General features: G+C 34.7%; 1 protein-coding gene across 1 annotated transcript; it reads left to right on the top strand.

The window, feature by feature from the left end:
- Positions 1-12,504: 12,504 nt before the first annotated feature.
- On the top strand, positions 12,505-51,100 carry MS3_00010868 (uncharacterized protein; the record flags this gene model as incomplete). Its single annotated transcript, XM_051219278.1, has 8 exons — positions 12,505-12,613; positions 17,591-17,665; positions 19,055-19,401; positions 29,443-30,811; positions 33,279-33,866; positions 36,805-37,256; positions 39,444-40,808; positions 49,529-51,100. The coding sequence occupies 8 exons, from the start codon at positions 12,505-12,507 to the stop codon at positions 51,098-51,100; spliced, it is 5,877 nt and encodes a 1,958-aa protein (XP_051065933.1).
- Between the last annotated feature and the right edge of the window lie 20,989 nt (positions 51,101-72,089).

Raw genomic sequence — 72,089 nt, 5'->3', positions numbered from 1 at the left:
GGACTGAATGAAGACTGAATGAACGTTCAAAACGTAACTAAACTCACAAAAGGTTTATTATTTGTAGATGTTATCCCATTTAATTTATGATTAAAATTAGATAGTTTGTCATAAGAATGGTAATTCGCAGTAATGGGTATCCATGATTGGGAGAGAACAAACCAACATCAAACTGAAGAGTAAATTAGGAAAAGACAATGGAAGTGGATAGGACATACATTACGGAAATCACCAAACTGCATCACGGGGCAAGCGTTAATTTGGAATCCTAAAGGGAAACGGAAAAGAGCAAGACCGTAGAATCAGACATAAAAAGAATGAATAGCAACTGGAAGAAATTGGAAAGGATTTTTCAGGACAGAGTTGGATGGAGAATGCTGGTGAACGGCTTATGCTCCTCCATGAAGGGTAAGAGATGTAAGTAAGGGTATCTATTATCCTATTTTTAAATTAAACGGAAATATATTATCATCGCATTTAAACGATACCAACCAGTCACATAATTAAGAATACTTGCTCTGATTTTATTTACCACATATCCAGTCATTGATGAGTAACTTCATCATATCTGACATGGTAGTGTTGTGTGAGCTACTGATGTCGACAGATATAAGTAGCATGTATCATCAATCGAAAGTAAAATGCCTGGCAGCAGAATATTCATCAAATCGAATAAAAAAGAACGACAACAGACAATGATTGGTATGGTAACGAATGAGCAATGAAATCTCAGACGATTGACTGGTATTTTGGAAATGAAGTATTCACTGTATGGTTCTTAGATTTGATTAAGATATTCCATAATGCAAATACGTTCGATTGTTCCCACTTGTATTCTATAGTAGAACTGCACTACTTATGATTTCTCATTAAAATTCTTAGAATGATATTTAGAAGTTATTTACTACTGAACACAAATTAAGTATAGACATTTAATAGTCTCTACAATTAGCTTATGTACAAAAGTTTTCTCAATGTTTAATAAATAGTAACTTGGCTATAAATGATTTTCATAGACTTCCTATATTAAAAATACATTCAATTCAACTATCATCCACAACCGAATACAATAGAAAATTCTAATCTATAGATAATGGTGCTTTATTTAAAACTAAGATGAAAAAATCACAGCACATTTCATGGATAAGTTGAAGTTAGACATTAACACTGGCGGTAGATGCTAACTCATTGGTCTAAAATTTAAGCGTTTGCACATGAAACTGAAGATTCCAGGTTCGGATCCTGCCAGCGATATCGTGGGTGTGCATTATTAAGGAGTCCCATAACATAACGAAACAGTTACCGATTGTTTTCAGGTTTTCCATGATGATCTAGCTTTAATTAACTCATGAATTTTCAATTGTTCTTTTGACTGCATTATCTTTGATTTGTTTTTTTCTTCTTCTTTATTGTTTGTCTTTCATAGAAATAAAAGTATATGATTTGATTGTCACAGAAACTCGGATTAAATGTAGGTTTATATGTGTGTGAGTGTGTGTGTGTGTACACATATCCATTTACATTTACACTGTATTTGTTCATTTGATCAAGAGCTACTGTCTGATTAAATCTTTAAATGACTTTTATTCACTTAAAAACCTTGAAGAGGACAAGAAGAAGAGGACAAGTAGTATAACGGTCTATCTAATGTCAATACTCTAATTATAAAATGTATTCATGCGAATATCTAATCTAAATACAACTACATCATCAATGTTAATCATTTCAATATGGATCAATCTGTTAACAGGATTATGAAAAGATCATAGGTGTTTTTGTTTATTTAATCAATAAGATAAATATGATAAACATAGAGAACAATAACAACAACAACAACAACAACAACGACGACGAATAAGTAAACAACTTGAGACATATGTTCATTCATAGTTATCATTAAGTACTCTATTGATGAAATAGATTAAAATAATAAATATTTATTTATTTATTTTCAATTACATATTGTCTATCAATAGATTCCTTAAAACAGGTACCAATGTAATATTTGGGTGGAGTGGGGTGGGGTGGGGTGGGTGGGGGTGGTTATGAATATGATAATCTCCTGTTGTGTTGAACGTTTGCATAAGTTAACGCATTATCAAAATATTGAACAACAACTACAACAAAACACTCACCTTTAGTGTTTCATTACCGCATAGTGAAAAAAAAACAGTTCGAGATCAGATCACCCACACACATGTGGGTGTGTGTGTGTCTGAATATGGGAACTTCTGTTTATCTATTAAAATGATTAGCATATAGTAGATCTCATTCATTGTTGTTTACCTATTAACACTACATGTAAATAAGTCAATAATAACAAAAATAAAAAAATAATAGAACTGACAATCAAGAGAAAGAAGAAGAAGAAGAAGAAAGAGAAGGAGAAAGACAGTAACCTGTCATTTATGCTTGAAAGAAGAATTTTCTGTTTTGGTATTTTAGTAAGAAGTGAGTTTACGAATAATCTGATAAGGAGACCTTTCTTTTCTTCATCTTCTTCACACTTTAATTAACTTGGTTATTTATACAGACTTTTGTCATTCATGATGATATCATTCAGTTAGAATAAATATATCTATTTGAATTGTTATGATTCTCTACAAGTGACAATACAAGTCTGAAGTATAAGGTATTTTATATAGGAGTTTTTTGTGCATATTATTAGTAATTTTAATAGTTTAGATCATGAATCAGTTGAAGCTAGACCACGATAGAAAACCTGAAAGCACTGGACGGCCAACTCGTCCTATTGTAGGAATCCTCAAAAAGGCGCATCCACGATTCCACCTCGCGAGATTCATACCCAGAACCTATCAGTTTCGGGCACCAACACTTAACCACTGGACCACTGAGCCGGCCGGCATGCAATGATATTAGTGTGTAACTCTAACCAATTCACGAATGCGCACCATCGTCCACTATTGTCTTCAATGAGTTACTGTGGTGTTTGAATAAATGATTTCTTTGTACTTCTTGAATGCTTGATTTCCAATTTCAAATACAGTACATTCGTTCGTGTTTATCTAGTACTTCTTGATCCGATTACGTTATTTCTGGGATTCTTAGTTTGTACTATAGTTCAAATATTCCTAATCACCATAGTTACTACTTCACAACAGACCCGGTTGAACTCTACTGGTCACTACTTCTCACTAGAACTCTTGAAGGCAGTCACTAGTGAGCATATATTAATTCATATCAGAAGGGTTTTTGTGTATATTATAGTAATTTTAATGGTTAAGATCATGAATGAATTGAATCTAAACCACCATGGAAAACTTGGAACCACTGGACAACCATTTCGTTCTACCTTCAATTGATTCATGATCTCAACTATTGAAAAATTTAAATATATAACGAAAGTTTAAACAATACAGATGTTTATTTCACCACATTCCATGTGTATTTTGTTTCTGCCTAATCTTGTCCCTTTTTTTTTCTACCATTTAGTAGTCAGGTGAATTTCAATAAAAATTCAAGTAAAATAGCAATAGAATTATCATGTCTGTATGTGTGTGTGAGAGAGCGAGAGAGAGAGAGACAGAGAGAAAGGAAATCAATGATCTTCCTCATTCAACTCATCTATGTTACATAATAAAATTATTCAATGATCATTTACTTTATATAATCAGATGTCTCTGTTGACTATATTTATATAAATGGCATAGATCATAATTATATGTGTTTACCTTTTTTCTTCTCTCTCTCTCTTTATTAGTTTTTCATATTATTCAATAGTTGTCTTTGATCTTTCTTCTTTTTTTTTTTTAAAGCACATACTAATGATCATTGAACTGGAAGATTCAATTTTCAGTTCAATTTTTAGTCACCATCATGAAAGATGGTAATTGAAATATTTCAATTCGAAATAGGTGAATGTGTACATGTATCTCTCTCTCTCTGTGTGTGTGTGTGGATCTGTATATGGGTTGGGTGACTAGTTCCTCATTGTTATTGAGTGAATAAAGTAACCAAAAAGATTACATAAAGTTGATATTTCTTTAGAGAAAAAATTATGTCACCATCAGGAATGAAGGTTATCCTCGGGTTTTTTTCAATCTTCATTAAGGGTGTAGTAATCAGCGATTTCAGTCGTTTTTCCATCTATTTAGTGGGTGAGTAAGTGAGTGAGTGAGTTATTTATTTATTTATTTGGACACATGAATATTGGTACAAGAGAGCGCCAATATATATGCGCCACACAAAACAATGAAAATTCGAGAGGAATACAAAGAAAGAAAAAAAAGCTAAGGAGCGCAACAAAAAAAAGAGAGAACAATAACGAAGAGATTGGTGTAAGGTAATGTGCTAGTAATCAGGGAACGCAAAGGTACAATCGGAAGAAATCTTTCAGGTAAGGGAGACAGAACCACTTTTTATGAAGAAAGTATAAGAAGGTTACAGCATGATCGCCACTGGCTTCTATTCTGAGCCATATCTGATAACGTCTCTAGCCACTGTGTAGTACCATCTCTCAGACCCCAACCAGGGAGTCGTGAAGGACCAACACAAGCCAGTCCTTTGCAGCTTTCTTCCATGCCACGACACCATGTCATGCACTGACCACCTCTCCGCTTCTTCCAACCAGTCCCAGAGTCGGCAAATAATGCACAACGTGGAATTCTCTGGGACGACATTCGGAGAACATGTCCAAGCCACCGAAGTCGGTGTTTCAGGATGGTAACACCAATTGAATTATCATCTCTGTGCCCGAACACACGATGCCGAACCTCTGCATTACTGACATGGTGTTGCCACTGAATGTCAGCAATCCTTCGGAGACAGCGATGATCGAACACAGAGAGTCTTCTAACGTCCTCAACTCGGAGAGGCCAGGTTTCACAAGCATAGAGCAAAACTGCTCTCACCGACGCGTTGTAGATCCGAACTTTTACAGCCAGACTAACATCACGAAGACGCCAAAGGTGGCCCAGATTGGCATAAACCGCTCTGGCTTTCACTATTCGTGCATTGACCCCATCACTCACACCCCCACCAGCACTCATACAGCTACCCAGATACACGAACTTCTCGACTACGTCTATCTGCTCACCATCCAGGGTGAGTACAGGATTAGAATCCTGCCAGTCTTGTAGAAGTACTTCGCACTTCGAAGCTGCAAAGCACATACCATACCTACGGACACTGATTGCCAACTGATTAAGTGCGGATTGCATGCCTTGGGCATTATCGCACAGTAAGACAATATCATCCGTATACTCAAGGTCGAGAAGTCTTTCTCCAGGCAACAGATCCACACCACCATTACTTACATTCATCAGAGCTGTTTCCAGAATGTCATCGATGGCAAAGTTGAAGAGGAATGGTGGGATTGGGCAACCCTGCCTAACCCCACTGCTCGAATGGAACAATGGAGAGAGGTGGTTGTATGCCCTCACTCTGCCTGAGGTGTTTGTATATAGGGCTTTTAGGATGTTAATAAACTTCACAGGCACACCCTTCTTCAATAGACAATCCCAGAGAACAGTACTGTCCAACGAATCGAAGGCAGCTCTGATGTCAAGAAACACTACGATTGTTGGCCTTTGATAAGTATGGCGGTGTTCTAACATTTGGCGGAGGACGAAGATATGATCAATACATCCTCGACCAGAACGAATCCCAGCCTGCTGCTAGAGAGTCAATCTTTCTCGGGTTTTGAACAACCTACGAAGTATGACGGAAGCCAATAGCTTGGACGCAATCGGAAGTAGACTTATCCCTCGATAGTTGTTACAGGAACGACGTGAACCCTTTTTAAAGATAGGGACAACTATCGACTCATTCCATGACGTTGGTACACTCTCTAGCTCCCAGACCTTTGTAAACAACGTCGTCAGTCCCTTAGTCAGAAAGTCACCACCATCTTTAAAAAGAGCCGGAGGTAAGTCATCTGGGCCAGGTGATTTGTAACGCTTCAAGAGTTGGAGTTCCTTGCGGACTTCCTCCTCGTTTGGTGGATCAGTCGTCACCGGCCATGGAGGGCAGGACAGTCTGACCGATGTTGCCGGAGCAGCAGGCCAGTTGAACTGCCCTTCGAAAAATTCTGCCCACCGTCCAAGACGTCGATGGATGTTAGTGATTGGCATCCCATCATCGTCGCAGATTGTTTCACTCACACCAGACTTCTTGCTGCCAGTGGCTCGGATGAGTTGGAAGAGCTTCCGGTAATTACCAGATGCAGCTGCTGCTTCCAGCTCATTAGCACGCTTCGACCACCAGGCTTATCGGTCCTTACGCAAGCTTTGCCCGATTTCCTCACGTAACATCCTTCGTTTATGGTCAAACTCATGGTCACCCGGATTAGACCGACGGGCTTCAATGAGTTGTAAGGAACCTGCAGAAACCCAATGCTTATAAGCGGGACGTTTCGCGAACCCACAACTGACTGTTCCCGCCATTTTCATGGCGTCATTCAATTGCAACCAATGCTCATCTATACTTTTCGGTGGAATGGTAGCTAGCCTAGAAGTTAGCTCGGTTCGATACTTACTAGCAACAGAAGTTGCAACCAGCTTGCTAACATCAATCTTTTGGTGGTGGTCACTTCGTTGGCCACTGAAAAGTAAGGCAAGATTGGCGCAGACCAAGGCATGGTCAGAGTCCAGATAGGTACTCCAAAAGGAGCGGCAGTCTTGTACACAACCACGCCAGCGGTAGCTGATCGCGATGTGATCAATCTGAGTCCAGGCTTGAGATGCAGAGGGAGGACGCCAGGTGGCACATCGGCGATGACTGTGCCGAAAGTTAGTGCTAGCCAGAAACAGGTTATGGTCTGTGCACAATTGCAGTAGACGATCCCCGTTATCTGTCCTGCGACCAACAGGTCCCCATCGGTCACCTAAACGACTCTCTTCTCGGCCTAGACGCCCGACCTGAGCATTCAAGTCTCCGGCTAGTACTACAATGTCTGTCGAACGCACTTTCTGGAGAAGAACAGATAGCTTGTGGTAAAACTCATCCTTGATTGCATCCGGGCTGCAATCTGTCGGAGCATAGGCAGAGATGACGAAAAGACATCGTTTCTCACGCCGATTTCTTCTCACTTTGATGGAACTTTCTAATCTAACAGCACATAACCGACTGTTAATGGGGATCCAATCGATTAGTGCTGCCTCAGCTCTAGCGCTTAGTGCGACACCAACGCCAGCAAGACCAGACGAAGATGCCACAGGGTCTCCGGATAAGCGCACGTAAAACAAGCTTTTTGAAGTGACAGATGTAGAGCGAATTTGTAGTACTTCACCAGAGTCTTGAATCCGGGTCTCGGATAGACAGCAGACATCGATATGAAGACTTTCCAAAGACATAGCCAGCCCTATCTGTCGTCCAACCTGCATAAGTTTGCGAACGTTGAAGGCAGCCAGTTTGAATGGTGCACGTGGTTTCAGAAAAACTGCTTCAGTACTCATATTCGATGGTAACATACAATTTTCAACCGGACAGTGACTCGAGAACGTTTAGATACAGTCGGATTTCCACCAAAGACGAGCCGCTGTATGAGTATAAAAGAGGGTGAATAATGTGGAAAATAATAATAATAATGACAATAATAGTAATAACAATAATAGTATTAATAATGACAATAATATTAATGATAATAATTTGAATCGATTGATTGTTTTTCGGAGCGAGAAAAGTAGTTGCCATAGACATAGAGTTCATCGTTTGTGTGTGGGCTGTGATACTGCCCGGGTGCCCAAACCGAAGCAGATGGTTATCTTAGGGGGCCACACCACGAGCCTTTGACCTAAAGGTCTAACCCACAAGGCAGTGGAGCATCGTAAGGAGATGCAATCCCATGGTAGCCGGTGACCAACGATTGGTTCATACGCCATTTGTTCCAACAGGATACTGGAGCCCATGTGCACCATTGGTTTGTGATCCGGTTAAAGCGCCGGACATTCGCTTTTCGTCCTCTCATTTTCGTAAATAACACCCCCGCCACGAGAAGGCAATGAGTAGGACTTCCCTGGCAGAGGCTGTATACGTGCGGCCGTGTGAGAGTATTTCGAGAGGGAGAGCGGACTCACCCCACTCTCGGCCGTACCAGGGCATTCGGGGGCGAGTGAGTGAGTGAGTGAGTACTGTGATATTAATGTAAATTTGTTACCAATATGTTCATTTCATACACTAGCTCTTACCATTTTGCCAAAATACTGAAATTGATTTAAGTATAATTAAGTTATTTATATTGAATATATTTAAAAGAGATATTCTTGATATCAGAAGGAGTTTTGTTGAGGTTGTAGTAATTTCAATAGTTTAGATCATGAGTCGATTGAATCTAGACCACCATGGAAAACCTGGAAGTACTGGACGGCCATTTCATCCTATTGTGGGACTCCTCAGTAGTGTACGTTCACGATCTCGCCTCGCGAAATTCGAACGCATTTCTTATTAAAAACAATTGTCTATAATCCATGATCTATTTTTATTAAACAAAAGTTTATTCACAAAATGTATTAACAATCTAATTAACGAAGTAGGCGGCCTATGTTCCTCCACTAGGGATAATAGGCGTAAGTAAAGTAAGTAGATTTATCACAATTGGGCGAAGAGGTAACTTAGTAACTAAGGTATGTGACTTTCAACCCCTTAATCACATATTCGAACATTATCTCACTTGGTCTGATTCAAGTAAGTAAATTAAGTAAGTTCAGTCTTAGTAATATAAACAAAACTGAGATTATGAAAAAATATATCCCACTAATCAACTAGTTGACATTTTGACCAAGTGAACAAACAAAGTTGTCAGCTACCATGAACATAGAGCTTGAGATGTCAGTTTATTTCAACTAGTAGTCCCATTTCAACATGATTGATAGAAACTGAATCAACACAAAAGGATTAGATATAAATGACATTAGTCACTACTTAGTGATCAATCATTGTCATATGTCTACAATTCTAATATATATGATATAATTAAATTGTGACAGATTAGTGACTATAGTAAATGTCATATTATGTGAAAAAATCAAATCAATCTTACTCAAATTAGTCATTCTCCTGAAATCTCATTGAAGTCACAAACTGATCTAAGTAAAACGACCACCGAAAACTTGACAGCAGTGAATGGTTATTTCGCTCTAATAGGGAACCTCTCATCAGTGTGCAACCATAACCTCATATCCGGAAACCGAATACATAACTATTGGTCTTGCGCGCAAGTGCTTAAATTTCAGGCTACAGAACGGATATCCAATAATGTACAAACCTAACTTCGATCAATCCAAGATATTGTGAGGTCCTTCTTCATTATCTCCAGTGAGTACTTTCCTCACAACCGACTAGGTTGAAATCCACTAGTCATGAATTCTCACTAAAACTCCCGAGATTTCCTCTCAAAATTAGTCATTAGTTATCATATGATAACTATCAGTAAAGAGTTGTAAAGATTGTTGCTTGGAATTCCTTAATTTCCTCAGAAAAAACTAATACTCTTCATGTTTCATAAAGTCCTCCAGTTCAGCTTACTTTATCGATTAGAAGTAACTGTAGTACGTAAAACAGATTTTCACTTATTAACATTTGTCCATTGTTTTTTTTTACCAAGAAGTACTTTTTAATTCTTAATTGTTCTCCAACTGATCGTCAAACGATCTTCTTAAACAATACAATACATATATTGTGTACGACAATAATCATATACTGGAAAGTTATTTCGTCATTGGTTTACCACTAACTGACCGAACTCGGATCATTAAATTACAGTAGAGTTCAACCTGGTCTATTGTGAGATAGTAACTCATTGAAAACAATGGTGGATTTGTCGCTCAATGTCATGGATTAGTTGAAGTTAGACATTAACACCGTTTGATGTCGGCCGGTTCAGCGTTCAAGTGCTCGCGCAAGACTGACACATCCTGGGTTTGAATCCCTCTAAGCGGGATGATGGATGAGCACTGCTGAGGAGTCGAACAATAGGACGGAACGGCCGTCCAGTGCTTCCAAGTTTTCCATGGTAGTCTAGCTATCCACAGGAACCCCTTCTGATGTGAAATTACAATTACTTAAGACTAGAAAATCCTGACTGCTCGATCTGAAGTGAAAATGTATACATTATAACGTATAAACTGTCCACTGTCTGAAGGCTTTTAGATAGTAGGGAAGATTTGTAGCTTAGGTGGATGATTTTTATGATGTTTATTTTTCTCTGAACTGGATGGTTTGATTGTGGAGCTTTCATCACTATTCTGAACGATACTTCATTTCTACCTAAAGTTTATGCTAATGATATCGTTTCAGAATAACTATGAAACCTCCACGATTAAACCATGCAGCTCAAAGAACAAAACTTCATCAATGTCTATAAGCTTTCTCAATACAAATTTATCATATGTCATTTAGCATATGATCAATAAATGAAGTCAGCAACACAGAAAATATCCATTCATAATAACATATTTTCAACTCATCAATAAAAATATCCAAATATATTTATTCAAAACTACTCAGATCTTGGAGAACTATTACAACCATCATCAAGAAGGCCTGTGCTGCTCCACGAGGAGTAACAAGCGTAAGAATGTAAATAATTCAGATCTTATGTTTGAGCTTTAAAAACAAAACAAACTCTATCTAATATTACTTAATTATCAATTTAAGTAGGATACTAGAATGAATCATTTAAGTTTCCTGTAAAGATTGTACAGATTTGAACATAAAGACTACTACTAATATTATTCGTAGGAGTAATCATCATAATAACAGTCATGACATGAAATGAACTAAATGTCTATAAGTTATGGGTCAGACTATTTTTCATTCAAATTAGTAGTATTGCATGGTTTTATTGAATTATTTACGCATGAAATAACTTTTTAGTGATATTCTTCACTTACAAATATTACTATATATGTTATATCAACAGAAATTGTCATCACACAAAAAAGTTTCTATTCTAGGTAAATATAATTATGGAACTATTGTATTCTTCAATAAATGACCAACAATTGGATAAAACTATATTAAAGATATCAGGATAAGTGTTGAATGGGTTAAGATGGGAAGAAATACCGATACTTTGATGGATAGATAGATAGACAGGTAGGTAGATAGGTAAGTAGATAGGTAAGTAGGTAGGTAGATAGGTAGGTAGATAGGTAGGTAGGTAGATAGGTAGGTAGGTAGATAGGTAGGTAGGTAGATAGGTAGGTAGGTAGATAGGTAGGTAGGTAGATAGGTAGGTAGGTAGATAGGTAGGTACGTAGGTAGGTAGATGGGTAGGTAGATAGATAGATAGGTAGATAGATAGATAGATAGATAGATAGATAGGTAGGTAGGTAGGTAGGTAGGTATGTAGGTAGGTAGGTAGGTAGGTAGGTAGATCGACAGAACAGGCTCCATCTTTCTATATCTGTCAACACATAGGTTCATTGTTATAGTCAACATGATACAATCTCTCACTCCCCCCTATTTTATCTCCCTTTAGGTATATACATATATATTTTCTCTCTCTATCTCTTTCTGTTAATTATTGGTTTATACAATATTCGTTTAGATAGATGTTTCCCTTTTTTTCAACGCAACAATTAACCAATCGGAATTAGATTATCTTTTTTTGAAAACATTTTTCTTTTTCTTCTTTTTCTCTTTATATAAATTTTTAACAAGGAATATTTATACTGGACATAACTATGATGATGATTATTCAAGTGAAAGAAAGAAAGAAAGAACACAACACAACACAACACAACCACAAATAAATAAACAAACATTCACACACGCACACCCACGCATAGTTTCAGATAAACTAGTTCAATTTGCTTGAAGGAGAAATAAAAAAAAGAAAGAAAAAGAAAAATTTAAAAGATAAAACTGAGTAAGGAATTTTTTTACTGAAAAGAAGAAAAGGAATATAATTTCATTTTCAACACAAAAATGTGTGTGGGTAAGTGTATCGGTATGTGTGTATGTGTGTGTGTATATTTACATGCGTATGTAGGTTGGTGTTTGATAAATAAATGGGAATCGTTGTAAATCTTTTAAATGGTGATGATGATGATGATGATTGGTTAATAAATTATTGTGATACCTTATTTTGTAATTCTATTTATTGTGATCAGTTTTCTTTTTTTAAAAACTCAGAATAAATTCAATGATAAATTGTTCCTGTTGTTGTTGTTTTTTGTTTCTTTCTTCAATGGATAACATGGAAATGAAGAACAACAAGAAGGAGATGATGATAATGATAATGATGTTGAATATGAAGAAGAAATTGGAATCATTCTATACATTTTAATTGATTTCTATTTACTTCAATTCATTTTTGAGATCAGTGGATCTTGAATTTATGAATAGTGTAATTACTGAACGTTTTTCGATCTCCTTCTTTTAGATTCTTTTTAACCCACAGGATACATTTGAATAAAAGACTAATCATTATTTCAATATTTGGGACTATTCAATCATTTATTGTTAATCTTGATTGTAAATATATTGAGTGAACAATTGAAGAAACTTTCTACATACCTACATACTTACTTATTTATATGGATGCATATATGTTTATTCAATGTTGTAATTTGTAAACTTTGTATTCAATCATTACGGATAATCATATTCAAAAGAATTAGTAATTTCTATAAAATGAAAATGAAATCAGGTATGTAATCTATTCAGTTTTGATTAAAGTATTAGTCATTTTAATGGCTGAGATCATAAACCGTTTGATGTTAGATCATCATGGAAAACTTGGAAACACTTCTCAGCACTGGATATCCACCATCCTGCCTCGCGAGATTCAAATCAAGGGATCGTAGTTGTACACTACTGAGGAGTCCTACAATAAGATGAAACAGCCGTCCACTACTTCCAGATTTTCCATATTGGTCTAGCTTCAATGGATTCATGATCTCAAACATTGAAATTACTATCATATCCACAAAACCCTTCTCATATAAAGTATTAGTATTTTCATCATACACACATACTCAAAAATCAGTTAAGATTAATTTATTTTATGATGTTCAGTTTAGTGGTTTTTAATAAATATAGTTAGTTCATACACATGGTTGCTTTTATTATCTTAAACAGAGTAAAAACGAAGATTAGTGCACCAATTTTCGATATGATATGCTCTTACATGGCCATGTGCATACAAGCATGGCCAGGGAAGACCTACTCACTGCCTTCTCGCGCTTCGAATGTTGTTCACGAAACTGAGAGGATGGAAAGCGACTATTCGAAGCGTTAACCGAGTTGGTAGCTATGGAGGGTCCAATTAGGGGGGTTGAAAAACCCTGATTGCAAACCACTGGTGCACATAGTCTCCAGAATCCTAAGGGAATAAAAGGCGTATGAACCTGTTGTTGCTCACCAGCTATCTTGGAAATGAGTCTTCTAACCTTGCCTTACTGTCTTATGGATTAGACTTTTACGTCGAAGGCTCGGTGTGTGGCCCCCTAAGAAAATCACTTACTTTGTTTCGGCCACCCGTAAAGTATTCCAACCCTTGTACAAATCACTCGATTTATGTAGCGTATATCCATTTGGTCCCTCCTTGTACCAATAATTATATGTTTAAATAAATAATAACAACTGAATCTAGGTTGACAACACTTAATGAAATCTTTCAGTTTAAATAGAATTATCCTGCATCATTTCCCACCTCCTCGGAATTTTCTTTGTCATGATTACTTGGTATATATGTGAGAATTAAATCAGTACCAAGAGAAAAGATAACAGACGGTTCCAGAAGTAGTTTGGATTTAGTATACATCACAGAAATAAACAACAAATTCATCATTTTTACCCGATCCTCTAATGCATATCTTATTTAATTATAATATTGAACATTTCAACATCCTTGGCTAATTGTCTTGATTGACCACCAATTAGTAATCAACGTTGTTCATGTCTTATTCTAAGAGCTCCATGACTAATCAATGTCAACTGGATAACATGACTTTGAATTCAAAAGGAAAGGATTAGTTCTTAAGGGGTCCCAACTACATACATGACTTCATATCGATTAGTTCTAATGACTAATTATAAAGAAGTCACTTATGATTGTTTTGAATTTTTCTCTTCGTCAGATTATTCTGCTCAATGTACGTGATCTTACATTGTAGCTAAATGACTATTCTAATAAATAGTTAGCTTGTTCAAATAGTGTAGTCAGGCTTTTTTTCCCAGTCTACCATCACTTGATTAATCAATAATTCTGCAGTTCTAAGTTTCATATTGACTAGTAATAATAATAATCATCATCATCATCAGTGCGGACCTGTAATTTTCACAAGTCGAATCTCACAGATGCATCTAAGTTCAGAATGGCCTACTGACTGACTCTAATCAACTAACATAATAACTATAGTCCACACGATGTCAAGTCATTAGTGACTATACTATAGCTTGGTTGACAGAATTCAATCACTCAGTAGTACACAAGTTATTAACAATTAGATCCTACAAGATGTCACTATAGTTCACATCATCAAACCTGATAACAGTACACAATAGCATCCATTGACATACTTATAGAGAAATATTATCCAAATAAACAACAAAGAAAGATAATTATAAAAGAAGAAAATAACTAAAAATACATATAAGAGTATCTCTAGGGAAGGTGTATATGCAACGGCCAATTTTTTTCTAAAAATTGATGTTAACTACACGATTATCAATTTCTAATTCCCTTGAAATGGTCTGTATATCACTTACTTACTTACTTACTTACTTACTTACGCCTGTTACTCCCAATGGAGCATAGGCCGCCGACCAGCCCGGATAAAGGAGGAGAGTTGGGCATGGGGTTAGCGTCCCCATCCCGTAGAAAACTAACTCGCTAAAAAAACGCTAACCAGAAAAAAATTATTCAAACCTTTTAAACTCTACCCTGGAAGTCAGAAGGTCTTCATTTAGAAGAACTATGACGCCTCATGATGAAATCCTGTATATCAACTAAGTAGTAAATAGATCTCAATCAATAGGGAAGAATTAGATCGAGGGAAATTAAACAATAAGAAAAAGAATTATCAGGAAAGTTAGTAAAGATCAAAAGTCATTGAATAGATCTTGGTAATTATCTAATTCTTTTTCCTCGGTGATTATAGTTCCTTGTAATGTTACTCGTTCATTTGTAATTGTTCTACTGAATTAAATAATTATTATATCAAGAAGTGTTACGTAATCAATTTGTTAAGTTGTTTAGTAGTTGGTGTTCATCATTACAAATCGATAATAATTTAGGTACCATTAAAAAATCAGCACATACTACAGATGTATTTCATCGTCGTTTTAATCTACTGGAAAATATATGTCCTGACGGTTGTAATGTGGGTAGAACTCAAGACTAATGGTGTACACTACCAAATTTAATAGTTAAATTCATGAGTTAATTAAAGTTAGACCACCATGGGAAACCTGAAAGCAGTGGTTGATCGTTTCGTTTTAGTATGGGACTCCTCAGTAATAAGCACTCACGATCTCGCACGTAGGATTCGAATCCAGGACTTTCAGTCTCGAGGGTAAACGCTTAATCTCTAGACCACTGACACTTCATCTAATGGTATCAATGTCTAACTTCAACCAATCCAAATTCAATAAACTGTGATCGTTTTTTCCAAAATTAGGGATTGTATATTCAATTCAATAACTAAATGCCTTTCGGTATGCTACTTCTTAAAATAATAAAATATTAATTATTACTGAATTAATAAAAACTATCTGATCCCCCCCCTCTATATTGAAATGACGACCTACTCAAATGTTTCCGTTACTTCTTTTCTTGTTCGATATATGTACTCACGGGATATTTTTAAAATGCCACCCCTCCCTGACTACAAATGTCAAACACTGAGCAACCCAAATTCAACTGTGTTTCCTTCCTTAAAGATATTGACAATTAATAAACATTGATAAAACAAAAATTTTTAAGAGGAGATTTATAGTTTAGGTGAAAAATTCAGTTGTGGAGCATTCATCGTTCTTCTTTTGAACAATGTCTATCTGAAGTTTATACTGATCATATCATTCAGAAGAACGATGAAAGCTCCATTCAGATTAGTATACAAAACTCCATCAAAAAGTATAGCATAAATTCTATTAATCTAACTAATATTAATAAGAGGCTACAATTAAGCATTAGAAATTTTCTAGATCATAAAATGAGTTGATTTCAACTTAACAAAGATCATTATGAACAGAGGAAGTACTTCAGGCGATTTGATTTTTGTTAATTAGAACTTTTTTTTGGAACTCGAAATGATGATGTGACTACAATTTATGGACGACCTTTGAGCGACGTCAAAGTGACTTTGGAAGTGTCTATCTACTGACTAAGGCTAAATGAAGGTTATAAAGCAGTTTGAAGAATAAGGATTATGATTTACAGATGATGGCTAAGGTTAGTAATAAGGTTTATGGTTTTTCATCACGAACTGATATCAGCTCTAATGCCAAAACGCTATTTGACCACATAGGTGAGTGAATTTCACACCAAAACCCTAAGACCTGTTATCCTAAATCTGATTGATTCATACATAAATTATAGTCTTGTTGAAATGAATCCAAAACTGATAAACTCTGATAACCCTTTAATAAAACTTTCGAAGGATCTATAAGTGTTTATGACTAAAATGTCCAATCTACACTAAAATGAATACTCGAAGATATTTTCTCATACTTATATATATATATATATATATATATATATATATATATATATATATATATATATATATATATATATATATATATATATATATATATATATATATAATGAGACTCTTTGAAGATACTCATTGACACAGGTTATTTGTTGAATAACCATTTGTGACAATAGGACGAAACATCCGTCTACTGCTTCCAGGTTTTCCATGATGGTCTAGCTTCAATTGACTCATGATCTCAACCATTGAAATTACTACAATCTCCACAAAACCTCTTCTGATTTGTGAAAATGATTTTTCTTGGAAGAAAAATTCTCTTTTTTTATGTTCAAGAACTGATAAAACTTCACTGAACAATACAAGATTCAGTTTCACGAGTATCCAGAAGTTTTTGTTAACTATTCATTAATACAATCGATTGTAGATGATTTATAACAAGGTGATCTAATCCAAAGACTGATATTAGCTGAAGAAGCCACACACAAACACACACATGCACAAAAAGAAAGCTTAATAGACCAATTATTTGTTAGACCAGTTGAATAAGTTGAATAGCAACTACTTACATTTCTATTTTCTAACTGTGTAAATAATAAAATGAATTTTTCTTTTTCGATTCTCTATTGTTAATATTTAAGACCACAGTTTTCTAGTTCATGTTTACATTTGTACTTCATGAATGAATTCCTACGATATATTCTTTAATCGCAAGCTCCATTCTATTTAGGATGTGGCTATCAGAGGAATCTATTTCCAGTGTGAATATCAACACTGGGATACAGATAAAACAGCTAACGAGTCCTCATGAGGACGAAATGCATATCCTTACAATCGTTACCAACACATCAAATAGAATAGTTAATATTTGTTTAAGCTAACTAGTTGTGTGTGGTTGATAGCATTATGCACTCATTTATATTCATTATTATTATCATTATTATTACTTTACCTTTATTGTGTTGTAGGACTAAACACTTTGAGTATGGATAATTCATCCATAGATAGCAGTGAAGATAATTGTAGACAAAAACTTAAAAGAGGTAAGTCACTACTCATCAAGAATTAAGTAGTTTTGATTGCTTTCTATAAATATATATTTTATATTGAATAGTGAAAGTATTGTGATATATTTATAAGATATTAAGTGGAGTAAATTTTATGGATTCATATTACTCATAGGGCAATAGATTGAAATGGTGCAGGTGAATCCACTCTTGGTATTCTCCCAAATTCTAATCTTCCAAATTCTTTGTCCCTTTTCTTTTCCTCTTTCCAAATTTATTTCACTGGATTATACACATTGAATAACATCTTCAAACCCTAATCTTTCTGATTACGGGTTTATACTTTTACTATCTCTACCACTATGAGATTTGAATTGACAATTGTATTTCTGTGCTAATGTGGTATGGCAACTGGAACTGATGTATGTACATACGAAGTTCTAGGTTATTACTGACTGAATGAATGAGCTTAACAACCTGATCAATAATATATTTATAAATACTGTTAATATTACCGAATTTCAATAATCTTATAGAAATGTTTGACTCTGATTGTAATATCTATTATGTACATCAAGTTTTATTACATCATAAAATTAACTTAATAGTTGAATTCATGAATCGATTAAAGCTAGACCATCATGGAAAACTTGAAAGCATTAGACGGTCGTTTTGTCCTAGTAAGAAACCGTGAGCAGTGGAGTTCAACCGTGTCTGTTGTGAGACAGTGACTCACTGAAGACAATGGTTGACGGTGGCGTAATTTTTTAGACTATAACACCATTGAATGCTGGTTAAGTGGTCTAGAGGTTGAATATTCGCGCGTGAGACCGAAAATCTTGGGTTCGAACGCTGCGTACGATGTCGTAGATGTCCACTGCTGAGGAGTCTAATACTACAACGAAACGACTGTCCAGTGCTTTCAGGTTTTCCTGTTAACTACCTCCGACCACCATCTGAAATTTATATCACTGTCATCAAAATGAATCTGAAGAATTTTTCTTTGTTAAATGGTTGGAATTAGTCTACAAGAATTCCTCTATGACTTAGTTTTCATGTTAACTTGAACTTGTTAGTAAGGTGTGTGTGGGTAATCTTGAAGGAACTAACTCTGTATATGGGATTAAAACTCACGACATATGGTTCTATAGTCTTAAAAAAGTTATCATTGAGCTACTCATGTATCAACTGACTTATTCAGTGATGAAATGATAGAATTTGTTAATACATAATTCTTCAAGATATAGGTAAAAAGAATTTCTTCAACTAATAATACATGTAATGACTTCAATGCACTGTGATCAGACGGTCAAACAAACAAACATAGAACATTGACAAAGTAGCAATAGGTTCAAGAATATCTATTTATTTTCAATATTATTCATATTCTGATTATTATTTCTGTGTTGCATTTACTTTATAAAGGACATTCAGGTGTAAATCAATTGGGTGGAATGTTTGTTAATGGTCGACCATTACCAGATACAACACGTCAACGTATTATTGAATTAGCACATTCAGGTGCACGTCCATGTGATATATCACGTATATTACAAGTATCTAATGGTTGTGTATCAAAAATTTTATGTCGTTATTATGAAACTGGTTCAATTAGACCAAAAGCAATTGGTGGTAGTAAACCAAGAGTAGCTACAAATTTAGTTGTATTAAAAATAGCTCATTATAAAAGAGAATGTCCATCAATATTTGCATGGGAAATACGAGATCGTTTATTACAAGAAGGAATATGTACAACAGAAAATATTCCAAGTGTAAGTTAGATGTTTTGTTCATATTTGAATAATTTTTTTCTGGTTAGCGTTTTTTTAGCGAGTTAGTTTTCTACGGGATGGAGTCGCTAACCTCATGCCCAACCCTGCTCCTTTATCCGGGCTTGGGACCGGCAGTAGCCCCTGGAGGGACTCCAGGCGGAGATTTTGTTCATATATATATATATATATATATATATATTATAATGATTTGTGTAAATTTCCAATATTATTACGCTTTGTTAGAATTTCACTGAAGTAATGAATAAGATCTGGTGAATTTTAATCCAGTCAAGATGAGATATGTTGACTGTCAATGAACCCATTCAGTACTGTTGAGTTATGAGTATATACTGATGAAGATTCATGAATTAGGTTGAAACAACTAGTTGATGGCTTTTATGTTAGAAACTTTATTCAAACCACACAAATCTATGCATTTCAAATGTGCATGTGTCGTTCAATTTCGTGTATCAGTTGAAGTTAGACATTAACAGAGTTGGATGCCGGCCGGTCAGCCGTCTCAGTGGTCTAGTCGTTAGACGCTCGCGCACGAGACTAATAGGTCCTGTGTTTGAATTTCGCGAGGCGGGATCATGGATGAGTACTGTTGAGGAGTCTCACAATAAAAGGAAACAGCCGTCCAGTACTTCCAGATTTTTGATGGTGGTCTAGCTTCAATGGATTCACGATCTCAACCATTGAAATTAGTCTAATATCCACATAAACCCTTCTGATATGCATTTCGAATTTTCTATGTTAAAGTAGATAAAAAAAACACATTATATGTATTGTATCTATGAGAAATGAACTCATTAAAACAAGATTATTTTTTAATGGTTAGAAGTGGAATTCGGTACTTCTGTACATCAACTAGGCAGCAATTCTGAGACAATCAACCTTGATCTTGATACTTTGATTCGATGTCAATCTTCAGAGATTTAGATGACTGAATATTATATGCTTATGAAGAAGGATTATTTTAAACATAAGTTATTACGCAATATATAACTTAATGAATAGATTGAATAGTCTAGATGCAAACATTTAAAATTACTTGACTATTGTATATTATAATGTGTTTTTGATGGAGTTTTGCTCTCTAAGCTGGATGGTTTAGTCGTTGAACATTCATCGTTCTTCTTTTGAACGACACTTCGCTTCTACCTGAAGTTTATACTGATGATGTCGTTCGGAAGAACGATGAAAGCTTCACGATCAAAACATCCAGCTCAGAGGACAAAAAACCATCAAAATCATCCATCTAAGCTACAAATCTTCTTCACCATCTCAAAATTACTATGTCTGCACAAATTTATCACTATGTACGCAAAATACTGAAGTGTTGTCACATTTTGTTTAAGAGATTATTCTAATCAATAATTCTAATGTAAGCAAAGATGGATAGTGACTAGCAGTGGGATCCAGAACGTGCGTTTCGTCCTAGTTGGGACTTGTCAATTGGATGTTTACTCTGGGACACGAACCCAGTACCGTTCGCTTTAAACGCAATCGCGTTATTTACTCAGCTACTGAGTCTTGATAGCCAATTGCTGGTGTAATGGGGTGATGTTTAAATTCACTTTGCATTATTTACTTGAATCTTCCCATTGATGTTTAGGACTTCAATTGATCAGTCTCTTATTGGTATATGTGAATACTGTGACAAAAAAATCACCAACTTAGGATCATCCTAAATGAAATTCACTGACAAGATATATCAAAAACATTTTTGATAACTCTATACACACTGAACTACTGTAATCCATTCATATTGACATCTTGATTAAAAAGTGACTCTGAACCTATTTGATATTTGTCTATTCAATATGTAAGACACAAAATTGTTAGGAATATATTAGTTTCATTACTATTTAATTCATGGATCCGTCAGTCTCAAAGAGCATGAAACGTCTTTTTTTTCCTTCCTTAAGAGTTCCTGATCTGCTAATGTGGTTTGACTAAATGATCGCGTTCAAATCGAGAAGCAGAATTGATTTATCATTGAAAATAAAATAATATTACACTAGATTACAAATAATGTCTGACAGTGTACATGATAATGATTTGACTGTCATGGTAAAAATTCTAAGTATCAAGTACCTCGCAGGGGGCGAGGTCGTGGATGCCCACTACTTAGGAGTCCCACAATAGGACAAAACGGCCGTCCAGTGCTTCCAGGTTTTCCACAGTGGTCTAGCTTCAACTGACTCATGATCTTAACCATTGAAATTACATATTTAACAAAAACCAATCAAGTGTTCGCTCACGAGGCCGACAATCCTGGGTTCGGATTCCACTAGCGGGATCATGAATGCTTACTGCTGATAAGTTCTACAATAAGATGAAACAACCATCTAGTGCTTACAGGTTTTTTAATAGTGATCTAATATCAATCAGTTTATGATCTTAATCAAAAACATAATAATCTCCACAACATCCTATTGACAATAATTCTATATTGAAAGTACTAAAGTGACTTGTATTTGTCCCTTTACTAATGTTGATGATTATCCACTTTTGATCAATGATCCAATAGTTAAATTACTCGAATTCCAATCACTAGGTGTTAGATTCAAAATTCAATCTAACTATCTCTGTTTGAATTACAGGGAGGTAGTTTTATATTCATCTTTACGAATAACATATAACTCAAAGCCAAATACATAAATCCATACTTGATAAATGAGTTCAACTTCATTATGATATTTGTATAGTGTTAGTTTACAGGTAACAGTTATCATCTTTTATGAAGTCCAATTCTAAAACGACTATATGTACACATTTAAGGTTTGTCTTGAAGACTGTGTAAAAACGAATGATAAATTTTTAAAAAAATATACAAAAATATCTTGAAGTTGGTGAACATGGAAAAGTCAATTAGAAACAACCTAGAATCGAGTACATATTGGCATCGGTTCAAGTTGCCACATCTCATTAGCATAACAAGATGAACACAAAATTCATAGAACTAGTTACCTCAGTCGTTGTAGTATATAAAAGAAGAAAGAATTAGTTCGTAGAAAGTAAGCAAAGACAAAGAGAGCATACACCTACCCTATTGTGATCGACTATGAGCCATGTTACTCAGAGTCTTCAACTATTGGTTGTGATAGTTGAGTAGACCCTAACCAAGTAGTCTGCATCTACCAATACGACTCAGTCCAGAAGTGAGTGACATGAAGGACTGATGCCACGTTTTGGTTTGTCCGCCCCTAACATGAAAAAAGTACCACATAATGTGTGACAAAGCTTTATATGTATCTATAAACATGTACATTAATGTCAGTAAAAGTATTAGTCAAATATGCCGAGAATAATCAGGAATGTTTTCATCGCTAAAATCAATATTTTGTTTAGAATACTGATAGAAATCAGTCAACCAAAAACCAATACAAGATAGAAGTGTAGTTATCCATAAGGCACTGATGATGATAACAATGACAATAATGGTAATAATAATAATAATAATATAAATAATCAAAACAACAATAGTTTATCAAACAAAACGAATAACACTGCCATACGGGAAATTTCGACAACCACCTCCGGAAATCAGATTACGAATAGAAAGTCTTTTTTGTTTCTTCAAAAATAACGCCACATAGAAATGGATAAACACTCGAAGAGATTGATAATATATGTGTGTAATTGTGTGTGTATATATATATATATATGGGGGGGGGTACTTGTATTCGTGTTAAATTATGTTTTTTTAAGTAAACTTGAAAAGACTACAAAAGAGTAGGACATTTTTTTATTTGTTAATCAACACAGGAAATAAAGGGAAATTACATAGTTTTTACTAAAATTACAAGAGAATAATTTAAGCAGAAAATGTTTTCAAAGAAAAGTATAACACTACCACCACCACCACCACCACAACGACAACTCCAACAAAGACACTCAACACCACCACCAACAACAACAACAATACCACAGATAATAATGACACTAATGAGAACAATAATATCATCGACGTGGAAAATAAAGAGCAAACAATTATTTTTTTGTGTGTGGAAAACCTTAAAAATAAAAGAAACTGGGGGGGGGTTTCTCTCGTATTTATCTATCCAAATGACTTATACTTATAGTATAATAAGATTAAGTATAGTACTTTTATTTCAATGAAGTAATGAATGATGTTTTGATCAAGGTTACTTTTCATGTTTTCGGTTTGTTGAATATCATGGTTTAGAAAACAACATTAATTATATAAAGAAATTATTTTCTATTTACTGGTTATAATTTAAGTTGAAAAGATTTCGTGGATTGATTGAAGTTAGATATTAACACCGTTGGATGCCGGCCGGCTCAGTAGTCTAGAGGTTAGGTGTTCGCACGCAAGACCGATCGGTCCTGGGTGTGAATTCCGCGAAGTGGGATCATAGGTACATACTGCTGAGGAGTCCTATAGTAGAACGAGTTGGCCGTCCAGTGCTTCCAGGTTTTCCATAGTGGCCTAGCCTAAGTTGACTTAAATTCATATATTACTACAATCTCCACAAAACCACTTTCTAATAATAAAATATAAAATAACGAAAATTCTTGTTATCACATTCAAGTGGGGTTTTGTTCTCTGAGCTGGATGGTTTGATCGTGGAGCTTTCATGATTATTCTAAACGACATCATATGCACAAACTTCTAGTAGAAATAAACTGTTCGAATTTCTCCATATATGGTTCACAGCTTGTCCTGTAGACCTCGATGTTGATTTGTTCTTGTTGACCTTAAACTATGAAAGCTACGTGATCAAACCATCCAGCTCAGAGGACGAAACTTCATCAAAATCGTCCATCTCAGCTACAAATCTTCTCCATCATCTGTCATCAGATTTAAACTCTAATTTTTTGAATTTGAAATGTATGTAGTTTAAGAAAGAAAACTAATGAAAATTGAACATGTTTAATGATTGAATTATTGAATTGATTGATGTTAGATCACCATGAAAAACCTGGAATTACTGAACGGTCGTTTCATCCAAGTATGGGACTCCTTAACAATGCGCATTCAGCGTTTCCAGGTTTTCACTGGTGGTCTAGCTTAGATCAACTTATGTATTCAACTATGAAAATTATCTCTTCATATAAACACTAATTTTCAGCATGATATTTTTTTCGACCCAACAATTGTACAGGCTTTTAATGGTTCCTTGCCAATAAATTTATCCTTAAATCAAACAGATTATTGTAGACCATCTATCCAAGTAACCTAATAAGATTCTATTTAACTTGGACGTTATTGAGCACTAAAATTTGGCGATAACATGTGAAAGGAGTTTCGGACTTCATTTTGTTGTTTTTTTAATGAAAAATGTAACTGAATTCAATACTGACCATATTCTATCTGCTACCAAGTATTAAATATGTTCAGTTAGTTCAATAGTTTGCCATCTTAGTGCAAAGTATCGAGTATTAGATAAATGTTATCAGTATTTGTAATTGTTATCACTTAAAAATTTCTTTAAGATCTTTAAATATTCAACTAATTACATGAATGGATGGGATGAATGTTAGATCACCATTGAAAACCTGAAAGCACTGGACCATCGTTTCGTCCTAGAATGGGATTCCTCAGCAGTGCACATCCCACATAACTTTTAATCAATCTATATGTCAGAAGCGGTTTTGTGGAGATTTTGGAAATTTCACTGGTTGAAATCACGAGTCAGTTGAAGCTAAACCACTATGGAAACCCTGAAAGCACTGGACGGCTGTTTCATCTTATTGTGGGACTCCTCAGGAGTGCGCATCCACGATCCCGCACTCCGTGAGTTTTGAACCCAGGACCTATCAGTCTCGCGCACCAACACTTAACCACTAGACCACTGAACCGGCCGGCATCCAATGGTGTTAATGTGTAACTCCGCATATCCGTATATCCAAAAGAAACATCATTCAATAATTATTACAAATATTTTTCTGTTGATAAATGCAGAGTTGACAAACATTTGGTTCAAACAAATGAAGCATATAATTCTCACTGTTTATGAACATATGGTTATCCCTATATTGGTGTACATGCGAAATATTTATATATATAATCGAAATATTGCGTGCAACTAAGAGATTTGCGTTCCTCTCATTTCTTTAAAAAAAGAATCCCTCTCCCTTTGTATATGTGCGTGTGTGTGTGTGTGTGCGCGCACGTTTCTACGCATAGACATTGGTAATAAGTTAAAATGTAAGAGAAAAGTATGGGAGAGAGAAGTAAAACAGAATGATTGGAACCTAAAAGAGAATCATTGTAGACAGACAGATTGAATTCAGTTCAAGTTATCCTTGTCTATTTATGTTTCCCATTTTAAAGCTTAGTCTTGCTCATCTTGCTTTTCTTTTCTTTTTGTTTCTTCATCAACTACTTGAAGTTAAGAAAATTTATGCCTGAATAGTAATTCAAGTAGTATCTTCTATACAACAGACGTGAAAAGTTTTGTCATAAATTTTTCTTTTTCGGTACATCTCAATATTTTGATAATAATGAGATGATGATGATGATGATGATGACCCAATGAATTTGTCTAATTACACTTAAAGTTACCTAGCTATACTATATGTATATACATATATGGTACCTACAAGCTGTGGAACCATTAAAACAATAGAGAATCTTTACACTCAAGTTTCGTCTTGACCAATAATAATAATAATAATATTAAAACAAGAGAATCAATTTGTAAAGATTTCCAGTAGAATAAACTTGTGAATCTTGTGTATAGAATAGAGGGGTGAAGAGTAGAAGGAATCAATGATTTGATCAATAGTTTTGACTAATGAAATCCAACTATGTTGAAGGTGAGACAGTTATCCACCTCAGGCAATAGATAAAGATTGCGCTAAATAATTAATTGATTAAAGTTAGACATTAACACAGTGATATAGAGATTTAGCGTTCAAGTTCAAGACCGAAAGTCTTTGGTTTGATTCATGGAAGTGTTATGAATGTCCAGTTCTAAAGAGTCCCAGAACGACCGTTTAGTGCATCGCTGTTTTCAATGATGATCTAACTAAGATTACTTTGTGATTAAAACTATGAAAATAGTTTTATGTTAATATCACCATTTTCTATTTTATCTTGTACTCTTTGGTTGAATTTCCTACAAATTTATCAACTTATTGCAGTCCAAGGTGAGAATGATATGAAATGTCAGTTAGTTAGTTAGCTGCAAAGTAGGACTAGGCATATAAATGTGTCCGTTCAAGTTATTTATTACTTGAGCACATAAATATTGGTACAAAGGGGCACCGAATGTATATTCACCACACAAGTAACTTGATTAGTGTGTGGGCTGTAATACTGCTGGGGTGCCCCAACAGAAGCAGGTGGTTTTCTTAGGGGGGCACTATCCGAGGTCCTATCCACAAGGCAGAAGAGCAATGTCAAGATATACGGTCTCATGGTAACTGATGACCAACGGTTGGTTTATACATCGTTTATTCCCTTAGGGTCCTGGAACCCATGTAGACCATTGGTTTGGAATTAGGGTTTACCAATTCCTCTGGGTGGATCCTCCGTATCGACTAACCTGGTTACAGCACCGGAAATTTGCTTTTGGTCCTCTCAATTTTTCGGACACCTCCGCCACGAGGAGGCGGTGATTAAGACTTCCCTGTAAGTGACCGTATACGCGTGGCCATGTGAAAGCTTTTCGAGAGGGAGAGAGTACTCTCTACACCCTCAGCCGTACCAGAGCATTTAGGGGCTGGTCAAAGTTGCCAAACCTCATTAGCACAATAAAACGAACATCAAATTCATAGAACAATTTACTTGAATGGTGGCAATATATAAAAGAAAGATTACATATAAGGATATAATACAGGGAAAAAGAATTAGTTCGTAAAAAGAAAGGTATAATCTCATGATTTAAGGGAAGACAAATAATTTATACACTTACGCTATTGTGACCGATTCTGAGCTATGTCACCCAGAGTCTCCAACCAATACTGGTTATGATATATATATATATATATATATATATATATATATATGTTTTTGATTGAGATCATGAACCAATTGATGTTAAACCACCATTGAAAACCTGGAAGCATTGGACAGCCGTTTCGTCCTATTGTGGGACTCCTAAGCAGTGCATATCCACGATCCCGCCCGCGGAATTCGAACCTAGGACCTTCAGTTTCGCACACTAACGCTTAACCTCTAAATCACTGAGTCGGCATCCACATTTAATATGCATATTGAAATGTCAGATACGAAAAAAAAACAACTTTTTTACTAAAATACCAGTTTTGTACAACAAAAAACGACTTCTATTTTAAGTATCTAGTGAAGATGTTTTCACAGACGAAGAAGAAGAAGAGCAAACAAACAAACAAACAAAACAGTAACAATAGTAATGTTGAGTTAATTGATTAATTTTAATCTATCATTTTTATTTATATTCCTAATATTATTTAACTAATTGAATAGCTCCACCACATAAACTCAATCTTCAATTTGATCTTCTGTTGTTCTTGTTTTGTTTTTTTAAAAAAGAAATTAATTCCTGATTTGTGACATTTAGATCATTAAATTTGATCTTTCTCCTTCTCTCTTCCTCTATCTCCCTCTGTATGTCTTCTTCTTCTACTTCTACTTCTTTCACTCTTCTTATCTATTACATATAGAATCATTCAAGCGTTCAATGTCATTATTTACTAACAATAGTTATAGTATAGAATTAAATAGCGGTAATATTAAAGAACTATAATGTATTCAATGTTCTTTTTTACATGAAAATCTAAATGTATCATTATTTAAGATTTTCATATTGTTAATACATAGTAGATTTCTTATTTCAAGTGTTGTGTTCCCCTCTTTCTCTGTCCATTAAAAAGTAAACATGATCAAGATATGTAAGTTGATAAAGCTAAAATAAAAACAAGAACAAGAAGCACGATATTGAAGTGTATTCATCAGTTGAATATCCAGTTAGTTAGTCAGTCAGTCAGCTGCAACGTAGGACCAGGCACATAGATGCATCGGTTCAAGTTGCCATACGTCATCAGTACAACAACATGAACACCAAATTCATAGAAGTAGTTACTTCAATGGTAGTAATATATAAAAGAAAGATTGCATATAAGGATATAGTATAGGAAGAAAGAATTAGTTCATAAAAAGAAAGATATGGGGTGATTTTAATCTAGTTGGAGTTCAAAAAGCTACGACTAATCTGAAACGAGGAAAAGCAGCTGGTTCAGATAGATTGGCTCCAGAAGTCTTCAAGGATGGTGGTCTAGTTTTAGCGATTAGATTGACTAATATTTTAGCTAAAATCTGAGAGTTGGATGTAATTTCATCTGATTGGTTGCAATCACTGGTTGTCCTAATATATATATATATATATATATATATATATATGAAGGGGTCAAAATCATCCTGTGACAACCATAAAGGGATTAGTTTGACTAACATAGCATCTAAAATACTAGCCTAACACAGAATTATGAACTGCAAACACAAGAAAATCAGGCTGGCTTCAGACCTGGTCGTGGCTGCATCAACCATATATTTACCATTCGTCAGATTTTAGAAGTCGGTTGACACTTGTCCGTTGTCCACATCGTGAAACGATACTTCTTCTTAAGGTACCTGGAAAGGAAATTGGGTTAGGGATGACCTTAACTGTCTAGAAGTGACTATGGCTTGACATAATTCACATGGCCTTTGTGAGTAGTTTTGGAAATATGTTACTTCTATTATTTAAAGCCCTTACCTATTTGGATGAAAATCCTTCAAAAAAAAAACAAGACGTACTATCATTACACCTAACTATTCCTAACCCATTCGTTCTATTGTGAGAAGACAGAATCTCTGAAGACTTTGGTAATCTGAGGGAAATACCTCATTGTTGTTGTGCCAATTGTTTATTCTCATTGACTACAACAGTAATTTACAATTGTCTAACATTCATTTGCCTTGACTAGTACTTTAGCTGACGTTATATATTTACTCATTTTGAACAATAACCAGTTGTAGTTAGTATATATATCAAGTATTTGTTTGTGTATGTTTCTTCTCTGTTCACCTTTTCAAAATTCAAGGTATCATCAATAAATCGTGTATTAAGAAATGTATGTAACGATAATCAACTACCTCTTTCATTAGGATCAAATCTTTCACAAAATGAACATAATAACAGTAATACTAATAGTAATAGTGCTAGTCATACATTAAATTCTCTCATGAATATCCAAACAATGCAATCACATGAACATCTATTACATCATACCCATACACAAAATAATCAATTCAATTCACCATTGAATCGTATGCCAATGGTTGATTTTCAATCCTCTCATCTTAATCGTCTTATGAATCAGTCTAGTTTAAATAAACAAAATTATCCACTACAATTGACTGTAAATCAAGTATCTCGAGGATTAAATATGTCACCTCGATCACCGAGAACTTCACCACCTCGATTTAATCATCCACAAACAGTAGCATTTGCTGCAGCGGCTGCTGTAGCAGCTGTTCAACAAAATTATCCACAAACTTCAACTATATATGATTCAATTACATATCAAAATCGTTTATTTGAAATGAATGGTAATAATGGTGTCACTACGACTACCACTACTACTGGCATTACCACTATCACCACTATTACAGCTAGTAATAGTAATGTGTCTCCAACATTCCAATCATCAACGAATATGTACGATAGATTTTCTAATTTCCTACATCATACCAATTGGCCATCTTGGTATAATACATCTTCATCATCATCATCAGAATCTACTAATAATCATACGTCATCTATTTCTATGGATACAAATATGAATATAAGAAATTATAGTAATAATGATACTGGTAATCCTACTACTACTAATAATAATAATTGTTTAGCTGAAACAAATTATTGTAATTTACCAAGTTTCAATATGTCTAATAGTATAGATCCTGTTCAATTTCATCCATCCCATATAAATCTGAATAAACCTAATAGTAAGGGTAATAATAATAATAATGAAGGAGAACATAATTCAAATGGTTCTCATCATACTTCATCATCAATTCATCTTCATAATATGAATGTATGTGAATTGAATAAACCTGATCATTTATTACATCATAGTAAGCCACAACAGCGACAGCGACAACAGCAGCAAGCACAACAACAATCCCTTATGAAGAATAATTATGATGATGGTGGTGATGATGACGATGATGATGATGATGACGATGACGATGATGGTAATGGTGATAATAAACATAATGAATTCAATTTACTTATAAGAAATTCATCAAAATTATATGAATGTTTAGATTCTGAAATTGAATCAAATGAACAATGTCAATTCTATGAGAAATCATCAATGGGATTAATGGAATTCCTTCAAGATAATCATAATCATAATTTAAATCCTATTCAAATGGAATTGAAAAAGAAAGAATTAACAAGATCAGGTAAGATTGAATATAAATACTTTATCAGTAGTATTGTTTAATTAGATGTTAATATTATCTCCTTAAGGACTAGTTTCAAACATCTAACATATAAACAAACAGAGTGTAAGTGATGTTGAGTGAATTAGACTATCAGGGACATTATCACCATGGAAATAAACATAATCGATATTAGTAACTACTTAGTGATCCTATAGATGATCGATCAAGTGATGAGTATTTTACTAATAAGATCTGAAATAGATCTACATGATAACAATGCATTTTCTTTCGTTTACGTGTAATGATTCGTTGATTAGAAGATCAGTACATAAAGTGGTACTGATAGTTTTTTAACTAAACTATTTGGCAACATTATAATTTGTATAGACAAAGCAATCAGATATATGGTAGCAGGTCTTGGATTTCGGTGCGAAATTCATTCATTAAAGCTGATGTCAGTTCGTGATGAAAACTCTAACCATCTACTATAAACATTCGAATTCGAATTCTTTACACTCATTTATAACCTTCATTTAGTCCTATTTAGGGAGTGAACATTATCAAAGCCATTTTAGAGTCTCTCGAAAGTCATCCATAAATTATAATCTTACCAACTGTTCATTGTATCTTGATTTGTAATGAACCTCTTGTTACGATTAGTTCATTACGTGAATTATTTTTAAAGACGATTTATATGAAGAGTTGATTTCTGAACTAATTTAGCCTAAACATATTGTGAAACAACTTTCAATGGTGTATATATAAAGAATAGTATATATTATAAGGCAGGAAATCAGTATAAAGTATTGGATTAGTGGTTAAATACATATTATAATAAACATATATCTATTAATAGTTGAATTCATAAGTCAATTAAAGCTAGACCACCATGGAAAACGTGGAAGCACTGGATGGCTGTTTTGTCCTATTGTAGATCTGCTCATCAGTGCTCATCCAAGATTGGTTGAAGTTAGACATTAAGACCGTTGGATGTTGGCTCTGTGGTCTATAGGTTAAGCGTTTGCTTGCGAGACCGAAGGTCCTAGTTTTGAATCCTGTGTACAATGTCGTGGATGCTTACCACTGAGGAGTCCCATACTGGGACGAAACCATCGTCCAGTAATCCCAGGTTTTCCATGGTGGTCTAACATCAATCGACTCATGAATTCAATAATTAAAAAATCACTACAATCTACAAAAACCCCATTCTGATGATATATCTATCAAGCATATAGTTGTCATTAGTAAGTACATTGTTAACTTAAAGGTCTTAAAGGTCCAATGAATATGTTTTCATAAGAATTTTGGTATTGTAGACCCCATATATTTGCCAAAGACGGTACGTGGAACAGGCTAAATACTAAAATATCCGATTTGTTCAATTGTTTCACTTCATAGAGACCATTATTGCTGTTTATAAGTATAATGATCTCAAAATTTTAGTTTCTTGAAGATTATCCAGTGTAATGACGTATAACTAACAATCAGTATGAGGTTCAATCAGATCGCTGCCAAATACTGAGAAACCTAATGGATTTTTTAGATTCTAGCTAGCCGGAGAAAGCTTTTCTATTTTCTTTCTAAATCCAAAATAAATTTTAAACTTTTTAGATCCAGTATTTTTGTGGTTGATGTTACTGGAAGGATAAAGTCAACTAATTCGAAGCCTAAGAAGTTTAACAGCTGACATTCTACCAGCATCTCCTATTTTTTCTGGTCAGCGCTTTTTAGCGAGTTAGTTTTCCACAGGATGAGGTCGCTAAATCCAAGCCCAACCCTCCTCCTTTATCCGGGCTTGGGAACGGCAGTAGCACCAGAGGGCCTTCAGGTGGAGTATTTATAAGCTATTAGTCAACACTTCTATATATTACTTAAATGACTATCGAAATTGTGTGAATTTTTTAAAATATTTTTACTTCCAAATGTAGATCAGCTATACTCACTTACGCCTGTCACCTCCCCCCAGTGAAGCATAGGCCAATGACCTCAATATTCTAAATCACTATGTCCTCAGCCTCCTTTTCTAGTTCTATTCAATTGTTGTTCGTTCTTCTCATGTATGTCTTCATTTCTCGGTGTGATGGGTTCTTTGGTCTTCCTCTTATCCTCCTCCTTTCGCCTTGAGGATTTCAAGTGTGGACTTGCCTTGTGAGGTAATTGGGTGCTTTCTTCAATATGTGTCCTATCCACTTTCAATGTTTCTTCCTGATTTCGTCCTCCTTTTGGAACCTGGGTTTATTCTCTCCCACAGTAGATTGTTGATGATAGTGTCTAGTCAACGGATCCGAAGTATTTTGCATAAACAACTGTTGATAAACTCTTATAGATCAACTACAGAACTATTGTAAATCTCAGAAGTCATTTATCTTGGTATTCTCAACTTTATTATAAGTGAACCATTAATAATTGAGATTATCTATACCATTCTTTATCAATATTGATTAGTCAATTTCACTATTGTTGTTTCTATTCGTTTATTATACAGATTCATTCATTCATTCAACAATAGAAAATCAACTAGATCAATCAAGATTAAATCTGGAAACATTCAAAGGAATTCATTCATCTAATCCAACTAGTTTACAACAAAAAATTCAATCTAACAAACAACAACTATTAAATTCACATTACAATTCAATGAATATCACTACAACTACTACTGATAATATTAATAATAGTAGTATTACCAGTAGTAGTAGTAGTAGTAGTAGTAGTAATACTACTATGACTACCATTACCACTAGTCCTATTAATAATATAATGAACATATGTTCAACACCTATGGAAATATTAATGAAAACTTATGGTAAAGATAATTTTACAAAATTATCATCGAAACAAAATTTATTACATCCTTCTCATTCACAACAGCAACAACATACTACTAATAATCATTATTCAGAAATGAATCATACACTACTTAATTCCATTTCGTCATCAGTATCAATGATGAATTCTATGGATCATTATAATCATCATCATTCTAAATTAGATGAAAAATTAAATGATAATAAAAAAATTGGAAGAAATAGAACAACATTTACACCGGAACAATTAGAAATACTTGAAGAAGGTAAATATTGAAATTATTTAAGTAGTCAATAAGATTATCGTTGAATATATTAATCTGTTTCATAGATATGACTCTGTTGTTGCTGACTGATTGACGGTTTCATAGATCAGTATAGAGTTGTGGAGATTATTAAATTATTGATTGAGATCATGAACTGATTGATGTTAGACCACTATTGAAAACCTGGAAGCACTGGACGGCCAACTCCTCCTATCGTGGGAGGGCGCATCCATAGTCCTGATCTCGGGGTTCGAACCCAGGGTCGTCAGTCTCGCGCACGAACGCTCAACCTCTAGACCACTGATCCCGCCGGCATCCAGCGGTATTTATGTCTAACTTCAACCAATCCGCGGAAGTGTGCGACCATATTCCATTGTACTGAGTTAGATACCTGTTTCTATTCGATACGGATTAGCTCCACTGGTCACGGCTTCTTACTAGGACTCCGATAATTCCCTCACGAAACTAGTCACTAGTGAGCACATGGTAATTATCAGTATAGGGTTGTGGATATTTTGATTGAGATCATGAACTGATTGATGTTCGACCACTATTGAAAACCTGGAAGCACTGGACGGCCATTTCGTCCTGTTTCGGGGCTCCTTAGCAGTGCGCTGTGAACTGTTATGTTTAAAGTATTATAAATTGTATTCCTCTTTCAAAATACTAGCGATTTATGCCAATACAATTATGAAATTTTCTTAAAGATTGATTAAAACATCAATGGGAGTTCTTAGAAGTGGTGTTTACAAATGCTACATAGTTTTATATTTTATTTTCTAACCATTTTTAATGCATTATTTCAACAACAACAACAACAAGAACAAGAACAACAGCCATAAAGATTACTCGATGCCGATTTTGTGGATTTTCTAAAAAAATCTTCTTGAGTTCCACCAAAAATTTTGATATGAAATCGTTAGTTCCGCTGATTCATCAATATTACTTCAAGGTGGTCATCTTTGTATGATTTTTAAGCACAACTAAAGTTTTACCTTCATTTGGTATTATTTAACTTGAATCTTCCCACTGATGTTTTGGACTGTAATTGATCAGTCTCTTATCGGCAGATGTGCATCCTGTGTGTGTTGCCTCTATATTGTATTAATTCACAAACATTATAAGCAGAGATGGATAGTGGCTAACAGTGGGATCCAGGACATACGTTTCATCCTATAAGAAACGGATCAATTGCAGTGATAAACGTCAATGGGACGATTCAAGTAAACAATACTAAGTGATTTTAAACTTCACCACATTGCACAAGCAAATGGATATTAAGACTTAATAGCTAGGTGGTTAACGTGATGGTGTTTAAGGCGAACGGTACTTGGTTCGAGTCCCAGGGTGGACATAAACTGTAAGACGCAGGTATGTGCAGCTGACGAGTCCCAAATGGGACGAAACGCGCATCCTAGATTCCACTGCTAGGCACATTCCATCTTCGCTTATAAAATTTTACCTGTTCTTTAAAATACTCCTTAGTATATTTAATATAATGATTGTGAATATACATAGTTCCATAACTAATAAACTTTGTAGATTAGTTCGCCTACTTATGAGATACATTATGTAGTGTATATTACATGGTGAATTTGTGTTTTTGAATGTATAAGTGTAATTTATGGTACTATTGGATCAACTATTTGGAAAACGTGTTTTACACTTCACATTGATAACTACAGGTCACAATTTCATTTTAGAGGTTCGAGGAAATCTACATTGCAGCGATCCAATAATTACTTAATTTACTTACTCCTGTTACCCCTCATCGAGTAGTATAGGCCGCCTACAAACATTCCCCATCTAACTTTGTCTTTGACAATCCTTTCCAGTTGTTATTCATTATTTTGATATCTGCTCCCAATTCCTGACGCAGTGTGTTATTTAGTCTTGCTCTTCTCCATTTCTCTTCAAGACTCCAAGTCAACGCCTGCTTCGCGATATAGTTTGATGATTTCTGTAATGTATATCCTATCAACTTCCACCGTCTCTCCCTAATTTTCTCTTTACTAATTAGTAACCATATGTTTGTTATTAAATCCACAAAGAACCTAACATTTTTAATATATCAATGTCGAACTAACCTTTTAGGCAAGAAAATGACAATTCGTGTGTAGTATTCATCACAGATTGATCTCAGTCTGAGAAGCACTGAAAACCAGGGAAAACTAGACGAATGTTTCGTCCTGGTCTGTGACTCCTCAGAAATGCTTGCCTATAACTCCAACACCATGGTTAATACATCTTGAAACCTATCAGAAAATTATTTTTTCAATAACTTCAGGGTATTTTGTAGACTCCTTTTAATCAACACCTTACATATCAATGCTTATATGCATTATGTATTTATTTATTTAAACACATAAACATCGGTGCAAGGAGGCACCAAATATATATGAGCCACGTAAATCATTCGATATGTGTGAGGGCTGGGATACTACCCGGGTGCCCAGATCGAACAATGTGGTTTTCTTAGGGAGCCACATCCGGAGCTTTCGACCTAAATGTTTGATCCACAAGACAGTGGAGCAACGTAAGGAGATTCAGTACCATGGTAGCGGGTGTCCAACAATAGGTGCATACGCCATTTGTTTCCTTACGATCCTGGAGCCAATGTACACCATTGGTTTGGAATTATGGTTTTCCAACTCCTCTAGGTGGACTCTTTGTGTCGACCAACCCGGTTAAAGTGCCAGACATTCGTTTTTCGTCCTCTCAATTTCACGAGAAGGCAGACAGTGGGACTTTCTTGGTAGCGGTTGTATACACGTGGCCATGTGAGGGCATTTCGAGAGGGAGAGAGAGAAAAAACGGACTGTCCTCACTCTCAACTGTACCAGAACATTTGTAAGCCTTACATGCATTATAATTATATATATTTAGTTTATAATAATAACAACTACTATTCTCATCATGTCTTGTTTGTTTTTTTTAGAATTTGAACGTACACATTATCCTGATTTAATGATTAGAGAACAATTAGCAGGATCCATGTTAATACCTGAATCACGTATACAAGTATGGTTTTCAAATCGTCGTGCAAAATGGCGTCGTGAAGGTAAAGAATTAAATCACACCAAGCAAAATAGATCATCAAGATCACCAAGTTTAGATGATAATCCAAGTAATGATCAACATTATAATTATTCAATATTGAATAAAGTACAAGATTATTCTAGAATGAATGATCATCATGAATTAGATCAATTGAATTTAATTAAACAAAAATTAAATTATGAACAAATAAATCATCATTCTACTATAGTTTATCATCATGATGACGATTATCATCAACAGAATAAACAAAAAGAAGAACAAATAAATATGATTAGAAAAGAATATGGTAATATGAATTGGACATATATGTCTACACCAATTCATCAAGAGGTAAGTCTTTGTATAAACGAATAATTGATGTTAATAACTTGGAGCACCCTGTGGAGCTACTGCTGCTTCCAAGCCTGGATAAGAAGGAGGAAGGTTAAGCATAGTGTTAGCACTCTCATCTCGTAACTCACTAACAAAAAAACTAACTAGAAAAAATAATTCAAACCATTTAACTCTGCCCTGAGAGTTAGAAGATCTTCATTTAGAAGAGTTATGATGCCTCATGATGAAAGCTGAATTCCTTCGGAAGTTATGAGGCTGATATCCCTTCTGACAACTAGAGCAATCATTGATTTAGCTACATGGAATGCTCTTACAATGTACGAGACCGAAAGAGTCATACAAATTTCTGCGAAATATTGTATTTCATCAATCTCACCGTTTGATTGATTAGAAAACATCATTAGATCTTACTCACAGACTGAGCATATCAAAAGCTGTATAGATAAACTTGATATGAAAATGTAAATGAATAATAAGTGATTTGTTTATTCTTTTGTTTTATGATGAGATATATTTAATCTTAAGGCATTCTTTCTGATAATCTAAAATTAACTTGAATATTTTAAAGTTTACATGATGATCCAATCTTAGTTAGACAACTAATGAAAATCTGTAAACATTCGTCAGTTGGTTTCAGTCAGTCAGTTACAACGTAAGACCAGGTACATATGTACATCGATCCAAGTTGCTATAGCTCATTAGTACAACAAGATAAACATCGAATTCATAGGAGCAGTGGTTGTATTATATAAAAGAAAGATTCCGTATATGGATATAATACAGGAAGAAAGAAGTGGTTCGTATAAAGAAAGGTATAAAGCAATTTCAATCTCACGGTTTTAGGAAAGACAAAGAGTATATACACCGACGCCATTGTGATCGATTGTAAGCTATGTCACTCAGAGTTTCCAACCATTGGTTACAATAGCCACGTGGACCGGTACTAAGTATTCTGCATCTACCAGCATGGCTCGGACTAGAGGTTAGTGACTTTGTGAACTGGTTTGACCGCCCCTAACTTTCTCTCAAGCATTCCCAATACTAGTCAAGTTAGTTTACCCTAGTATGAGACTCATTAGTGATTATTTATGACCCCACCGAGGATCGAACTCCGGATGTCTAGATCGCTTGGTGAGCACTTGACTTCCAGACCACCGGACTGTCATCTATTAATTTTCATCCACAAGTTTCATCGATTCGCGATACTGATGAACCATTTTACAATGAGTTATCCTTGAAATGGGCGTGAATTCAGCCTTTGATGTAGTCGTCGGTGCGTATAGCTCAAGATTCCAATACTAGGGCGAAATAGCTATCTAGTACCTCCGTGTTTTCAATAGTTGTTTTGCTAAATTTAGTCCGTAATGCAAACTATGAAACTCAACACTCTCTCAATTTCCCAGTTACTTGAAAATGATAGAAAGATTGATCTTTCATTATTCTAATCACAACAATACATGAATACCAAATTTTTAACCTGATATAACTCACAAATAAATACTGTGGATATATTCTAAAACCATAAGGAAAGAGCCTGTTCAGTACTTGATTGAGATCATGAATCGATTTATGATAGTCCACCATTGAAAACCGTGAAGCACTGGACGACCATTTCGTCCTATTGTGGGACTCCTCAGAAGTGCTCATCCACGACCTTTCCTCGTAAGTTTCAAAACCAGGACCTAATAGTCTCGCGTGCGAGCGTTTAACCATTAGACCACAAAACTCCTTCTGATATTAATCAACATATGCTCACTAGTGATGGTCTCCAAGAGGTATTTCCTGGAGTTCCATTGAGGAGCAGTAACCAGTGAAATTCAATCGAGTTTATTGTGAGATAGTAACTCACTGAAGACAATGGTGGATGTGTCGTTCAATTTCGTGGATCGATTGAAGTTAAACATTAATACCGTTGGATTCTGGCCAGCTCAGTGGTTTGGTGGTTAAGTGTTCATGCGCGAAACCGATAGGTCCTGGGTTTGAATCTCACAAGGTACGATCGTGGATGCACACTTCTGAGGAATCTCACAGTCTAGTGCTTCCATATTTTCCATGGTGGTCTAGTTTCAAATGTTTCATGATCTCAACGATTAAAATCACTATAATATCCACATAACCCCTTCGAATATCTTATTGTTTAAAATCTATTTTGTTTTTATTATTTTCCTGACTACTACTTTTAAGCATCTATCACCTAAGAAATTATTCAATTATTCTGAACAATTTGATCCATTAAACGATCATATACCACGAGATCATTCAAATGTAATCAATCCAATTTCTAATCATCAAATAGAAACTTATACAATTTTAAATGATGTAACACGTTCAACTAATCATGAACATATTTTATCAACAAAAATCAATTTAAATGATCCTATTCTATCGATTAATCATTATAATCATGATACAGATCATAATTCTGATCTAGATCATAGACAAATACAAAATATCATATCAAATAATAAAAGAGATGGAATGTTAATGATGAATTCAGATTTTACTAAATTAAATTGTTTATCATATAATAATCAATTATTAGAGACGATTCATACTGTGAATACGACTACTACTTCTACTCCTCCTCCTCCTACTACTACTACTACTACTACTACCACCACTACTACTACAAATAATCATAACAGTGATACTACTATTAGTAGTACTACTAATAATAATAATGTAAATAGTTTAATGAGTAGTATACATAGATTAAATAGAAATGATTCATTTGATATATCTCACAATCAAGAAAGACAAATTGATATAGAATTAATTGATAAAACACAATCTAATCATTCAGATTATCAACCAATATGGTTGAATTCAACTGATCAAATACATAATTATAAAACAGATTCAATAAATCCTTCATTATGGTATGGTATGACATATCCTCAACCAAGTACATTATCTACTGATTCTGGTATTGGTTCACCACCATTACCACTACCACCGCCACTACCATCATCAACATCATCATCATTGTCTATGCTTTCTAACAATGGTATCATCGGTAAATCACCTATTTCTATTGGATATGACAATGGATCAACTAATCATCTATTACCACAAATACTTCCTGATACATCATCTCAATTATCTTCTATGGCTGTAGCAGCTGCAGCGGCTGTGGTAGCTTGGAACAACAATAGCAATAATTCAAACTATATTCACAATCAAAATGTAACACCTAAATCGATAACAACATCTAATGAATATGATATCATATTGAATTCTCATGAATCTACACCAATAAATTATGGATATTTAGACAGAATAAACTCAGAATTTAATTTAATATCGAATACTTCTACATCTTCAATATGTGCACCACCACCACCTTCATGTTGTCCTACTACTACTACTACTACTACTACTACCACTACTACATCTTCTTCTTCTTCGTCGTCTTCGTCTTCGTCTTCTTCTCCATTGGCTTCAACATCTTCATTATCATTATCACAATCTTCTGCTTCTTCATGTTCTACACATAATAATACTATAATTAATTTTGATTTAAGTAGTTTAGTTAGTCAAACACCTAATGTAAACATCAATAATACTAATAATACTGATAATAATAACAATAATATAAGTAGTATAAATAGCACTTATTATGATTTTTCACGTTATTTTCATTAATTTATAAAATATATCAAAGAACAACAAAAAAGAACAATAAATGAACTGATAAATAATTACTATGGCAAATTCATTCGTTTCTCATGTTTATTCTACTTAGTTAGTTACTTACTTAATTCATTACTTCCATACTTCCTTTACTTATCTACTTAGTAACTATTTTGTTGCACATCAATATCAAATGTTATTCACTACACAATAAGCCAAATTTTTGATGCGAATGGTAAATCACACTTTTATATTTGTACACTTACAGATTGATACCTATTTAGGCATATGTATGTAGGTATGTGTATGTATGTATGTATGTATGTATGTATGTATGTATGTATGTGTGCGTATGTGCAAATGTAGTATATTTAAAAAAACACAATTATTTTGTTGTAAACTAAAAACTTGTACATAGAAACAATGAATTATAAATGTGATATATAGCAATTATTAAATGACACAGTTTCTTCTATTTCATTTAATGGATACACTGAAAGATATAATTTCTTTCGTCATATATATATTACTGACTTACTTACACTTGGTACCCCCCCTCAAGTGGAGCATAGGCCACTAACCAGAATGAATGGATAAAAAATGGTACGGCTGAGAGTGGGGAAATTTCACTCTCCCTCTCGAAACGCTCTCACATGGCTACATGCATACAACCACTGTCATGCAAGTCCTACTCACTACCTTCTCGCGCCAAGGGTGTTTTTGCTGAATTGAGAAGAAGAAAAGCGAATTTCCGGTGCTCTGAGTTAGCGGATACGGAGGATCCACCTAGAGGAATTGGTAAACCCTAATTCCATACCAATGGTGTTCCAGAATACTAAGGGAACAAATGTGTGTGAACCTATTGTTGGTCACCGGCTATCATGGGACTTCGTCTCCTGACGTCACTCCACTGTCTTATGGATAAGACTTTTAGGTTAAAGACTCAGGGTGTGGCCCCCCGTGAAAACCACCCGCCTAGGTTAGGGGGCCCGGGTAGTATCCCACCCACAAATCAAATGATCTGTGAAGCGCGTATATGTGGTGTCTCCTTGTACCAATGTTTTTGTGTTTAAATAAATAAGATAGATATGTCTAAGTCTGTATCAAAAAATTAGACACCGAAGTAATGTATATTGAGTTACTAAATTACAATTTACAACTATATTTCCAATAGATGTTCCTTTTCTAAATTAGCTGTTTAGTCAATTGATTTTGAAAGATTAGATTAATTTATTTATTTGTAGGGACTGAAATGAACCAAAGTGATTGCTATCTATTTCTTCTTACTTTAAAATTCAGGAAAAAATGGGGAACTATAATTTTACGTGGTAACATACTTTGGGTTTTCAAGACTTTCCGTGTTAACATAATATCCTTACATGAACTGATCTGGATCATCGAGTTGAAAATGTGGATTGTTAAGTTCCTAATCTAGAGTTTAAGAATCCTTATAGCCCCCATTGTTTATTTTAAACTGACCAAAGCTTTTGAGGGATGATTTTAGTAAAACTGACGTCACAATAGCAACAGTGTGTTTTTAATTATGAAATCACTGGCTCTGATTTCACTCGATCTAGTTAAATTCAAACATCCGAATTCTATCACAAACCCTCGCATATAAAGTGGAATTCAAGAGGTATTTCCTAGAATTCTAATGAGAAACAGTGACCAGTGAAGTTCAACCGGGTTTGTTGTGATAGAGTAACTCCCTGAAAACAATAGTGAACGGTGGACCAATTTCATGAATTGATTGAAGTTAAACATAAACACCGTTGGATGTCATCCTAATGGTCTAGAGATTAAGAGTTCATACGCGAAACTAATAAATCTCGGGTTCGAATCCCACGAGCGGTATCGTGGATGCACACTGTTAAGGAGTCCCATACTAGAACGAAACGGCCATCCAGTTCTTCCAGGTTTTCCATGTTCGTCTAGCTTTCAAGTATTGAAATTACTACAATCTCCACAAAACCCCTTTCTGAAAATCTGAAAAAAAATTCACATTAATATAAAAAGAAAACTCATTTTCTATTTTATAACGACTTGAAATATCTTCACTTTTTTTATTTATTTACAATTAGTAATCCCGTCATTATTATTATTAGGATTACTCTAATGATCTGAAAATTAGATCATCCCCATTTGTAAATCGTATAGTTACGTGTGTGTGTGTGTATGTGTGTTAGGTGTGTGCGTGAGAGAGGGAGGTGTGTGTGTGTGAGGGTGTGTTACTAATCAATCAGTGCATCACACTCTTTCTATACACCTCTGTACACCTCTCCTAATACAAACCTGCGTTGTTCAATGTAGTTTCAGTGTGAATTTAGAATATAGAAAAGAATAGAGGAAAATAGAAGTGAAAAATAATTTGTAACGCAAAAACAATGTGAAAATAAGAAACCCAGAATGATATAAATAAACATACAAACATCAATGACGTATATACGACATACACACATACATACATACATACATACACAATAATAATAAGTCGAAGCTAGTCAACTAAAGGAATGTTAAAAAGCATAGAGAAAGAAGAAAGAAAATCTCTCTATATATCCACCCACTTGTTTTTATACCTACATACCTACATAGAGATACATACATACATACATACATACACAGATAAACGCCCTCATCTCTCTTCAAAAAAAAAAGACAACGACTAATAACTCTTCCGCCTCATTTGTCAATTTTCCGCAACATTGCGCACCAATCACAGATAAGGTCAGATGACTCCGATATATATAAGAAAGAGAAAATTAAATCAGCATAGATCATTAAATTTACTCCATTACATGATGACTGGTCAGATGGTTGCCTGGTATTTTCAAGCTTAATCACTATTATTATAATATTTACAGTAATAATAATAATAATAATAATAATAATAATAATAATATCTGTCTATATAGGGTATAATCAATCATTTGCCAAGCCATACCACTTCTCCCTATAAATAATAAAACATTTAAAAAACTTCAGAAAGTAACATGAATTCAGTCATAGTTTCCAAGTTATTAATTAATAAACACACATACATACAGATTATAGAATTGTTTAGAATATTCTATTCAATAACAAAGTTTGTATAGTTCTATCTTTTTAAAAAATTCAACCTGTAGCTCTTCTAAAGTTACTGCTAATCTCAAGCCCCGGGTAAAGAAGGAAAGTTGGGTATGAGGTCGGTAAACCCCAACCCAACAGAAAACAACCATGCTATAAAAAAAACAACTGTCAACCGGATTAAACAAATTAAACTATTTAAACTCTTCTTTGAGAATTGAAGGAAGAATTATGACATCACATGATGAAAGCTGAGATTCTTCGGAAATCACGAGGTGATTCCAACAATCAGAGCAACAATTTTTATAGGTACAATGTGGTAGATCCTTTTTTCTTTCAATCAGACATAAATAAATGTTTGCAGATGTGCTTGTGTATCGTGAATGGGTTTATTTGTTAGTGATTATCTAAACATGAAACGAGACAAGTTAATTAGAATTTTATATCATTCAGTTGATAACTGATCATAGTATTTCTCATACTTAAACAAGTAAATATCTTATAAACATGAATAATTTTAAACCTCAGAAATAAACGTCAGCTTAGATTGGTGAGATGTGTACTGATGAATAGTTTCATATTAAATAAGGAAACAACTGTTCAATGTTCCTTGGTCTTAAATAGTACCCCCAATTAAGAATAATCTGTGATGAATACCACATTTAAGTCAAAACAATCTTCATGAAAACCTATTTAATGACACCTTAGATTTATCCCAATAGCTGTCTATGCAAGATACTCAATATCCATTGGTCGGATACTATCAGCAACACAATTCTGTGGAAAAGAACAAACCAGCTTCCAGCTGAAGAAGAAACTAGGAAAAGACAATGGAAATGGATAGGACATACATTATGGAAATCATGAAACTGCATCATGAAGCAACCCCTAACTTGGAATCCTGAAGGAAAGCGGAAAAAGGAAGACCAAAGAACACATTAGTTTGGGAACTAGAAGCAGATATGAAAAGGATGAATAACAACTGAAAAGAGCTGGAAAAGGTTGCTTGGGACAGGGTTGGATGGAGAGTGCTGTTGAGCGGCCTATGCTCCTCCATGAGGAGTAACAGGCGTAAGTAAGTAAGTAAGTAAGTAAGTAAGTAAGTAAGTAAGTAAGTAAGTAAGTAAGTAAGTAGATGTATCCCGATTTAGTGAAGAGGTGACTTGGTAGCTAAGGTATATGACTTTCAACCTCTGAACAACATATTGGAACATTGTCTCACCTAGTCTGATTCAAGTAGCCCACGTTGTATTAATGGCTATCACAGATAAGAAGGAAGTGTAACTCAAAGGAAAATGCACAGATTTGTGTATTGGAGTTAATCAGATAAAGTTAAAATTGAAATACGTAATCTTAATTCTGATTTTATCGTTTGATTGATTGATTATAGCGATTCGCTTAATTTTTAGATGATTTTTTTCCATTTATTGATGTCACATGAAAATCCATCGACAGTCTAAAGTTATCGGACATCTATTTTATTCCAGTTCCCCGGCGGTTGATAGTTATTACACACTCATACTATATTTCATGAATTGACTCAAATGAGTGAGTTCTGGTTTAGATTGCTAGAAAGGTTATATATATATTCTCTACTGGGAAGTCTAAAACCAAAATATGACAGTTGTCTAACATACCAACTTTGGCATACACAGTTGAGTAATAATGTGGTGGACAAAAACACCAGTGGAGACAACCAAACGTAGATTTTAAAACAAGTGGAATACATGTGAAAAATGGTTAAAATCGATATAAATTCTCCTTTTTAAACAAACGAATTTCGAATTAATTAATTTCTTAGAAAAATGAACAATGAATTAGGTTATAGATTGAGATCATGAACCGATTGATGTTAGACCACCATTGAAAACCTGGAAGCACTGGATGGCCGTTTCGTTCTATTTTGGGACTCCTCAGCAGTGCCCACCTACGATCCCGCTCGCGGGATTCGAACCCAGGGCCTTCAGTCTCGCGCGTGACGAAATGGCCGTCCAGTGCTTCCAGGTTATCAATGATGGTCTAACATCAATCGGTTCATGATCTCAGTCAAAAACCTAACAATCTTCACAACCCCTTAACTGATAATTAAAGTTATAACTAAATACGGTTCTCTTTCTCCAAATATAAAATGTTACTTCAAGATTGGCTAATGTCGTTAACTGAATCAGGGATACGGAGTGAAGTAGTTAAATACATAAACCACTTCACTTATCATAAGAGTGCTTTCAGTACTGTTGGTTTGGTGTCTGGTAAAATTCCGGCATAGATTCAGAAGGTTCAATTGGCTCTTGTCGACTTGCATCACTTATAACGTAGGTGAGATATTCGTCTTTTAACCAAAGGGCAGATTCTCACTAATTCAGTGATTAACTATGCAAATCATTACTTTTTAATAAAACTTTAAAGAAATTTATCTGCAATCTAATAAACAATCCTCATAAGATTTTGGTAGTTCTAAACTCATTATGATTATACTTTGACCATTTTAAACAATCATTTAAGATGCTGGCTGAGTGATCTAGAGGTCAAGTGTTCTCGAGTGGGACCTAAAATCTTAGGTTCGAATCCCCTGTGTAGGATCGTGGATATACACTGTTGAGGAGTTTCATACTAGAACAATAAGGTCATCTAGTAATCCATGGTAATCTAGCTTTAATCGACTTATCAACTCAACTATTAAATCATTTAAGAGTTAATGAATAAATTACTTTATTCAATAGTCAATATTGTTCCTTCTTGTATTATATACAGATAGGGTAATACTGAATCGATCTATCATTTGTATAATTTTCAATATTACAATTATATATCTATATGTACAACTTGACAGGAAATGGATTAAATTGATTTAGTCATTAATTGTTTTTTTTGTTTCTTTTTGGTTGATTAGAGCAAATATAATCGATTTCTCTTTGGACTAAAATAATAAAACTATAATCATATGAAATTATTAAGTAGAGTATTTATCAGATGAATTTGTTTTAAGGATAATATATAATCAGAAGAGGTTTTGTGGAGATTTTGAAAAGTTCGGTGGTTGAAATCATGAGTCACTTGAAGCTAGACCACTACGGAAAACCTGGAAGCACTCTGTGGTCGTTTCGTCCTAGTATGGGACTCCTCAGCAGTGCGCATCCTAGATCCCGCCCTCCCGCGAGGTTCGAACACAAGAACGATCAGTCTAGCGCGCGAGCGCCCAACCATTAGACCACAAAGCTGGTATCTAAAGGTGTTAATGTCTAACTTCATACTAGGACGAAACGGCCATCCAGTGGTTCCAGATTTTCCATGATGTTCTAGCTTCACTTGACTCATGATTTCAACTATCGATAATATATAAGTGAATAGTTAAAACAATGAACAATAAATCCTGTGTGCGGAATCATGGATGCGCGTTGCTGAGGAGTCTCATATTAGGACGAAACGGCCGTTCAGTTCTTCTAGGTTTTCCATGGTGGTTTAGCTGTAATTGACTCACGGATTCAATTATCTTAGAGTCGAACAGTTTTTATTACAGAAAGTCTTTTATGAAAGTACAATCTATAAATAGTTCAATAGATGATTTCACATTGGATCTTTACAATCTCAGAGTGTAGAGATGCTGAAAGATTAATAGATACATGACTAAGGGAACAATAATCTAGGAATCAAATATATGAATAATTTCAAACGTTTCGTTGTTTGTGTAATGTAAAACTCTTCATTATTCAATGTATCACTATAAAGACAACTTGGTTTATAGTATACTTTCAGCATGTGTGGAATGGATCAATTCCTGCCCATATATACCGTTTGTAAGATGGCGGTTGGAAGTAGTTAACAAGAAACTCTGGACCTAGGTTTCGTGCTATTTGGCACTTGTCAGTAAAGTGTACCAGTAATCTTGAGAGAACTGATGTTCCCTAACGGATCCGACCCCGTGTCACCCAGCTTCACAGTCAGAGACATTACCACTGGGCTATCCGGGCCACGAGTGACCTCATGTGGGACTGAGATGTATTTACAATGGATTAATCGCTGGGTGGTGATCAGTGTTATGCATGTCAGGTCCTTCTTAGTGCAAGTCGAATCCTATCGACCAAGTAGCAATGTGGTGACACGGTGTCGAATCCATCAGGGAGCACCAGTTCCCTCAAGGTTACGGGTACACCTTGCTGACGACTACCAAATAGCACAAAACCCTGCTCTAGAGTTTCCTGTTGACTACCTTCAACCACCATCTTATCTCAACATAGTACACACAATGTCGATTCACCTAGATTAGTGGCCACATTGCAACTTGGTCTATTTCATTCGATCTTCACTGAGAAGGACTTGACACACATGATATTGATCACCCACCCACATCTAGCTGATGAGTCACAAGTAGGTCTAAACGAACTTCCAGGATTCCATGACTAGTCACTGTCCATCTCTATTTACGATGCCTTTTTATCCCCATAACACAAACAAACAAACATGAAACCAACTGTGTTTATTACTCATATTGAGTTTTCTTTTAAAGTGAATACGTGTACTCGTATATGTTTCATTTTAATATGATATAATCAATAAGAAAATAATATTCGAATAAACCATTGTTAACTAATAAATACTGATTATTTTAAAGAACTGACAAAAACAACTGGTTCATATTCCCAGACTTATAAACATGACAAGTTTAGAAAGATAGAAACTAGAAAAGAACAAAACAAAGAGAGGGAAGTCAACATTTTTAAAGGTAGGTAGGATAAAAGATTGATTTGTTTTAGTTGACAGTAACTAAGGTTGTTTTTTTAAAAGAAAATAACAAGCGTTACATAAAACAAGAGAGAGAGAGGGGGGGAGAGATTGGAAAATCTAGTAGTCCTAGCAGACCGAAGAGATTATTGATCAACTTTGTGGTGGTGGGGGTTTTGTTTTTCTAAACTAATGTCCGCTGGTGTAAAAAATATTATAAGCTTCGTCTATTATCAAGATTATTTAGGGAAAAAAATAATTATTTTAGCTTTCAGAAAACATCTTTCATTTTAATGTTACACTGCTGATAGAATTATCTCTAGGAAGTCCTATTAGATCTGGTGCAAACCAGAGTGATGATGACTTGAAGATAATCACCTCATTCAATTCCCAGTAGTACTGAGCTCCGATCTGTTGCACAAAAAACAAATCGTATCCATACCTATGTGTGTAATATGAGGTGTATAGGTCGCTGACTTGTGTATTCGATAATATGCATGCAACGCATACATACGATGCTATTAAACAAATCTCATTCTAGTGTATAGATTATTCACTTATCACTTTTGAACTGTTACAAAGTTTATCGATAGAAATGTCCCTAGAGTAGCTGTACAGAAATAGACTGGTAGCGTGTTCGTTCGCTTCATAAAGTATAATAGCCTTAAAGTCCCTAATTATACACGAATTGAAACAAACTAAACCGCTAACACATCCAATCGATTTAATCACTTCAATGCTCCAGTTTCGTACATTTTTGTTAAAGTTCTAATCTTTTCCTGAAAGGTGAATAAGCTTACCAACTCCTTTTTTGGACAAAATCATTTATATTGGATTTGGATGATCTGTAGGATCATGATGATGATGATGATGACGATGATGATGATGATGATGATGATGATGATGATGATGATGATGATGATGATGATGATGATGATGATGATGATGATGATGATGATGATGATGATGATGATGATGATGATGATGATGATGATGATGATGATGATGATGATGATGATGATGATGATGATGATGATGATGATGATGATGATGATGATGATGATGATGATGATGATGATGATGATGATGATGATGATGATGATGATGATGATGATGATGATGATGATGATGATGATGATGATGATGATGATGATGATGATGATGATGATGATGATGATGATGATGATGATGATGATGATGATGATGATGATGATGATGATGATGATGATGATGATGATGATGATGATGATGATGATGATGATGATGATGATGATGATGATGATGATGATGATGATGATGATGATGATGATGATGATGATGATGATGATGATGATGATGATGATGATGATGATGATGATGATGATGATGATGATGATGATGATGATGATGATGATGATGATGATGATGATGATGATGATGATGATGATGATGATGATGATGATGATGATGATGATGATGATGATGATGATGATGATGATGATGATGATGATGATGATGATGATGATGATGATGATGATGATGATGATGATGATGATGATGATGATGATGATGATGATGATGATGATGATGATGATGATGATGATGATGATGATGATGATGATGATGATGATGATGATGATGATGATGATGATGATGATGATGATGATGATGATGATGATGATGATGATGATGATGATGATGATGATGATGATGATGATGATGATGATGATGATGATGATGATGATGATGATGATGATGATGATGATGATGATGATGATGATGATGATGATGATGATGATGATGATGATGATGATGATGATGATGATGATGATGATGATGATGATGATGATGATGATGATGATGATGATGATGATGATGATGATGATGATGATGATGATGATGATGATGATGATGATGATGATGATGATGATGATGATGATGATGATGATGATGATGATGATGATGATGATGATGATGATGATGATGATGATGATGATGATGATGATGATGATGATGATGATGATGATGATGATGATGATGATGATGATGATGATGATGATGATGATGATGATGATGATGATGATGATGATGATGATGATGATGATGATGATGATGATGATGATGATGATGATGATGATGATGATGATGATGATGATGATGATGATGATGATGATGATGATGATGATGATGATGATGATGATGATGATGATGATGATGATGATGATGATGATGATGATGATGATGATGATGATGATGATGATGATGATGATGATGATGATGATGATGATGATGATGATGATGATGATGATGATGATGATGATGATGATGATGATGATGATGATGATGATGATGATGATGATGATGATGATGATGATGATGATGATGATGATGATGATGATGATGATGATGATGATGATGATGATGATGATGATGATGATGATTAATATTGAAGGTTTCAAATACCAAATTGATGTTTAATGAATTCAACCTTTTTAATACTAGTAAATTAGAAATTAATGATTGATATATACGTTCCTAATTATCAATATTTCTCACTTAATAAATTACAGAGAAAATCGAAATCAGTTTGTTGTCCAGCTAATTTATATAAATCTATTAATTAATGATAACTTTTAGGGGAAATGAATGATTTCACACTGATTTTCACATGGACACATTCAATACTTTCAAATAATTCTTCTTTTTTATGGGAGTGGGGGTAGGGTCGGGATGGTGTGGGGGATTCACTTGATATCTTCCTTATCTATATAATTGAGTTAATTTATGATTAATGATAGTGGACTATTGTAGGAAGAAGATTAAGTGGTTTATTATTATTATTATTATTTGAAGGATAAAACATTCAGACAAATTCCTGTATGACTGTACATTCATCTAATACTGATAGGCTTATTTTTTAAAACCGGAACTATCTTGTCTAAGTGAGTACTTCAAGTGCATTTGTCTATAGTAATTTCTTTTCTTATCATATTGATTATTGTTTAGACATTCGTCAGTATACACTTCTCTATGCTCAACTTATATATACATCTGTAATAATTATTACCCACATGAAAATTTCCTTTCATTTATTTGTATTACCATTACTACCATTATTATTATTATTAGTTAGTTAGTACAGAAAAAATCTCTATCCACCCACACATCAAGTAAGATGATGTATACACATAGTGTGTTTGTACCCATTTGGATAAATCTTAAAATATGTGGGTGATATGTTGACGAGTAATGATGAAGTTTATTCAAATTTAACATGAGTTGGTTGGTTGGTTAGTTGTTTCTGTCCTAAAATAATGAAAAAGATTTGTAATTTATGAAAAAGAATTTTGAAAGTGTTCTATGTTTCGAATCGAATGATCTAATCGTAAAACTGTCATTAGATCTATAGGTAAATACTTCATAGACCTTTTTGTTTTACAGTATTAACTGTATAATTCAATCATTCAATTTGGAGAATGTAACCCATTTAAAACGCGCGTCTCGTCCTATTTACGACTCGTCAGCTAGATGTACCTGTATCTCAGAATTGATGTTCCCCCCTCCCGGGACTCGAATTCACTACACCACTCGCTTCAGACGCTATCGCGTTATCCACTTAACTACTGAGTCGTGATAGCCACTTATTTGTGCAATGCAGTGAACTTTAAATTCACTTGCTATTATTTGCTTGAATCTTCCCATTGTTGTATAGGACTGTAATTGATCAGTCTTTTATTAGCATATGTACATCCTGTATGGATTGCATCGATATAGCCTAATGCCACAAGCATTATAAGCAAAGATGGATAATGTATATTAATGGAATCCAGGACATATATGCCAACAAGAGACTGATCAACTACAGTTCTAAATAACAGTGGAAAGATACAAGTAAAACAACACCAAGTAAATTTATATTTTTTACTCTATTCTAATGATCCTATTTCTACTCATGAATAGTGGATTAGTGATTTTATATCACACCTAAAGAGATAATGAAGATGTTACTAATGAATAAGGTTAAGAAGTATTACTTACAATTTTGAAAGGTTACCAACTTGTTATAATTAATTAATGAACGATCAATATTTAAATTTACGTTGGGAAATTTAATCGAACAATCTATAACTAAATACTGAATAGTCGTTCTAATTAACTGTAGTAATAGGGTTAACATTATTTTTTTGTCAGAATGGGTTTTGTGAAGATTTTTAGAAACTTCACTTGTTGAAATCATGAGTCAATTGAAGTTAGACCACCATGAAGAACCTGGAAGCACTGGACGGCCCCTTCGCCCTAGTACGGGACTCCTCAGCAGTGCTCATCCACGGCCCCGCACTCCGCGAGATCCGAACCCAGGACCTATAGGTCTCGCGCCAGGCGCTTAACAAACTAGACCACTGAGCCGGCATCCAACGGTGTTAATGTCTAGCTTCAACCAATCCACGAAGTTGCGCCACCGTAAACCGTTGTTTTCAGTGATTTGATTTCTCACAACAGACCTAGTTGAACTCCACTGGTAACGGCTTCTTACTAGAACTCCAGGAGTGTCTCTTGAAGTCAATCACTAGCGAACAGGCGATTATTATTATCAGAATGGGTTTTGTGGAGATTTTTTACTGAGATCATGAACTGATTGATATCAGACAACCATGGAAAACTTGAAAGCACTAGAAGTTCGTTTCGTCCTATTGTGAGACTTCTCAGCAGTGCGCATTCACGATCCTGTTCGCGGAAATCATCTCCACAACCCTATACTGATAATTAACATTAATTATCATAAATGTGCCAGTGACAATAAGAAAACATACATTTGTGACTGAGTACACAATTGACTAAAATAGTCTTTACTTTTAACAGTATGATTTCTCTTAACGATAAAGGAAGCTTTAATAAGTTAACTAACATCTACTTACATGTTAGTGGATGACAAAACATACATTAATTTACATCATCGGTATCACTGTCATCATCACTAAGAAAAAAAACTTTTATTTTGTCTCTTGTCAAGTTGTTCCTAGTCAATAAGATTCGATAACTAGTACTAATCCACAATGTTGCTGTACTATCCTTCAAACCTTGTTCATTATCGTTCTCTGTCACTTTCATTCATGTCATTGATATAAAGTTAGTATACTGATTTTATAACCATAAAAAATCATTGAACATTTAATGAAGTCAACATAAATAAAAGATATTTGTTATAAACATTAGTCCGTGTCGTATTGAGACAGTTATCCATTTCAGATAATAGATGATGGGTTGTAGAAGATCATGAATCAATTGAAGTTAGACATTAACATTATTGGTTGCCGGTTTTAAGTGGTCTAGAGTTTAAGCGTTCATGTACGAAGTCGAAGATCCTGAGTTCGAATTCCTCATGTGGGATAATAGATGCTCACTGATGAAGAGTTTCATACTGTGACGAAACAATCGTCCAGTACTTAGATGTTTCTTAATGATAGTCTGACTTAGACCAACTCATTGTAAATACCAATATACATATTCAAGTTGTGATTAATTTATCTCTTGTAACTTGGATAAACTAATCATTATTTAAAATCCCATAGGCGACATAGATCACTCGATTCATCTAGTTTCTTTTCACATAATGATGGGGTTGTTTTCTTCTTCTTCTTCTTCTTCTTCGTTGTGATGATGACGATTATGATTATTCCCTTAATAATCATTCACACATATGTCGTTGCTGGTGTTGTTGTTGTTTTTCTTTTTAAAAAAAATAGTTGCTATTGCATAATTATGTTGTCAAATCTTCTTCTTCTTGTTGTTGTTCTCCTTTTTACTTATTCGCTGTTGTCGGATCTGAATTGATTATCGGATTAATAAACTCTTCTTTTTTTTTTCTTCAAATCGTTGTTCCCAATTCAATTTACCTGTATATAGATATGAGTGAATGATGTATGCTTGTATTATTGATAGGCACAATATATGCTTTAGGGCAATCTTATACATGGTATAAGTTCAACTGGATTAGAAATGAAAATGTAACTTAGTACCAATGTGTTTATGCTCAGGTATGTAATATACAATGATAAATAATGAAAGTGAAAACAAGTTTTACATACATATAGTCCCCCCTCTCTCTCTCTCTCTGTCTCCCTATCTCTCTCTTTGGTTGTTTGTTTTTTCCGGGAATAAAAAAAGTGAAAAAAAATTATTCTCATTTGATTTTAACAACATAGAAACAGTAAATTATTAGACAAATTTGCTTCAGGCTTTAGGATCATTAAGGATTAGAAATTAAAGGGATTATTAGTATAACTAAATGTTCAAATGAATTAAGTGACTATTTACTTCTTTGGGTTTGTTTGTTTTTTGTCGAATAAATAGAAGGTAATGATGGATCTACTATGTAACAAATGACTTAACCGATCACTTCATCAATGAATAACTTTTGATTTAAACAGTTTCCTCATGTTGTCATTTTGCATGTTTTTAAATGATGTAGACCTTTAGAAGAGAATGAGAATATCCCAGAAATTATAAGTATTTTTAAGTAAAGATAGATGGATGGTGACTAGTAGTAGAATCCAAACATGTTCCAAATAGGACGAAACATACGTCCTGGATCCCATTGATAACCACCAATCATCTTTGTGATTTAAAAGGAATATCGAGACAATTCACACAGGATATACATATACCAATAATAAACTGATCAATTTCAGTCGTAAACATCAATAGGAAGATTAAAATAAACAATAGCTAAGACATTAATACCATTGGATGCCGGCTCAGTGATCCAGCAGGTTAAGTGTTCGCGCGCGAGACTGAAGGCCCTGGGTTCGAATCCCGCAAGCGGGATCGTGGATGGGCACTGCTGAGGAGTCCCACAATAACAGGACGAAACGACCGTCCAGTGCTTCCAGGTTTTCAATGGTGGTCTAACATCAATCGATTCATGATCTCAATCAAAAGCTGAGAAAAGTGTTTAATTATCGGTAAATAGTTTAAATTACATCAGCACTTGTATCCTTTATTAATCACTTTTATATGGTTATCATCAATGTAAAATCATTAATACCAATTCTCTTACAATCAATTTCGATGATAGTGAATTCCTGTTATGCTCTTGTATTAACTTACTTAACAGACAATGTTATTCGAATAGTAACAATTCGCATATTATGATTACTATCTTGTTTGTATAAACATGTACTCTTGATCATATGATAGACTCTAACTAAAGTGTTGATAGCTTTAATATGGCTTGATGAATTATTCTCTTCCCCATCTATATATGTACTGGAATCCCATTATTAGCCTTTGCCTTACTTAGCTGTGCTTTACTCGATTTGTCTATAAATTTGCCTATGTATTTCCTCTCTCACACACAAACACACATTCCCCCCTCTGCTTCAAATTCGCTCGACATACTTATAGCATTGTGATCTGTGCTATCCACTAATAAACTGTAGTTGCCGCTTCATATTGCCTTCTGATTCCAAATACCGTTGTTGTGATTGATTAACAAAGCAAAGCCACTACATACTTAAACTTACTCATGGTATTTCGAAACTTGATCAACAGAGTTTATACAATACCAAAAAAAGATGACATGTACTACAATTGAATAATCAGTTAACTCGCATATTCATATCGAAATAGTCAGGAAGTTCCCTAGCTAAAATATTTATGGTAACAAATAAGAAAATAGTGACATCAATGGCTAGTAAGATACCTCTCTTCCTGAAACTGTAATTCAATTTACTAGGTGACAGACTGACTAGAGCAGTGAAGAGAACGTTTAATGCAGCCAATCTCTATCTATCATACTCTATCCGATCTATGGTGATTCGTCAACTAAAGGATAAGTTACCTGGTTATGCCACTTCTATGTGTATCTACGACTTCAGCTGCTCCTGTGGAGAAACCTATATTGGGCACACGACCAGACAACTGAGCCAAAGAGTTAGTGAACACCTCCCTTCGTGGTTAGGAAAAGGTACTGTCAAGGCACTGTGTAGCTCAGTTCTATCACACTTGATCGATAGCGGTCATGAAAAAGGCAACAAGATTTATCATCGTAACTAATATGATGATGAATATGGAAAGAATAACTAGGCGATAGATGTCTGTAGAGAATAAGAGGAAGTTGGTTCTTTGTTTACTGAAGTGTGCGATAGCATGGTAAACTAGTTTTTATTTGTGTGTGTGTGTGATTATGCATTAAGCTATTTATATGAAATTAAATGGATTCATAGTTAACTATTAAATGAGTAAGATAGTAATCTATCAGTGAAATTGTTATAGTGCTCATCGATTAAACATAGAGATTGTGAGTTCAATTGTATAATGATCTTGGATATGATGAACTTGTTATTCAACTTCTGATATTTTCTGAAGATAAATATTACATTCACGAGTTATACAAACTTACTTACTTACGCCTGTTACTCCCAATGGAGCATAGGCCGCCGACCAGCATTCTCCAACACACTCTATCCTGGGCCTTCTTTTCTAATTCCATCCAATTCTTGTTCATTTTACTTATGTCTATCTCCGTTTCCCGGCGTAATGTGTTCTTTGGTCTTCCTCTTCTCTTCCGTTGGCCTTGAGGATCCCATGTGAGGGCTTGTCTTGTGACGCAGTTGGGTGCTTTCCTCAATGTGTGTCCTATCCACTTCCAGTGCTTCCTCCTGTTTTCTTCCTCTACTGGAATCTGGTTTGTTCTTTCCAACAGTTGGTTGTTGCTAATAGTTTCCGGCCAATGGATCCGAAGTATTTTACGTCGACAACTGTTAATAAATACCTGTATCTTCTGGATGATGGCTTTCGTAGTTATCCAGGTTTCTGCCCCATACAGTAGAACTGTCTTGTCACTTGTATTGAAAATCCTGACCTTGGTGTTGGTTGACAGTTGCTCTGAGTTCTAAATGTTCTTCAGTTGTAAATATGCTGCTCTTGCTTCGCCGATCCACGCCTTCACATCTGCATCACATCCACCCTGTTCATCAATGATGCTGCCCAAATATGTAAAGGTTTTTACATCTTCCAAATCTTCTCCATCAATTGTGATTGGATTGGTGCATGTTGTGTTGTATCGAAGAACCTTGCTTTTCCCTTTGTGTATATTGAGACGTACTGCTACTGAGGCTGCTGCTACACTGGTCGTCTCCTCCTGCATTTGTTGTTGCGTTTGGGATAGAAGGGCCAGATTATCTGCGAAATCTAGATCGTCCAGCTGCATCCTAGATGTCTACTGTATCCCGCGTTTCCCTTCAGATGTTGACGTCTTCATGATCCAGTCGATCACCAGGAGAAAGAGAAAGTGTGAGAGTAAGCAACCTTGCCTGACACCGGTCTTTACTTCAAACGAGGAGTTATACATAATCAGCTTAATTATCACTCTGATCAGTAAAATACATTTAATTGATGAGAAAATAAAATGAAAATTTCATTCCATGAACTACCATGAAAAACCAGTAAACACTAGACCGCTGTTTCATCCTAATATAGGACTCTTCAGCAATGAGTATCCACGATCCTTCCTCACAAGATTTAAACCTAGAACCTATCGTTAATTTAATCAACAATTAAATAACACGATACTAAAACAATCATCATGATTGAAATTCATGCTTTAACCACTAATCACTTTTAGATCATTATGATATAATTCAATCTAGATTCACACACACACGCACAAACACAGAGACAAAAGACATATCCTAGAAAGTCTTAAATTGTGTTGATACTCTTCACACTACCATTCATCATCATTATGATGATTATTATTATTATACCATATGATTAAACTCTTTTTACCCGCAGTCTAGTCGATAGAAATAAAAAGGTCATTCATTGATTTATTGTAATCATAATGATATTTCATTATTTCAGTAGTATGATTAAGTAATAAAATAAACAATCTATTCATTATTATCCCATTGTTATTAAACATAGTAAGTCACTGATTTTCAGCATATATATGTATATTTGCTTATTCTAATCATCCCGACAATACTGTTTAGACATATCCTAGTTGATAAAAGGTTGATTACATAAATAGAGAAGTATTTCAATAAACAATAAACAATGTGACATCATCAAGAGTATAAATATCAAATCTTAGACATAAGAAGAAGAAGAAGAAAAAGAGAAAAAAAGAAAAACTAACTATTAAACATATGCCATATCATAGATAGATCAAAAACAATAATAAACAAAAGAAAAAGAAAAGAAAAGAGAAAAAGGTCACATTCAATATCAACAATAAGAATAATAAAAATTATAATTAGACATGGAAACAATAAGATCCTAATCAACACAACAACAATATTTAAAGGCATCATGATGAGGATGGAGTTGATTTTTAAAAAAAAAAAGAAAAGAAGAGGGAGAAAGGAAAAGTATAAAAGATAAGCAAAGAAAAAAAACAAAAAAAGAAAAAGAAATTTAACTAGATACCATTAATTTTAAGAGAATATTTAAGAATATACTGAAATATTATTTGTGTGGGTGGGCGTGTGTGCGTGTGTGTGTTGTTACATAACATGATTATGATAAATCGATAAATTTTTATGATTAATATTTATATATATATATATAGTTACTAATACCCTGTTATGTTGTATAGCCCATATAAATCAATGATCAATGTCACCATTGATGATAAATTCTATGGTTATCTACTACTACTTCTTCTTCTCCTTTTTTATTGATATGGGCTCCATTTTTCACCATAAAATTGACCTTTAAACATTGACTAGTCAATAAAGATAGATAAAAGAAACTGTTGGTTGTTTAAAAGATAAATTGGATTGTGGAGATTGTTGAGTGTTTAATTACTTACTTAAGCCTGTTACTCCTTGTGGAGGAGCATAGGCCAATTACCAGCTTTTCTGGTTAGTGTTAGTTTTTGACAGCATGGATTCGCTAACCCCATACCCACCTCTTTCTCTTTACCTGGCCTTGAGACCGGTAGTAACTATAGAAGAGCTACAGGTGGAGTTGAATTTTTGATTAATTTCATAAATTGATCAGTGTTAGACAATTTTTACAAATCTGGAAGTTTCGTTCTAGGATGGGACACTTCAGTAATGTGTATTCACAATCCCACACGCAGGATTCGAACCCAAGACCTTTGGACTCATGCGTGAACGCTTAACCTCTACACCACTAAGTTGGTATCCTACAGTGTTCATGTCTAATCTTAATAATGTTCTAACTTTGATAGATTTATAATCTCAATTGAAAATATAAATTTGTTTTTATAATTGAAAATGAGCCTATTTGAGTAGAATAACTTACACTTATAGACAGATATACTTGAGTTACATTTCATAAGGAGTAGATAAGAACAAACAAGAGAGAGTATACATCTTGTAAATGATTATGTAATTACACAGAATATTAATGATAACAAAAAAAGATGGTTGATGATGTAATTCAAAACGTAAATCTCATCCTATTTGGAAGTCACCAGTTGAAAGTAATCTCAATTATGTTAAAGTTTATATTCAAATAGCCCTTCTATCCCATACACACAAACAAATGCAGATGAAGACAACTAGTATAACAACAGCCCCTGCATCAGTAGGCCTCAATATACACAAAGGAAAAAGTAAGATCCCCAAATACACCATGGAGAACACCAATATCAAAACCCAACACTTATCATTCCAAATATCAACGAGTTCCACACTAGTTTTCTAAGATGTAATATTGATTTCAAATACTCAATGTTTATAGTGTTTCATTATCATTTTTAGTTATCGGTAATCAATATTTCAGATCGCATTTGATCACTCACTATCAACATATCAGCTTCTTGAACTAATTGTTATTGGAAAACTTAGGATACATTTATGGCTCACATAGCTCATCTAACGATAAAGACTGATCGAATATAATCTTTAACATCAAAAACGAGAAAATACATACCTTTACAAATCACATCAATCGATCCGATTATCATTTATAAATATTAAAAACAAAATATGTTTACAATTGATTGTAACATAGTCGATAGGATTTGATCTGCACTGAGAACGACTCGATATACATAACATTGATCACCACCCAGTGATCAATCAACTGTAAATACATCTCAATCTTACAGGAGGTCAATTGCAGCCTGGATAGTTCATTGATAACATCTGTGACTGAGAAGCTGGTTCGAGTACGTTAGGGAGTATCAGTTCTCTCAAGATTACAGGTACACCTTGCTGACGAGTGCCAAATAGCACGAATCCCGGGTCCAGGGTTTCCTGTTAAGTACCTCTAACCACCATCTAAATAAAATATACAGTACTGAAATAAATCCTTATCTCAGATCAATTTGGCTTTTGAATATTCCAAAAACTGATGGGGAATATTTGTAACTGAAAAACTTCACTTCTTGATTAAAGGGACAAAAAAATCGGAAGATCTACTAACCATCATGATGTTTCTTGAATTTCTGAATATTAAGTATAACAAAAAGTTTTTAGTTTATTCATAAAAGCTTAGAAGTATATAGAGTCAAAAAAGAAAGACCAAATATACTGTAATATTTGAACAACTAAAAAGTTAAATTCACTTGATGTTGTTGTACTTGTATCTTCCAATTGTGATTTATGACTACAATTGATCAGTCTCTTGTTGGCATATGTCCATCCTGTGAGGATTGTCTCAACATTGGATTCATAAGTCGATAGAAGTTAGACCACCATTAAAAATCTTGAGGTACCAAATGGTCGTTTCGTTCTAGTATGGGATACACGATCCTTCATACGGGACTCAAACTCAGGACCTTCGATTCTATACTATGACGAAACGGCCGTACCGTACTTCCAGGTTTTCATTGGTGGTCTATGATCCCAATCAAAAACATAACAATCTCTACAACCCCATACTGATAATGTTATATATTTATATCAGATCTTTTGCTAACTGACTTATATTTGTAAAACTTTACTATTACTACTGAACTGTAATAAGAAGTCAATTGAAAATCAAAACATACTTTTGTTCCCTTACAAAATTATCTTGTATTCTCCTGAGAAATCAATAAGACTACCCAAAGAAATTCAATACTTGACTAAATATTCAACAGATCCATTTTCTAAATAATCATTAACTTCAGAATAGTTTTTGTAGATATTATAGTACTTTCCATGGTTGAGATCATGAGTCAGTTGAAGCTAGACCACAATGGAAAGCCTGGAAGCATTGGACGGCCGTTTCGTCTTATTGTGAGACTCCTCAGCCATGTATAGCCGGCATCTAACGGTGTTAATGTTGTGAGATAGTAACTCACTAAAGACAATGGTGGATGTGTCGCCCAAATTCATGGATTAGTTGAAGTTAGACAATAACACCGTTGGATGTCGTCTCAGTGGTCGAGTGCATGACTGCTCGCGCGCGAGACCGGCAGGTTCCGGGTTCGAATTTTGTGAGGCGAGATCATGGATGCCCACTGTTAAGGAGCCGCACAATAGGATGAAACGGCCATCCAGTGCTTCAAGATTTTCCATGGTAATCTAGCTTCAATTGACTCATGATCTCATCCATTGCAATCATTACTTTTTTTATATCTGTTAATCGTGGGTATTTACAGCGCTATTATAAATTTAAGAACTATCACAATGGTTGATATCTTTTTTTCTGCATCCGGATAAACAAAAGATCATCAATAATAAATATATATATGGAAAAATTATATTTCTGAGGTTTCGTAACTTAATGTGAAGCACTTCTTCAGAGTAAATAAATAACTGAACATTAAATTAACACAAATTTCCTTTGTACTATTTAAACATCAAAAATACTCTCTACTCAATGCCTAATTTATTTGAAACTATCAAGTAATTCCAACCTTCATATGGATACCTAAATGGCTTTCGTAGTTCTCCAGGTTTCCGCCCCATACAGTAGAACTGTCTTGTCACTTGTATTGAAAATCCTGACCTTGGTGTTGGTTGACAGTTGCTCTGAGTTCTAAATGTTCTTCAGTTGTAAATATGCTGCTCTTGCTTCGCCGATCCACGCCTTCACATCTGCATCACATCCACCCTGTTCATCAATGATGCTGCCCAAATATGTAAAGGTTTTTACATCTTCCAAATCTTCTCCATCAATTGTGATTGGATTGGTGCATGTTGTGTTGTATCGAAGAACCTTGCTTTTCCCTTTGTGTATATTGAGACGTACTGCTACTGAGGCTGCTGCTACACTGGTCGTCTCCTCCTGCATTTGTTGTTGCGTTTGGGATAGAAGGGCCAGATTATCTGCGAAATCTAGATCGTCCAGCTGCATCCTAGATGTCTACTGTATCCCGCGTTTCCCTTCAGGTGTTGACGTCTTCATGATCCAGTCGATCACCAGGAGAAAGAGAAAGTGTGAGAGTAAGCAACCTTGCCTGACACCGGTCTTCACTTCGAACGACTTTGTCAATTGTCCTCCATGCACAATTTTGCAGTTTAATCCATCATATGAATTCTGTATGATATTGACTATGTTCTGAGATACGCCGTGGTGTCGAAGAAGCTTCCATAGTGTTGTTCTGTTCACGCTATCAAATATTTTTTCCGTAGTCAATGAAGTTTATGTAGAGCGACGAATTCCATTCAATTGATTGTTCCACAATGATCCGTAGAGTTGCGATTTGGTCTGTACACGATCTATCCTTACGGAATCCTGCCTGTTGGTCACGAAGTTGGGCGTCCACGCAGTCCTTCGTCCTGTTTAACAATACCCTATTGAAGACTTTTCCCGGTATTGAGAGAAGAGTGATGCCCCTGTAGTTATCACACTTGCTGAGATCGCCTTTCTTCGGTATTTTGACCAAAAGTCCTGCTTTCCAGTCTTTTGGTACTTGTTCCTCATCCAAAATCTTATTGAAGAGAATGTGGAGTATCCTCGCATTTGTCGCTACGTCTGCTTTTAGTGCCTCTGCCGGGATGTTGTCCGGTCCTGCTGCTTTTCCACTCTTGATTTTTCTGATGACCATGCTGATTTCTTCAATTGTTGGTGGGCCAATATTGATTGGGAGGTCCGTGGGTGTTGCTTTGATGTTGGGTGGGTTCAGTGGAGCTGGTCGATTCAACAGTTCTTTGAAGTGTTCTAACCACCTGTTTATTTGCTCTTCAATGTTGGTGATTACCTCTCCTTCCTTGCTTTTCATTGGTCGTTCTGGTTTGCAAAGATTTCCAGAGAGTTTCTTTGTCGTGTCATACAGTTCTCTCATGTTTCCTTCTCTTGCAGCCTTTTCCGTCGTCATTGTTAGATCTTCCACATATTTACTTTTGTCAGTTCTGACGCTTCTCTTCACTTGTTTGTTTACTTCTGTGTATTCGGCTTGTGCCTTGGTTTTTTCTGCTCTTGTTCGACTGGTATTGATTGCTGCTTTCTTGTTCCTCCCTTCTTGAATCTTATCCAGTGTATCAACAGTGGTCCATTCCTTGTGATGGTGCTTCTTGTGACCCAGGACCTCATGACATGTTGAAGTGATTGCCTCTTTGATCCACTTCCAGTTACTCTCCATAGTAGTTCCTTCTCCATTGAGTAGATCATGAAAGACGTGGAACTTATTGCTGAGGACTATCTTGAATTTGTTGAGTTTGTCAGTATCCTGAAGAAAGGCCGTATTGAACTTTTGTGATATTGTCTGCCCAATTGTCCAGTGCTTCTTGAGTTTCAATTTCATCTTGGCGACCAGCAAGTGATGATCTGATGCTATATCAGCTCCTCTCTTGGTTCTCACGTCCTCCATCGTCCTCCTGAACTTTTTGTCGATGCAAATATGGTCGATTTGGTTTTGCGTGGTGTGATCCGGTGAAGTCCATGTGGCTTTGTGAATGCGTTTATGTGGGAATATGGTGCTGCCTATGACCAGTTTATTGAAGGCACATAGGTTTGCAAATCTCTCACCATTATCGTTCCTTTCTCCCAGTCCGTGTCGTCCCATGATGTCTTCATATCTAGTGTTGTCCACTCCAACCTTGGCATTGAAGTCTCCATTGGGAATGGTCAGGTCCTTTGTTGGGCACTTCTCGATGATTGACTGCAGCCTATTGTAGAATTGATCTTTAGCTTCTTCATTGTAGTCGTTGATAGGCGCATAGCATTGGATGATGTTCATTGAAATGCCTTCTTTCTTTGTTTTGAACGACGCTTTGATGATCCTTGGTCCATGAGATTCCCATCCTATAAGTGCCTTTTGTGCTCGTTTGGACAGGATCAATGCAACTCCTTGTGTATGTGGAGCACTTTCTTCTTCATGGCCGGAGTATAACAGAAGCTCTCCTGAAGTTAGTCGTTGTTGTCCAACTTGCGTCCAGTGTGTTTCTCTGATTTCAAGCACCTCTAGATTGTATCTCTTCATTTCTGCAGCAATTTGGAAGGCTCTCCCGGTGTCCCACATTGTGCGAACATTCCATGTACCTAAATAAATGGTTGCTCTGGTTGTCAGAAGGGGCATCGGCCTCGTAACTTCCGAAGGAATTCGGCTTTCATTATGAGGCGTCATAGTTCTTCTAAATGAAGACCTTCTGACTCCCAAGGCAGAGTTTAAAAGGTTTGAATAATTTTTTCTGGTTAGCGTATTTTTAGCGAGTTAGTTTTCTACGGGATGGGGTCGCTAACCCGATGCCCAACCCTCCTCCTTTATCCGGGCTTGGGACCGGCAGTAGCCCCCGGAGGGACTCCAGGCGGAGTTTAATTCAGAGGTGGTAATATATAAAACAAAGATTGCATATAAGGACATAGTACACGAAGAAAGAATTAGTTCGTAGAAAGAAAGATATGAAGCGATTTTAATCTCATAGTTTAAAGGAAGACAGAGTGTATACACATCTACACCATTGTGATCGATTCTGAACTATGTCACCCAGAGTCTACAACCATTGCTTACGATAGTCACGTGGACCTCAACCAAGTAGTCTGCATCTACCAACATGGCTCAGACTGGAAGTTAGTGACTTTATGGACTGATGCTACGTTTTGGTTTGGCGGCCCCTAACTTTCTTTCAGTTGTTTCTAACAATTATATGTATAAACATTTATGCATTTTATTGCAGTCATGTATTTTTGGGAATACCCAGAGTAAAAAAAAACACAACTACAATAATAAATTAATCATAGTTATTTGTCTCTGTATACATTAATGTAGTAAATAATTGGTTTCGATGATCCTATTCCTTCCTCATTACGTTTGTTTTACATACACACACACACACACTGACCCTCTCTCTCTCTTGCACGCGCACGCATGTGTGTGTGCTCATGCACTTTTTTTCTCTTTTTCATTATTTTCTAACTAAACAATCAATTAGTCAATTCCTTTTTTTCCCGTGACAATGACAAATCATAATTAAAGCCACTTCTCTATGAACCTTTTTTTATACAATAAAAAAGTATTATCATTTGTAATGTAATTTACGTAAACGTATAATAATAATAGTGATAATAATAATAATAATAATAATAGTAATAGTAATGGTAATACTAATGGTAATAATAATGGTGATAGTGATAGATTTATTTTGTTAAACGGAAATGGCAATTTGTATTCTGACAATATTTAAAATGCCCAATTTCCTTTTTCTAAAAAAAAGTAATATTTTTGTATCCATAATACAATTCATGTACTTTCTAATCTTCTTTCCTCCTCCTCCTCCTCCTCCTCCCCCCTGTCCTCCTCCCCCTCCTCCTCCTTCTTCTTCTTGTAATATAATAAACACACACAAGCATACATGTATCAAACACATATAGGTCTTAATATAATCTTATTATAAAAAAAATAATCATTGTATATCATTGTATTATGAATCGTTGAACTGATAAACGATTTTAGTTCCGGTTCGGTAGAAAACAAAAATTATTATTATTTTTTCCCAGGGCGTCAACTCACATTCACTCATCAACAATAATAATAATGTTTTTGTTTTCGTTGTTGTCGTTGGAAAACTCTACAAACAAATTGATGTTGTTGATATACACCGTTTTTTTTAAAAAAAAAAGAAGAAAATTTAAAGAAAACAGAAAAAAGGAATTACAATACATATCCAGTGCAAATAAAGGGATAGAAAAAGAAAGAAAAATAAATAAAGTATCATATAAACTCTCAGTTTCATTGATTGTTAGGGGCCAGAAAATAAGTATTAACCAGAAAGAACGAAAGAAAGAAAGAAAAAGTAAGTACAATGCAATTATCGACATACATTCCACGTTTACAAGACCCTCCCCCCATGTAATAACAGAGAAAGATAATAATAATAATAATAATAATAATAATATCGATATTATACGTACTGGTAGATAAAAAGTCAGGTAATAGACAATGATAATAAGTGAATAGTTTGTTACTTACACCAACCATACAGTTTTTTTTTCTCTCAATCACAAATAAGCGAGTGGAAAGAGAGAGAGCTATCAATAATAGACGAATGATAACAATTAACTATGGGTGGGAGATAAGTTAGGGGGGCGGGACGGATATATATAATTGCACGTGCATAGTTCGGGTCGACATCTAGTTCCGTTTTGGTCAGCAACATCCTGTTTTTCCTTTTCTCTCTCTCACTCTCTCGCTCTTTGTGAAATAGAAAGCAACAAGGAAACAACAAGTGAATAATAACATTAATTAGTTATCATTTTAAAAAAAAGAAACACATTAGATACAATAATAAGAGAATTTGTTTATTTACTATGATTCTTTTCTATTAAATTGTTACATCCTGAATAATAAACAAGTGAAAAACACAATGATACTATTTAAACGTCATAAATGTATATTGTGATTTATATCATTCAATGATAAATTCTATTTAAGACCACTTCTGTAATACTAAATCATAATAATAACGTAGAATTAGGTCAAAAAATCAGGCCGGAAAAAAAAATGTTTCCATAGATAACAAAAAAGTTTTAATGAAATGGTGATGATGGTGGTGGTTGTGTAGGTTGGGGGAGTTGTGTAGTTGGGGGGGGGAACGAAAATTTTTAAATATCCCTTAATTTTGTTTGCCCAATTATAAATACACAATAAAAATTTTTTTAAAAAAGATTAGGAAAGGAAGAAAAAAACTGGATAAATATATTTCAAAAAAATATATATATTTAGGATAATAATAGGGTCAATTGTAGGTTATTATTATTTTTAAAGGGAAGTAAAGTTGATTGGTAGTTACTTGTCCGCTCCCCCTCCCTCTTCCATGTTTTTGTTTACTCTATTTACTAATGAGTTTAATAAGTCATTCATTTATTTACTAAAGGAAATAAAGTCATAAACTAAAGGATATGTATATCATTGATCTGATTACCTTTTGAAGTACTTATCATTTGTATTAGGATACTTGTCCTATTTTCAGTTGTTTTGTTTAAAAACACCTTTGAAAATGATTAAAAGTCAAGTTTGTTCAAATTGTCTTATCATTTATTCCAGTTCTAATGATTCTCAATTCAATCTCATGTGTTATAAGCTCTTGATTCGGTTCTTTTTTTAGCTTCTATCCAACCATGATCAGATATGGAATAACACATTTGTGTGTAGTTTAATTAACTCTGAATATTGTATTATGACTTTGTATATAGACGATTATCTAAGATTCATTTCATTATCAACAATCATTAGAACAGTAAACTGGTGATAGAAAACTAGAAGATAGTGTACGCATTCAATGTTTTCATTAGTAGTACACATTTATGACCTCTATAGAATCAAAATTCAAATATTGTGGTGGACCCATGACCTATCGATCTTGCGCACGAATGCTTAACTTCTAGACTACTGAGCCAGCTGGCATCCAACGGTGTTAATGTCTAACTTTAACCAATCCACGAAATTGCGCCATCGTTCACCACTGTCTTCGATGAGTTATTATCTCACAACAGATCCGGTTGAACTCTAATGATCACTGCTTCTTGCTTCTGATATTATTTAAATGTCTCGATTTTTATTTAAAAACGTACCAGCTAAAGACTTGTGTACTTGACTTGAAGTCACATTTGAAATATGAACGCTAATAATACTATCCGGTTGCCCAAACCGACGTAGATAGAATGTGATTTGCACTTGAGACTTATGGTTTGAAAATGGAACGCCTTACTATTGAGCTACCTCTTCACAAACCCAATAAATATGAATTTAGTATTCAAGAGAATTAAATTTCATCTAGTCTACTTACAACTTAAATAATTTAGCTCAATCCTGTGGGATAACCATATAGAGCCCTAGTGGATTATCAACGATGAATTACCAAACTTCTTATACGATTGACTGTACAAATCATCATTGTTAAATGCTTGGTAGATAATAAGTCACTAAAGGGAAACGTTATTAGTTTTATGTATTATTTAGTAATTATTTATTTGTATCAGAAGGGGGTTTGTGAATATTATAATAATTTAAATAGTTGAATTTCTGAGTCAATTGACGCTAGACCACCATAGAAAACCTAGAAGCACTGGACAACCCTATCGTCCTATTGTATGACTCCTCAGCAGTGCGCATCCACGATCCCGCCTCGCAGGATTCGAACACAGGGCCTATCGGTCTCACGTGCGAATGCTTAACAATATAGACCACCAGTGTTAATATCTAACTTCAACTAATCCACGAAATTGAACGATACATCCACCATTGTCTTCAGTGAGTTACTATTTCTACTAGCAGAAACATTGTTATATTCCATGTAACTATTGTAAAATTATACTATGTATTGATATAAATGATTGAGAAACATTGTAATATGTATACTGAAAGAATATCTAAAAGAAGAAAAAAAAAAGATAACACTAGAATTCAGGCATGTAACTTGTTAAGAGATGTTTTCAGGATTACAACTTTTATGGCTTGTAACTTCTTTTGTTGATTAACCTCCAAGCATGTAAATCAATAAATGATACATAAGACTATTGTTATGTATAGCTTAATGTTACATATTTCATATTTAATTGAACAAGGTTCTAGTAATTAATGAAGATTGAATTATGAGATACTGGTTATAATCACGGTAATGACTAGTATATATATTTCATATATTGAAAATGATCAATTATGTTAAGCTGTTACATTATATTATCACGAATTGATATAATAATAACAGTACTAATCATTCATATTTATTTATTTGAACACATAAATATTGGTACATATACGTCACATAAGTTACTTGATTTGTGTGTGGGCTGTGTTAATGCTCGAGTGTCCAGACCGAAGCAGGTGACTTTTTCTTAGGAGGCCACACCCCGAGCTTTCAATCTGAAGGTCTGATCCACAAGACGGTGGAGCAATATCACAAGATGCAATCATATGGTAGCCAGTGACCAATAATTGGTTCATACAACATTTGTTCACTCATGATCCTGGAGCCCATATGCACCATTGGTTTGAAATTAGGGTTTTCCAACTCCCCTAACTAGATCCTCCGTATCCACCGACCTGGTTACACTGCCGGACATTCGCTTTTCGTCTTCTTAATTTCGTAAACAACATCCTCACCACAAGAAGGCATTGCGTAGGACTTCCCTAGTAATGACTGTATACGCGTGGTCATGTGAGAGTATTTGGAAAGGGAGAGCTAACTCTCCCCGCCCTCGACCGTACCAGGGTATTTGGAGGCAATAATCACAGCACTAATCATAGTAAAATGGATTACACACGAAGAACATAATTCGAAAAGTAAGTATAAGTCAACAAAATAAAAAGTATAAGATTGAAACTGAAGATCTAAAGAAAGATATAAAATTAAGTGCTAGAAGCTATTCGTAAAAAAAATTATCTTATTTGATAGAGAATATCAAAATAAGTGTTATGATTCGTTTGAAAACAATGGACCATATTCAAAAATATAGTTCAGCAATTCTGAATAGACTAGGTCATGGAAACTGGAAAAAAAATTTGGAACTCATGAATGGTATGAATGGTAAAAGTATAACAACTAGATGAGCTTTATTTAGTTTTGCAATGACTACGTGATTTTAAAGTTACTTTCTAACTAATCTTCAGGAAGTTTGTATAAATTGCTTGTATTGTCTAATCTAGTTTGTTAGCTTATTGATAATCTACGCACTTTGACATTGTTTTTTTTTTAAACTTATGTAGATTATGTAGATGTGACATTATTAATTACGCAACTGACCTTTGTAATTCTGGGATCCCATCACATACAATACTAATAATAATCATAGTAATAACAATTTGAAAGAACGTATTTAAAGATATGAACATGTTCTATTTCCTTTCTTTTTGCAATGTATATGCTAAGTGAACTATTAAGCACCGATGGAAAGTGGAAAGAACAATGTTTTCATGTCTGTGTGTTGTGATGACTGACGCTATTTCAGCTTGCACACAATCCACCACAAAAGTTTTTGTTACGGAAGTATTATCTATCAATTCATTATATCTATTCAATATCCATTTGATATCTGCTATGAATTCTTTGTTCGTCCATAAAAACATTACTGGACGTGCTCTGTCAAAATTATTAGTCACTACTCATTGAAACGGTGAGTATCTACCTACAAAATAAAGTTTATCCTGCAACATCCTCATATCTGACTGTTGATATTGTTAGCAAAATCAATAATAAACACTTCTGGATACCTATCTCCATCTGTTCATCACTGCAAAAGTAAATTCGTATTATGTTCCTATTGTTAGAACAATATCCTCTTAATTTATCTGTTTGATGAAGCACATGAAAGACTCCCAGTTGTCAGTCACAACTTGAAAAAATAATATTACGAACTTGGCGATGAGAACTGTAACGGAAAGAGAACAGTGAAAATCCCTCTGCAGCTTCTTTGTTGAATAGTATTGTCATTTATTTGTTCCTTCTCCCTGTTGTGTATTTTTAACCCTTGTTCCGATTTCGTTTAACCATGTCTTTTGTTCTTCAGTCTTCCCCGTTTGAGCATTTATTATGTAATTTTGATTAAAGACTTATCTTTTGTTACCTAATTTTCAATTGCATGTTGCCGGACCATTGATAGTAAGGTCGAGTTTGACTAAGCTCAAGGTCACGGCGTGGTTCAGTGTGTGACTGTTAACCTTCTGACTGTCTGCTTGGGAGGATTGCTGGAAACCCTGCGGATAGACATTTGATCCCATCTTGTTGGGAATATTTGTATTGATTCTCAGGTATCAAACCCCTTAGTATTAACTGTCTCTTTCATTGTTTAGTGCCCTACTTTGCGTTAGGGAAACTTCTGACTGTATAGCACAGGCTGTACCGTTTGAGGTATTTTGTATTTTTGATGTAATTTGTTCCGTTTTCTTAATTAGAACCGTTTATATTGAGCACAGAGTTTGTGTTTTGATATAATATAATACGAGTATCTCAAAAACGCGTTGTGAGCTATACAGAGGAACGTGGTCTGGTCTAATCGAATAAATTTGGGTTCGTCAGTCCGTTGTTCCATCCGAATATCGGTTGTTCGGTCGCTACAAGAACCCTTGCATTCATCTTTTTCACATAAGTA

Source organism: Schistosoma haematobium, chromosome 4 (assembly GCF_000699445.3).
Source record: "Schistosoma haematobium chromosome 4, whole genome shotgun sequence".
NCBI classification, from domain to species: domain Eukaryota; kingdom Metazoa; phylum Platyhelminthes; class Trematoda; order Strigeidida; family Schistosomatidae; genus Schistosoma; species Schistosoma haematobium.
This window is presented reverse-complemented; position numbering and strand designations above follow the sequence as displayed.